Source organism: Tamandua tetradactyla, chromosome 5 (assembly GCF_023851605.1).
Source record: "Tamandua tetradactyla isolate mTamTet1 chromosome 5, mTamTet1.pri, whole genome shotgun sequence".
Classification (NCBI taxonomy): Eukaryota; Metazoa; Chordata; class Mammalia; order Pilosa; family Myrmecophagidae; genus Tamandua; species Tamandua tetradactyla.
Genome location: NC_135331.1, coordinates 172,962,697 through 173,034,785, shown reverse-complemented (window position 1 = coordinate 173,034,785; position 72,089 = coordinate 172,962,697). Strand labels below are relative to the sequence as shown.

Sequence of the window (72,089 nt, the reverse complement as noted above, 5' to 3'; positions counted from 1 at the left end):
GGATGGGTCTTTGTTCTAGTTTGTTAGCTGCTGGAATGCAATATACCAGAAACAGAATGGCTTTCAAAAAGGGGAATTTAATAAGTTGCTAGTTTACAGTTTTAAGACCAAGAAAATGTCCCAATTAAAACAAGTCTATAGAAATGGCCAATCAAAGACATCCATCCAAGGAAAGATACCTTGGTTCAAGAAGGCCAATGAAGTTCAGGGTTTCTTTCTCAAGTGAGAAGGCACATGGCAAACACAGTCAGGGCTTCTCTCTCAGCTGGAAGGACACATGGCAAACATGGCATCATTTGTTAGCGTTCTCTCCTGGCTTCTGGTTTCATGAAGCTCCCTGGGAGGCATTTTCTTTCTTTATCTCCAAAGGTAGCAACCTGGACTCATTGACTCTCTGCTTCGTGGTGCTACAGCATTCTCTGTTCTTTCCGAATCTCTTTCATTCTCCAAAATGTTTCCTCTTTTATAGGACTCCAGAAACTTATCAAGACCTACCCAAATGGGTGGAGACATGTCATCACCTAATCCAGCTTCACAACCACTCTTCATTAAATCACATCTCCAGGAGATGATCTGATTACAGTTTCAAACATACAGCATTAAATAGGGCTTATTCTACCTTTATAAAATGGGATTTTGATTAAAACATGGCTTTTCTAGGGTACATGCATCCTTTCAAACCAGCACAGTCTTAATCCTCTTACTAGATTCTTTTATAAATGGAATGAACTCAAGCATGAAAGAGAGAAAGCCATAGATGCAAGAATTTTAAATCAACAAAACCTGGAAGAGAAGGGAGAGACTGGCAGAAGCTGCACATACCTTGCCATGTGGCAGAGAAGCCAAGGATCACCAGCATCTGGTCCTTGGGGAAAAAAGCATTACTTTGACAATGCTTTGATTTGGACATTTTCTGAACCTCAAAACCATGAGCAAATAAATTCCCATTGTTTAACCCAACTCATTTCATTGATATTTGTTTAAGCAGCCTAAGAGACTAAAACATAGCCCATGACTGATTGTGCTTCTTCTGATGATGCCAAACACCATCCTGTAGGTGTTAAACTATACAAGTACTGCAATTAGGAAAAGCCAGGGCAGGTTCTGTGAGCATTTAAGCAAGCTGACCGATATTCTCTCAACTCTTCATCAGGATCCTGCCTGGAATTAACCTCCCAGGTTTTGCCCCAACATACTGGCAAAAACTGAAGAAGCATCCATGGAGAAGCAGCCTGGGAAATTATGAGAACTACCTTATCCCCACCATTTCAACTGATATTTCAACAGCCATAACTGACAGAGGATGGGTGATGGGTTCCACCTCCTGATAACTCAGCAGGTGAGTGTAGGCCAAAGGAGAGGAATGGGCTTATTTTACTTAAGACTCTGAATAATGGTTAGAACAATCAAGAAGCCACAATGGATGGCTCTGCAGTATAATAGCAGCAAGTGCTACCCAGGATGATTAAGCCCACAACAAATCCATTGAAGTTTAAGGCCAGAGTTTCCCTGAGAATGTAAATCTTAAGAGGGTTCACTGATGCCTAAAATTAAATAGACTGGACACACAGAATGAGGAAAGTGTCTTGCTAGGAGAAAAGGGCCTTGACTCAGTAGGAATGGTGATGCTCAGTGTGACCGGTAGCATTGCCAAACATGGCTGCAATAATACTGTCAATCTAATATGCTTTTCTTAAATGTAACCTTGACATTCCACCCATTGAGTAGTTGACTCCGTGACCCTTTGCCTTGAATTTGGGTGTATTTTTGTGACTGCCTCATCCGATAAATTGGTCTGGAAGTGAAGTTACAAGACTTCCAAGTTTATCAATATAATGCAATATCCTTTGACTTGGATACATTCTTGGTACATTCACTCTTCCAGTTTCTCCTTATGGAATTGGAACCCAGACACCAAACCCAGTGAAAAAGACTAAACAAGCACCCACAGTCTCAAAGAGTCTCCTCACAATTAACTTATTAATGACAGAAGGATAAATGAAAACTTTACAGCATAGAAAGCCAGTGGACAAAACATTAGCCAAGAGATCAAAGTTAATATGACTAATAATAGAGCAAAGAAATATCAGGTGCCTCCTGATATGATGCACTTTGAAAGACACAACATCACTTCTGTGCTGTTACTGTCAAAAATACAGTCCAATAATCAGAAATACCAGGAAAAAAAAAGACAAAGAGAGAGACATTCTACAAAATAATTGTCCTATACTCTTCAACTTGGCAAGATCTGGGGTCTGTTCATATGAAACTTATCCCCACAAAAGATAGGTTAAGTCTACTTAAAATTAGGCCTAAGAGTCACCCCCAGAGAATCTCTTTGGTTGCTTAGATGTGGCCTCTCTCTCTCAGCCAACACAACAAGCAAACTCACTGCCCTCCCCCTCTCTACCTGGGACATGACTCTCAGAGATGTGGACCTTCCTGACAACGTAGGAAAGAAATCCTAGAATGAGCTGGGACTCAGCATCAAGGGATTGAGAAAACCTTCTTGACCAAAAGAGGGAAGAGAGAAATGAGACAAAATAAAGTATCAATGGCTGAGAGATTTCAAACTGAGTCAAGAGGTTATCCTGGAGGTTATTCTTATGCATTACATAGATATCATCTTTTTAGTTAAGGTATATTAGAGAGGCTGGAGGGAAGTGCCTGAAAATGTAGAGCTGTGTTCCAGTAGCCATGTTCCTAGAAGATTATTGTATAATGATACAGCTTTCACAATGTGACTATGTGATTGTGAAAATCTTGTGTCTGATGCTCCTTTTATCTATGGTATAGACAATTGAGTAAAACATATGTATTAAAAATAAATAAATAATGGGGGGAAGAAATGTTAAAATAAATTTAGTAGATTGAAATGCTAGTGATCAATAAAAGGGAGTGGTAAGGGGTATAGAAAAAAATAGGGGAAACAAAGGCTAAAATACATTGGGTGGATGGAAATATGAGCAGTCAGTGAAAGGGAGGGGTAAGGGGAATGGTATGTATGCACTTTTCTTTTTATTTCTTTTTCTGAATTGATGCAAATGTTCTAAGCAATGATCATGGTGATGATATTGTGAGTTTTTGATTATATACCAAGAATGGAATGCTCATATGGTAAGAATGTTCGTGTTTGCATGTTGTTATATTAAAAAAAAAAAAATTGGAAAGATCAAGAAAGACCAAAAAAAAGGTCTTTCTTGAACTGTTTTCAAAAACTGTTCCTGATTAAAAGAGATTAAAATGACTTGACAACTAAATGTAACGTAATGCCTGGACCTGGATTGGATCTTAAACTAGGGAAAATTAGCTATAAGGCTATTAGGACATTTGTAGAAATTTGAACATGAACTGTGGATTGGGTAATAGAACTGTATAAATATTATATCTCCTCATTTTTGGTAATTCTACTCTGGTTATATAAGAAAATATTTTAATTCTCACAAAATACACACTGAAGTGTCTCTAATCTATTCTCAAGTAGTTCAGAAAAAAATGTGTAGGAATAATTGGTGATTCTGGAAAATGGTATGCTAGAGTTTCTCATACTATTTTTGCAACTATTCTCAAAGTTTAAAATTATATTAAAGTAAAACATTCACCCTGTCCCTCCATTCCCCTATTAAAAAAAGATAAGAGCCTAAGTTTTCATGGGATATGGCTGGTTTGGACACAGGCAATACTTGCTGCTAGAAGTTTCTCTAGATCTAACATCCCTTGCAGGCTGTTGTGCTTTGGGAAATAGTGGAGAATCTTGGAGGAATAATTACAGAGGTATGTCATGGATATCTGGGCAGGGGGTTGGACAAGCAAGGGTCTTCCTGAAGCACAGGGTAGGCAGTCTGTAAAGCTCTTCCTTCTGTAACCTTGTGGCAATAAAGAGCTATTGCAGACTTTAGAAATATCTGTTTGCCAGGACTGACCTCCTCTGAACTAAGCCGTGTCCCAGGGTTCTTGGATGATTTCAGAGGAAAGATTTAAGGAGGAGAGACTATGCCTCCTGCTAATATGGCAGTTGAATTTTCAAACTACAAAGTAGAAAACTAAGAAATGTAACAGTATTTGTACCCTGAGTAAATACAAACAGTATTAGTACCCTGAGTAAGTGATACCAATCATACTTCCTTAACTTGATCGGCTCCCACACAACATTTGGGTCAAAGCACATGCAAGTGCTAAGAAAAGATGCTGAAAATGTAACTGGATAAGTTCTCATGATCAGGAAAAGTACAACTGCAAAACAAAGTCATATAGTAGCCTCTTTGAATATATTCTTGAAGCTGTAAGTTGAATTTTATTAGTAAAACCATATTTCATTGTACTTGAGAACAATTTAAAAGAACATTATAGAATGCCATTTCAAACATGAAAAGATGCAAACTTTGTAGTTCATGAAATTTTAAGTCTATGAAAAAATCTTGTTTGCTTAAATTGCATTTCCTACAAAGTTAGATGTTTACATAGGTAGAAGCTAGTTACCAATCATGCAGGCTTGAGATCAAAGAATTCAAAGTTTTAAAAAGGCAGCCCACATGATTAGAAATCAATGTGCATATAGCTATTAAAATAATTTATTTAATAAGCCTGATGTACTTGTATTAGTTTGTTTTTTATGAATCTATCTGTATTAATCAAAACAACCAGTTTAAGAAAAAAAGGGATTTATTAGCTTATATAACTGAGAAGTCCAGAGATAGTGCCAACTTTCTGGCATGACTAGATTTAGACACTCAAATGATGTCCTATCTATCATCTAATTTTATCTATCTTTCTATCTAGGATGGTTAAGTTCATGTGGCAAGTTCATAATGGTTAAGTTCATGTGTCAAGGTTATGGTGTTCAGTTATTTGATCAATCAAACAGTAGACTAATTATTACTGTGAGGGTAATTTGGGATTTCATCTGTGGCTGATTACTTCTTTAAGCAACAGAGGAGTTTACCTTAAGTTATGTCTCAATGAATCAGTTCAAGGATTTAAAGGACAAACTGATGAATTTAGCACTATAAAAGGAGAAATTCTATCTCCACTTCAGTCAGCCAGCTTCTTCTGAGGAATGCATCAGAGTTCCCAACTTGTGACCTGCCCTACAGAATTTGGACTTGCCAATTGTGTAGGCCAATTTCTATAATAAATCTCATAATATTTGCATACATATGTATCCGCTGGTTCTGTTTCTCTGGAGAACACTAATACACTATCTGTCTATCTATCTATCTATCAATGATGGTGATAATCTATATATCTATATATCTATAACCATCATCTATATATCTATAACTATCATTTCTCTACTTCCCTTTATATTTCTTTCAGTTGCTCTATACACCAACAGCTTTCTTCAGAAGGCCAGGGAAGACAACCAAGGGCAGAGAAAACAGTCCTTTCCAATTTGCTCTATCAGCAATTTCTGTGAGAATTCTAAGGTCCAATGTGGATCACAGGCACACAATTGGAGAGGGAGAAAGGAGGCCATGTGATTTACAACCCTAAATCATGACCCAGGTGGGGACAGCGTGGGGTCTTAGGCACAGTTCACCTTCAGAATGGGAGGAAGGGTAGGCAAGATGGTGGTGCAGTGATGTGCAGAATTTAGTTCATCCTCCAGAGCAGCTAGGAAAGAACCAGGAACCATATGGAACAACTTTTGGGGGGCCTTCAGTGGCTGGACACATATCACACACCACTCTGGAATGGGTGGAACTGCCAAGATTCCACATGGACTTGTAAGCCTCCCAAGCTGTGGAGGCAGAGCCCCTTCTCCATGGGCATGGCAGGCTGGTTCCCCAATGGCAAAAAGACTCTAATGGGAACAAGGAAGTTAACTCAATCAAGCCCAAACCGCAGAATCAGTTAACAAATTCATAATGTTGATAACAAGTCCCAAGCACAGATAAAACAGAAGTAAGCACTTGAAGCAGGAGTTTTTGCTCTGGCAGACAGGGGTTAGGACTGATAAAAAAAATTTTAAAAAAGAGGATTTTTGAGTTGGGCAGCACAAAATACTGGGAAACAGTTGGGCCACAAGAAAAGGGAGCACATTGAGCCTAGGGACATACAAAGTCATGTATCAAATCTGGCTCTTGATTGAGAAACACCAGGAAGCGGGAGTTCAGCTTTGAAATGGCTTTCTCTCTCTCTCTTTCTCTCTTTTAACTTCCTGATAGCTCATTAGATAGAACTGCAAGCATTCTAATCCTTCAGCACTGCCCCAGGCAAGGGCAGAATTGAGGCATGTCTGAGAGATGAAATAACTAGTCAGATGAATGAGGATAATTCCCTAAAAGGTGTGTCTTCCCCCAAGAAAAGGAGGGTGGGGCCCAACTCAAGCGGCAGACCTCCTTCAGGGAATTCAGGCCCCCAGGGCTGTAAAACAGAAACAATTTAAGCCCACTTTCTACCTCAGCCTCTGTCTCAATTACACCTGACAGGGAGAGGCTGCTGAGAATTCAAGGCACTGCATCACTTTACACTGGTGGGAAGCAGCAGGCTGACAAGAACCACATACTGGGCAGGGTAGGAAAAGCAGAGATTCTAAAGGTTTCATAGGAAAGTCTGACAATCTGCTAAGTCTCACCCTAAAGGAAATTTGGTACTGGTTACCCTCTCCTCCTTAGACGTGGGCCTATCTAGTCTGGGAAAATGTGACTGGGGTTGAAAATATCTGAGGAGATGCTCCTCAAAAAAACAGGCACCGGGCGGGCCACGGTGGCTCAGCAGGCAAGGACGCTTGCCTGCCATGCCAGAGGACCCGGGTTCGATTCCTGGTGCCTGCCCATGTAATAAAAACAAGCAAACAAACAACAACAACAAAAAAAAACAGCCACCATACAGGAAGGGCAAGGAATAGAAAAACAAGAACTGAAAAATTTGGATTGGTTAAACAGAAGCTATGCAGGAGGTCTAGAATGAGTTGAACTGAATGCCAAGAGCAGTCAGAGAACAAAGCCACCTAACAGGAAAACCCTAGGTAAAAGAGTGAAAATGACCTTCAGAATAAATTAATTTAAAAAATCAAATGCCTAGACACTAGCAAAAAAATAATGAGTCATACAAGGAAAATGGAAGGTATAACCCAGTCAAAGGAAAAAACATTTCAAATGAGATGCAGGAGTTGAAATTAATTAAAGGTTTTTGAACAGGTATGTAAAATCACATCAAAAATCAAATCAACAAGTTGATAGAAGATATGGCAAAAGAGAAGAAGCATATAAAGAAGACATTGAACAAACATAAGGAAGTCAAAAGTTTGAGAAAAAAAAATGGCAGAATTTATGAGAATGAAAGGCATATAGAGAGATGAAAAAAATGGAGACTACAACAGGGGATTTAAAGAGGCAGAAGAAAGAATTTGAATTAAAGGACAGGACATCTGAAATCCTACACAAAAAAGAATAGATAGGGGAATGAACGGAAAAATATGAGCAAGGTCTCAGGGAACTGAATGACAACATACAGCAGCACATGAATATTTGTACTGTGGGTATGCCAGTTTGAAGGGATTATGTATACTGGAAAAGTCATGCTTTAATCCAGATCCATGGAGGCAGCTGTTTCTTTTAATCTCCATCTAAAACTACAGGTTGGAGGTTTAATTTGATTATCTCCAAGGAGATGTGACCTACCCAATTGTGGGTATTAAGTTTTCATTAGATGGAGATGTGACTCTACCCATCCCAGATAGGTCTTGATTAGCTTACTGGAATCTTTCAAAATAGGAAGCATTTTGGAGAGAGCAACACAAAAGAGCACAAGATCCATGAGAGACAAGACAGCCCAGGAAGCCAGAGACCTTTGGGATGAACACCCCTGGGAGAACTTCATGAAACAAGAAGCCTGGAGAGAAAGCTAGCAGAAGTTGCCATGCTCACCATGTGCCTTTCCAGTTGAGAGAGAAATCCTGAACTGCATTGGCCTTTTTTGAGTGAAGGTAACTTCTTGTTGGTGCCTTAATTTGGACATTTTTATTGACTTGCTTTAATTGGGATATTTTCATGGTCTTAGAACTATAAACTAGCAACTTATTAAATTTCCCCTTTTAAAAGCTTCCCAGTACTGGTATATTTCATCCTGGGAGCTAGCAAACTAGAACAATTGGTGTCCCAGAAGAAGAGAAGTGAAAAGTGGTGGAAAGACTAATGGAGGAAATAAGCATTGAAAATTTACCATCACTTGTGAAAAACATGAAATTACAAGAAGCACAGTATACTCACAGAGAATAGATCCAAATAAACCTACTCCAAGACAATTATCAAGCAGACTGTCAAATGTCAAAAGCAAAGAGAGAACTCTGAAAGCATCAAAAGCAAAGCAATCCAAAAAAGAAAAAAGAAAAGGAAAACAAGATAAAAAATAAAATGAAAAGTAAAGTAATTCATCATGTACAAGGGCAACTCAATAAGACTATGTATAGATTTCTCAGCAGAAACCACATAGGCAAGAAGGCAGTGGCTTGATGTATTTAAGATTCTGAAAAAGAAAAGCTGTCAACCAAGAATTTATACACAGCAAAACTGTCCTTCAAAAATGAGGGTGGGTGGTAGAGTTCTCACCTGCCATGCCAGAAACTAGGGTTCAATTCCCAGTGCCTGCCCATGTCAAAAAAAGAAAGTGAGGGTGAGTTTAAAATATTTTCAGACAAACAGTCACTAAGAGAGTTTGTGATTAAGAGCCTCACAAACTCTTGTTTCTCTACAAGAAACTCTAAAGGGTCTACAATAAACTCTAAAGGGAGCACTACAGGCAGATAGGAAAAGACAGGAGAGAGAGGCCTGGATAAGAGTGTAGAAATGAAGACTATCAGTAAAGATAAAAAGAAAAAAATAAGATATATCATATAAAGTCCAAAAGACAAAATGGTAGAAGAAAGTATTGCCTTTAGAGTAATAACATTAACCATTAATGGATTAAATTCCCTGTGCTAATTTGAAAGGATTATGTACCCTAGAAAAGCCATGTTTAAATCCTGATTTAATCTTGTGGGAGCAACCATTTCTTTTAATCCCTATTCAGTACTATGGGTTGGAAACTTGATTAGGTTATCTCCATGGAGATGTGACTTACCCAATTTTGGGTATTAATCTTTCAATAGAGGGAGATATGACTCCACCCATACCAGGTGGTCTTGATTAGTTTACTGGAATCCTTTAAAAGAGGAAACATTTTGAGAAAATGAGAGAGAGCCACAAGAACTGCAGAGCCCACACAGCCAAAGAGTTTTGGAAATGAAGAAGGAAAATGCCCTCAGGGGAGCTCCATGAAACAAGGAGCCTAGAGAGGAAGCTAGCAGACATTCTCATGTTCACCATGTGCCTTTCCAGTTGAAAGATAAACTCTGAACTTCATTGTCCTTTCTTAAGTAAAGGTAAACTCTTGTTGTTGCCTTAATTTGGACATTTTTATAAACTTGCTTTAATTGGGACATTTTCATGGCCTTGGAACTGTAAACTAGCAACTTATTAAATTCCTCTTTTTAAAAGCTATTCTGGTTTTGGTATATTGCATTCTGGCAGCTAGCAAACTAGAACACTCCATAATTAAAAGACATAGACTGTCAGAATGGATTTAAAACCAGGACCCATCTATATGCTGTCTCCAAGAGACTCACTTTAGGCCAAAAGACAAAAAATAGAATGAAAGTGCAAGGCTGGAAAAAGATATTTCACACAAAACAACCATAAAAAAGCAGAAATAACTATACTAATATCTGACAAATTAGATTTCAAATGTAAAATCATTAAAAGAGATAAAGAAAGATACCATGTATTAATAAAAGGATCAATTTATCAAGAAGACATAACAACCATAAATATTTGTGGACTGAGCCAGAGTGCCCCAAAATACATGAGGCAAACACTGACAACAGTGAAGGGAGAAGTAGACACCTCTACAATTATAGCTAGAGATTTCAATAGACCACTTTCACCAATGGATAGATTATCTAGACAGAGGATCAATAAGGAAACAGAGATTTTGAATAATACAATAAACAAACTAGACTTAAAAGACATTCACAGAGCATTACACCACATAGCAGCAGGATACACATTTTTCTCAAGGGCTTATGGATCATTCTCAAGGATAGCCCACATGCTAGGTCACAAAGCAAAAAGTCTCAATAAATTTTAAAAGAATGAAATTATACGAAACACTTTCTTGGATCATAATGAAATGAAGTTGGAAATCAATAAGAGGCAGAAGGCCAGAAAATTCACAAATATATGAAAGCTAAACAACACACTCTTAAACAACCATTGGGTCAAGGTAGAAATTACAAGAGGAATCAGTAAATATCTCACTGCAAATAAAAAAAAAACACAACATATCAAAACTTCTGGAATGCAGCAAATGTGGTGCTGAGGGAGAAATTTACTTTCGTAAATACCTATATTAAAAAAGAAAAAGTGCAGGGTGGTGCAATGGTAGCTCAGTGGCAGTATTCTCGCCTGCCATGCCAGAGACCAAGGTTCAATTCCTGGAGTCTGCCCATGAAAAAAAAAAGAGCAAAAATCAAGGAATTAACCATTCAACTGGATGAACTAGAGAAAGAACAGCAAACTAACCCCAAGGCAAACAAAAGGAAAGAAATAATGAAGATTAAAGGAGAAATAAATGAAATCAAGAATATGAAGACAATAGAGAAAACAACAGAACCAGAAGTTGGTTCTTTGAGATAATCAATAAAATCGATTGACTCTTAACTAGGCTGACAAAAAAGAGAGAGAGGGAGAGAGGATTCCAATAAATAAAATTAGAAATGGGAAAGGATACATAACCACTGACCCCATAGAAATAAAGGAGGTAATGAGAGGATACCAGGAGCAACTATATGCTAATAAACCACACAATGTACATGAAATGGACAACTTCCTAGAAAAGCATGAATAACCAACATTGACTCTAGAAGAAATAGATGACCTCAACAAACCAATCACAAGTACAGTGATGAATCAGTCATCAAGAAGCTTCCAAAAAAGAAACATCTAGGACCAGAGGCTTCATACTTGAATTCTACCAAACATTCAAGAAAGAATTAGTACAGATCCTGCTTAAATGCTTCAAAAATATTGAAGATGAGGTAAATCTTCCTAATCATTCTATGAAGCCAACATCACCCTAATACCAAAGCCAGACAAAGATACCACAAGGAAATACAATTCCAATCTCTTTAATGAATATAGATGCAAAAATCCTCAAAAATATGTGCAAATCAAATCCAGCAGCACATTAAAAGAATTGTACACCATGACCAAATGGGAATTATTCCAGTATGCAAGACTGGATCAACACAAGAAAAGCAATTAATGTAATAAACCACATCAATAAATTGAAGTGGAAAAACCACATGGAAACCACATGACCATTTTGATTGCTGCAGAAAAGGCATTTAACAAAATTCAACATCCTTTCTTGATGAAAACACTTCAAAGGACAGGAATAGAATAGAACAGGGAATATATGAGAAACCCCCAGCTAACATAATCCTCAATGGGGAAAGACTGAAAGCTTGCCCTCTAAAATCAGGAACAAGACAAGGATATCCACTGTTACCACTGTTATTCAACATTGTGCTGGAAGTTCTAGCCAGAGCAATTAGGCAAAACAATTAATAAAAGTCATCTAAATTGGAAAGGAGAAGTAAAACTCTCATTCTTTGCAGATGACATGATACTATAAGTCAAAAATTCCAAAAAATAGACAGCAAAGCTACTAGAGCTAATAAAGGAGTACAAAAAAGTGGCAGGGTACAAGATCAACATCCAAAAATCAGTAGTGTTCTATACACTAGTAATAAGCAATCAGAGGAGGAAATCAATAAAAAAAATCCATTTACAATAGCAACCAAAAGAATAAAATATTTAGAAATATATTAAATGACGCAAAAGAAAACTATAAGAAATTGCTAAAAGAAGAAGAATGAAAGGCCTAAATAAATGGAAGGACATACCATGTTCATGGATTGGAAGACTAAATATAGTTAAAAAACCCCAATTGATTTATAGATTCAATGCAATACCAATTAAAATCCCAACAACTTACTTTGCAGAAATGGAAAAACTAATAGCCAAATTTCTTTGGAAGGACAAGGTGCCTTGAATAACCAAAAATATCTTGAGAAAGAAAAATGAAGTGGGAGATCTCACACTACCTGACTTTAAATCATGTTAGAAAGCTACAGTGGTTTAAACAGCATCATACTGACTAAAGATATACTGAATTGAATTGAATCAACTTGAGTGCTCAGAAACTGACTCTCTCATCTTCAGACAATTAATTCATCTTTGATAAGAGAAATCAACCCCACTGGGACAGAACATCCTCTTCAATAAATGTTGTTTGGGGAACTGGATATCCATATGCAAAAGAAGGAAAGAGGACGCATATCCCACACCCTATAAAAAAAATTGACCCAAAATGGATCAAAGACCTAGACATTATAGCTAAGACCATAAAATTTTTAGAAAAAAGTGTAGGGAAATATCTTTTTTATCTTGTGATAGGAGGTGATTTCCTAGACCTTATTCCTAAACTGCAAGCAATGAAAAAAGAAATAGATATGTGGAATCCCCCTCAAATTAGACACTTTTGTGTATCAAAGAAGCTTATTAAGAATGTAAAAAGGCAGCCTACACAGTGGGAGACAATATTTAAAAACCACATATCAGATAAGGGCTTAATATCAAGAATATATAAAGAGACTCTATAACTCAATAACAAAAAGACAAAAAACCCAATTTAAAAATGGGCAAAAAACATGAACAGACACTTTTCAGACAAGGAAATATAAATGGCTAAGAGGCATATGAATAGATGCTCAATTTCACTGGCTATTAGAGAAATGCTAATCAAAACCACAATGAGATATCATCTTACACCCATTAATACAGCCATTACAAAAAAAAATTTTTAAAGAAACAGTAAACAACAAATGCTGGAGAGGATATGGAAAAAGAGGTATATTTATTTAGTCTTGGTGGGAATGTAAAATAGTGTAACCACTCTAGAAAGCAGTTTGGCAGTTCCACAAGAAGCTAAGTACAGAATTACCATATGATCCAGCAATCCCACTACTAGGTATATAGTCAGAGGAACTGAAGACAAGGACACAAATGGACATTTGCACACTGATGTTTATAGCAGCATTATTCACAACTGCCAAGAGATGGAAACAGCCCAAATGTCATCAATGAGTGAATAAAACAAGCTGCCACATATACATACAATGAAATATTATGCAAATGTGAGACAGAATAAAGTCATGAAGAATGTAATAGTATGGATGAACCTTGAGGACATTATGCTAAGTGAAATAACCAGAAACAAAAGGACAGACACTGTATTGTTTCATTAATATAAAGTAACATTAATGAGTGAACTCTGAGAGCTAAAGTTAAGAACACAGGTTATCAGGAGGTAGAAAGACAGTAGAGAGTGAACATTTGGTGCTGGAGGAGTAAAGAGTGTTCAACAGGACTGATTGTAAAGATCCAGAAATGGATAGCACAATACTATCTGATGGAAGCACAATAATATAAGTATAATGAATGAAGCTGAGTGTGAATATAGTTGAGGAAGAAGGGCTGGGTGCATGTATGACACCAGAAGGAAAAAAAGAGGATAAAGATTGAGATGTATAACTTAGCAATGCCTTGACTGTACAATGATGGCAATAAAATGTGCAAATATAAGACTGTTTTTGCATAAGGGAGAGCAAATGAATGACAACACTGCAAGGTGTTGAAAATGGGATGGTATAAAAGAAAAAAATACAATCAATGCAAATAGGGTCTATTGTTAACAGTAACATTGTAATACATTTCCATTGAATGTAACAAAGGCAATATGTCAAACTAAATGTCAGTTAAGTGGGGAATATGGGAGAGGGGCACGGAATTCTTTGCAGGAGTTGGGGGGGAAGGAAATGTCCTCATAAAGATTGTGGTGGTGAAGGTATGGCTATGTGATTACACCGGTAACCACTGACCGGTAACCACTGATTTTTCACATAGGTTGGATTATAAGATGTGTGAATGAAACTGTTTAAAAGTGAACAGAGAGATACAAGTGCTGTTGCTAGGTAAATACTTGGAGGAACTGAGAGTGGGGACACAAATGGATACTGGAATACTGGTGTTGATAGAAGCAGTGTTTGTGGCCTAAGGGTACATCAACTGAGGGGTGGAGGGGGAAATATGATGCGTACATACAATGGACTACTGAGCAGCTGCAAGAAGGAATGACCATTGTGAGGCATGCAATTAGGTGAATGAAACTTGAGGACACTATGTTGAACGAAATGTCTGAAACAAAACAAATATTATCATGCTTCACTCATATGGACTAACTATAACATACAAACTTGGAGAATTGAAGTTGAGAGCATGGGTTATCAAGTGGGACCTATTGTAAAGGTTCCTAGTTTATAAGCTTTTACAGCACTAACATCTATTCCAGAGTTGTAACTGCTATTTCTAAATTCTGAGATTCTGAACTCGATGGTCATGACCTGGTTGCTCCCTGGAACTTCGGTTATTTGTGTGATATCAGAGACTCAGACTTAGAGCTCTGAAGCTATGAAAGTCAGAATTACTCCATAAAGCAACTGTTTAATAAGTTGAAAAAGTGATCAGACTTTGACTAGAGATATGAATGAAACTGATCTGGATAGGACTAAGGTAAATCAGAATACAAGGTAAGGATGATATGGTCTGCATTTTAAAACTTCAACTTATATGTAAGATCAAAGGAGGAGATATTTATTTGGTGCAAAATTTATATTTTTGGAAACTGACTTGTATGGTCAGTTTACTTGAACACCATAATTATATGGATTCGTGAATCAGGAGTGAGAGCTTGTTGATTTGCACAGGTTAGTTTAATGCCCCTAATACATCCCAGAGTAATTTGGGTAAAGAATAAAAAAGTATTTGTAAAGTCCCCTTGAGGGGTTGGGAAGAAAGGAGGAAATATTAAATTTCCCCACCAGGGGAATACTTGATAGTCTTATAAGCATTGGAGACAACCAATTCAATAGGCTTACCCTCAGTCTTGAGGCTCACCCCTATGAAACTTATTCCAGCAAAGGATCAGCTAAGCCTATTTATAATTATGCCTAAAATCTACCCTCTGAGAATCTCTTTTGTTGCTCAAGTGTAAATCTCTCTGGCAACATGGGAGATGACTCCCCAGGATGAGCTGGGTCCTGGCATCATGGAATTGAGAAAGCCTTCTTGACCAAAAGGAGGAAGAGAGAAATGAGATAAAATAAAGTTTCAGTGGCTGGGAGATTTCAAACAGAGCTGAAAGGTGTTCGAGTTTGCTAGCTGCTGGAATGTGATATACCAGAAACAGAATGGCTTTTAAGAAGGAGAATTTAATAAGTTGTTAGTTAACAGTTCTAAGGATGAGATAATGTCCCAACTAAACAAATCTACAGAAATGTCCAATCTAAGGCATCCAGGGAAAGATACCTTGGTTCAAGAAGGCCAATGACCTTCACAGTCTCTCTCAGCTGGAAGGGCGAATGGTGAAGTCTGCTAGCTTTCTCTTCTTGCTTCTTGTTTCATGAAGCTCCCTAGGAGGAGTTTTTCCTTATTCATCTCCAAAAGTCCCTGGCTGGTGGACTCTATGCTTCATGGTTCTGTGGTGTTCTCTGCACTCTCAGAATCTCATGGCTTTCTCTCTTGCTGTTTTCTAGCTTTTTCCAAAGTGCTTCTTCTTTTAGACAATTCCAATAAAACCAATCAAAGTCCATCTGGAATGGGTGGAGACACATCTCCACCTAATCAAGTTTAATACCCACACTTGATTGAGTCACATCTCCATGGGGTAAGCTAATTAAAGTTTCCAACATACAAGTACTGAAAAGGAATTAAAAGAAACTGTTGTTCCCACAATGTTGATTAGGATTAAAACATGGCTTTTCTAGGGTAATAATCCTTTTCAAACCAGCACAAGAGGTAATCCTGGAGGTTATTCTTACACATTATAGAGATATATATCCCTTTTTAGTTTATGGAATGTTGGAGTGGCTAGAGGAAATTACATGAAAGTGTTGAACTGTGCCTTGATTCTTGAAGATGATTGTAAAAGTATATAGCTTTTACAATGTAACTGTGTAATTGTGAAAACCTTGTGGCTGATGCTCTGTATATTCAAGAGATGGACAGATGAGTAAAAAAATAAGAACAATAATTAAATAAATAATGGGGGGTGTTAATTTGCTAAGTTGCCAGAATATAATATACCAGAAATGAAACAGTTTTTAAAAAGAGAATTTAATAAGTTACAAGTTTACTGTCCCAGTGCTGAGAAAATGTCCAAACTAAGGCACCAACAAGAGGTTACCCTCTCAAGAAAGGCTGATGCCATCCAAAAGGTACAGGACTGGCATATGCTTGTCTCTTGCTCTTGGGCTCCATTGCTTTCTGCCTCTGTTTCCTGCAGGGATTCCTCACTTAATGTCTGTGGGTCTTCACTTAGCTCCTCTGGAACACAACTCTGAATTCTGGCTTGCTTAGCATCTCATGGGAAGGCACATGGCAATGTCTGCTGGGCCCCACATATCCAAACATCTGGGTCTCATGTTAACTCTGTCAGCCCTGAAGCAACTGTTCTCCAAATGTCTGCATCTGCTCTGCTGTTTCTTGAAATGTTTCTCCTTTTAAAAGACTCTAATAAATTAATCAAAATCCATCTTGAATGAGTGGAGTCACATCTCCATCTAATCAAGAGGTCATACCCACAGTTTGGATATGTCATCTCTGTGAAGATAATCTAATAAAAAATTTCCACCCTAAACTACTGAATTAGGATGAAAAGAAATGGCTGTCCCCAAGATTGGATCAGGATTCAAACATGGCTTTTCTGGGGTACATAGTAGAGTCAAACTGGCAGAAGGGGAATAAGGGGTAAAAAAAATAATTAAGTAGATTGCAATACTAGTGGTCAATGAGAGGGAGGGTGTAAGGGGTATGGGATGTATGGATTCTTCTTTTATCTTTTTCTTTCTTTTTCTGGAGTTATGCAAATGTTCCAAAAATGATCATAGTGATGAATATATAACTATGTGATGATATTGTGAGCAATTGATTGAATACTTTGGATGGGCTATATGGTGCTTGAAGATACATCAATAAAAATTTTTTTAAAAAACCAACAGAAGAAGAAGGTAAAAAAAAAGTTATACAAAAACTATAGCTACTATAATCTATGCTTCATAAAGTCACCATTTCATAATATAATTCTAATATATTTAAACAATGATAAATGTATGGAAAAAGTTTTTACAGTAAATATTGGATAAGTACATAAAGAAATAATAGTTTTAAAGAAAACTTTGCTCATAATAGCCAAAGAATTTAAAGCAATCTATTAGGGGCTTGGTTAAATTTTACTTGATTCATAAATGGTTTTGCATTTATTTCAAATAGAAAGTTATTACCAAGAGGAGAAAAGCACATTTAAAATGTATATATAGTAAGTCTCTATTTTCATTTTAAAATGCATTTTCTTGCCTGGAACACAGCTATTTGTGGATAACAAAAGTAGGGCTGTATATGCAACAAAATGTTTTTAGGAGTTACTATGGCTGGGAAGAGATGAATGATAAATTCTTTTTTTCTTTTTTCCTATTTTGTTATCCTACCAAAAATGTATAAAACAACACTTAAATCCTATACAACTCAAAGTTATATGCATTAATCTTTAATTACAAATACTAATCCCTCCCAAACTAGCATGGTGACTGGTGGCAATTGGTTTTAGCAACAGTGGAACAGTTTTATTCCATGGCTTACCTAGTTACATGAGCTAACAGACTTGGCTAATTGTTCTAGTTTGCTAGCTGCCGGAATGCAATATACCAGAAACGGAATGGCTTTTAACAAGGGGAATTTAATGAGTTGCTAGTTTACAGTTCTAAGGCCAAGAAAATGTCCCAATTACAACAAGTCTATAGAAATGTCCAGTCACAGGCATCCAGGGAAAGATACCTTGGTTCAAGAAGGCCGATGAAGTTCAGGGTTTCTCTCTCATCTGGAAAGGCACATGGTGAACACGGTCAGGGCTCCTCTCTCAGCTGGAAGGGCACATGGCAAATACAGCATCATCTGCTAGCTTTCTCTCCTGGCTTCCTATTTCATGAAGCTCCCCGGGAGGCACTTTTCTTCTTCATCTCCAAAGGTTGCTGGCTCGTGGACTCTGCATCGTGGTGCTGCAGCATTCTCTGCTCTCTCTGAGTCTCTCATTCTCCAAAATATTTCCTCTTTTATAGGACTCCAATAAACCAATCAAGACCCACCCAAATGGGTGGAGACACGTCGTCCCTTAATCCAGTTTAACAACCACTCTTGACTAAATCACATCATCCAGGGAGATGATCTCATTACAGTTTCAAATGGACAATATTGAATAGAGATTATTCTACCTTTATGAAATGGGATTTATATTAAAACATGGCTTTTCTTAGGGGGCATACTTCCTTTCAAACCAGCACGCTAATAAAGAAACTTTTGCCAAAAACCTTAGTGTGCTTCATCCGACCTGCAGGAAACATTTTGAATGCCAAGCTGTTTCTCAATGTGTGGATCTTGGTCCCCATGTTTCAGAATCACTTTAGAAATTTGTTATGATGCAGACTCACTGATCAGATTCCAGACTTTCTGATTAAGAAATTTAGGGAGTGGGCCTAGGAATTGGCATTTTCAGTAAGTTCCCCAGGGGATTTTAATGCACACTGAAGCTTGAGAACCCCTGTTCTAGAGATGGTGCAGAGGGAACAGTGTGAGAAGACAAGCAAGCATGCGACCGAGAGACCTGCCATACAAACCAGGGCTTTTGTTTTACAATTATGATTAGTAGTACAGTTGCTTTGCTGAGCATTTTGACTATGAACATTAATCAGAAAATTATAAATTTGTCACTAAACTTACTTTGATACAAAAAATAGCAGCGTAGTTTTATTATATACAGGACTCAACAATTTTTCCCTAGATAATGCAACCCAAATTCTTAGGGATCAAAATTCATAAAATTCACAAAATTTCACAATACAAAATCCATTCTAGGATCACATCTGTGTTGTTAGCAAAAATAAGTACTTCATTCTCAGGGCATGCACTTTTACAATCAGAAAATTCCATCAAGGTGATTTTCTAAATTATTTAAAATATAATTTTATATACCAAATCTCAATTTGCATATTAACTTTTGGAGGACCTACAATTTTAGATGTTTCCTATTATCCTAAAATTTTAGCAGAATAATAATTAAATGAAGAAATAAAAGTAAGGTGAATATTTAACCCTGCTTCAATTTCCCATCTAGCTAATAAATGTTTGCAAGTATTTTAATGGAAAGCAGTGAATGATAAAGGAGAATTTGAATGGAAAGTTTTGTTTAATAGAATAAAATAAGCTAAATTCTAGATCCTTAATATAAGGATACTGAATAATTTTCCAGAAGCAGAAGCAAAAAGCTTTATCACCTGCTGTTCTAGTTTGCTAGCTGCCAGAATGCAATATATTAGAAACAGAATGGCTTTTAAAAAGGGGAATTTAATAAGTTGCTAGTTTACAGCTCTAAGGCCGAGAAAATGTCCCAATTAAAACAAGTCTATAGAAATGTCCAATCAAAGGCATCCAGGGAAAGATACCTTAGTTCAAGAAGGCCGATGAAGTTCAGGGTTTCTCTCTCAAGTGAGAAGGCACATGGCGAACACAGTCAGTTTCTCTCCTGTCTGGAAAGACACATGGTGAACATGGTCAGCGTTCCTCTCTCATTTGGAAGGGCACATGGCGAACATGGCGTCATCTGCTAGCTTCTTCTCCTGGCTTCCTGTTTCAGGAAGCTCCCTGAGAGGCATGTTCCTTCTTCATTGCCAAAGGTTGCTGGCTGGTGGACTCTGCTTCTCGTGGCTATGTCGTTCTGTTCTGCTCTCTGAATCTCATTCCCCAAAATATTTCCTCTTTTATAGGACTTCAGAAACAGATCAAGACCCACCCAAATGGGTGGAGACATGTCATCACCAAATCAGCTTAACAACCACTCTTGATTAAATCACACCTCCAGGGAGATGATCTAATTATAGTTTCAAACATACAGTATTGATTAGGGATTATTCTGCCTTTATGAAATGGGATTTAGATTAAAACATAGCTTTTCTAGGGGGCATAGATCCTTTCAAACCAGCACACCTGCTATAAGTACTTTTAAAGTACTAGGAAATACAGTATAAAGGGAATCAGCAAGAATAGATCAATTAAATTACCTATTTAGTTATTTTATTTCCTTCTTTAGTTTCTATTGCCCTAACAATTGAACGAAAGCCTTAATAGGAGAGCTTTACTGCACCAGATTTCAGTTATACAGCACACAACTTATTTCTTAAGTTACATAGTACTCATCTTATTAATATGATGTAACATTTTTCTTAGAGTAATTTTTTTCTAACAGTAATTTTTCTTTATAGTTATCCAAAATGGCTCAATTTCCAGTTGAAAGAAAAATTATAATAGGAATTAAAGCTCTCAAATTGTTTTATGAAAGGAAAAAGGAGAGCCTTTCTGCCTAAAAGGAAACTATCAGAACAAATCAGATCACCTATTCATATCAAGAGGCTAATACCTGAGGAGGACATTTATTGGGCACCCAGCATCTGTAAGCTCTTTTTATGTTTGTGTAGTCTGCCACTGGTGGATTTGGATGGGAGTCAGGGTCCTATTTCCCACCAAAAAGGCCAGGCACTTGCTCCTGTTGATTCCTGGCAGCTGGAGTATATGATCTAAGAAGTGCTTATTGGATGCTTCTGCCCGTGACTTTTATCCTGAAATGAATGGACACAGGGAGTTTAGAAACCGTCCTGGTGATGGAGGTGGCAGCAGATTTAGGGTCTGCAGCTGTGGGTAGCAGTGTTAACAGCCAGTTTCCAGTGCCCAGCAACATGGAAGCAACCTCCTAACCAAACGCCTCACATGAAGATATTCAACTGTAGTTCGATCCACCTCGTATCAGTTGCTTTCTGTCAATTTTCCAAGCCTGTTCTCTGGCTTTCCCATCAATTTTGTGAGCCTGTCATACTTTCTTTTAATGCTTATGGTCACAAGAATTGGCAACCAAGAAACCTGACTATTGCAATTCTCTTCTCTAGAAAGCTTCAAGGGAAATTGTGATATTTTATAAAGGAGTTGTAGCACAAGTGGGGTTATTCTGATATATGACTAAGCCTGGATTAATCTCAGAACATAATGACTTTTGTACTTTTATATCAGTTATCCCAAATCCAAATGCCTACAGAGGTCAGGCAGATCAGATAATTAGTGAACAAGCAGATTGCATTTTTTTTGGACTATATTCTACATTTAAGCTACATGTTCAACATATACAACTACTTCACTTCTACAAAGAAACATGCTGGTTTCCAATATTCTTGTTGCACATAACCCTCTCAGTTTACCTATAATTACCCACTTGTGATAGAGATTTGAGTCCAAGAAATATTTCACTTTCCTCTTAACCTTACTATAGGAAACACAATTTTTCAAGTGTGATGCTAAATGGTAACTGCTTCTCAGCCCAAGGGTCAGGGATACAATATGAGTTTTGGGGACTGTGGCAAATTAGAGTTTGTTCCACCAGCCTCTATTCTACTCTGGCAGATTATTCGTTCCCATGCATGTGGCAATTAAAGTCCCAGTGTGGCCAGATCGTCTAGCTTTTTCAGAACAAGCTGAAAATCTGGATTTTTATAGGAAATTTTCAATTTTTAAATGTAGGCAACAAATAAACATTATAACGCAATTTTTAAGAAAGCATAGCTAAAATGTGAGTTGCTTCTCTTATTATCTCTGATACTTGCACTACAGATACAGTGAGATTACAGTTCTTAGAAATTTTTGCATTTCCTTAGAAATAAGGCATTTGTAGCATCATGACACTGTGGAAAGAATGGAAGACCGGAATCTTAAGAATTGAGTGCAGGTATCATTTGGTTGCATCACTTAGTAGAGAAAATTACTTAATTTCCTGTATCCTGAACTTCTGCAGTCAAAACTCTCTTGCTAATAATAACTAACATTTAGTGAGCATTTATTCTGTGCCAGGCACTATGCTGGGCAGTTTATATGACTTGTCTCATTGAATCCTCCAGCAGTTTGCTGAGGTAATTTAACTGTTTTAGTTATGATTGCATTTGTCTACCAATGACAGAAAACCTGACACATGATGTCTTAAGCTACCATGAAGTTTATTTCACTAACATAAAAGGACATTGGAGGTAGATAATCCTGGGCTGGTCCAGCTGCTCCAGCAGGTAACTCAGAGAAGACTTAGGATCTTTCTAGCTTTCTCTTCTGTCATTAATAGCACGTCAATTCTCTGTGTTCATATTATGGCTGCTGCACTTTCAGGTATCATGTCTACTTTCAAAGCAGAGAAAAGAAGGTGTTATGAGTTGAACAGTGTCCCCCAAAAAGACATATTCAAATCCTAACCCCTGGTCCTGTGAATGTCACCTTATTTGAAAAGAGGGTCTTTAAAGATGTTATTAGTTAAGATGAGGCCAAACTGGAGGGTGGTCCTGAATCCAATATGACTTATGAGGACTGGTGTCCTTATAAGAAAGGGAGAATTTGGACTCAGAGACACACACCCAGGGGAGAATGTTTTGTGATGACAGATGCCCAAGGATTGCTGACAAACCACCAGAAACTAGAAAGAGGCTTCCATTTCAGACTTCCAGTCTCCAGAACAGTAGAACAATAAATCTCTGTTGTTTTAAGCCATATAATCTGCAGAACTTTGTTACAACAGCCCTAGCAAACTAAGACAGAAGGGAAGACTAAGGAGGAAAAGGCAATGAATGAGTCACAATGAGTCTGTTCCTACTTAGTAGAAAAGCAATTCTTTCTCAGAAGACTTCCCCAGGGTGGGCCACAGTGGCTCAGCAGGTAAGAGTGCTTTTCCCTGCCATGCCCGAGGGCCCAGGTTTGATTCCCGGTGCCTGCCCATGTTAAAAAAAAAAAAAGAAGACTGCCCCAGTAGACATTTGTTTTCACTATTGGTCAGAACTAGGACTTCATCCTCAGCTACAGGGAAAGCTGGATAGGTGAATATTTTTGAAAGGGCACAATGCTGCCCTAAACAAAAATAAGGTTCTTTTAGTAAAGAAGATGCTTACATTTAATAACAGGCAGAATGGTGTCTGCTGCAGTATCATCAAGATCAAAATAAATACATAGATGAGGAAATGGAAATGAAACATAGGAGGCTGAGTGACTTGCTAAAGATTCCACAGCTAAGAAATGAAAACCTGGTGTGCCAGTTTGAAAGTATTATGTACCCTAGAAAATCCACATTTTAATCCTGATCCAATCTTGAGGGAGTAACCATTTCTTTTAATCCTGATTCAATACTGTAGGCTGGAAACTTTTGATTAGATGATCTCCATGGAGATGTGACACACCCAACTGTGGGTGTGATCTTTGGATTAGATGGACATGTGACTACCCACTCCAGGTGGGTCTTCATTAGTTTACTGGAATCCTTTAAAACATGAAACATTTTGGACAGAGCGAGAAACAACAGAAGCCTCAGAACCAACAGACACTTCACAGCAGAGCTGACACAGATACAGGCACATGATGAACAGAGACACAGAAGTTTGGAGATGCTTGGAGCCTACCAGCCATCATCATGAGATGTTAAGCAAGCCAGAACCTGGAGAAAGCCAAGGGAAGCCAAGAGATGAAAGCCAGCCCTGGAGAAGTAAAGTAAGGAACCCCCACAGAAACAGAGGCTTAAATCAAAGAGCCCAGGAGCAAGGGGCCAACGGGTGCCAGCTATGTGACTTCTCAGATGGCAGGGGTATTCCTGACCCATTGGCTTTTTTTGAATTAACTATCTTTCCCTGGATGCCTTAGTCAGGACGTTTTTCATAGGCTTAGAACTATAAACTTGTAACTTATTAAATTCCCCTTTTTAAAAGCCATTCCAGGTCTGGTATATCACATCCTGGCAGCTTGCAAACTAGAATTTGTGGGATATGAACCCAGAATAATCTAAGTCTAGCATTCAAAGTCCTAACCAGTACACTGTCACTATCTAATCTACTGCCAATCCTAACAGTGAAAATCAAATAACAGAGAGAAGTCACTTTATTTGAGTGCTTGTTTTGAAGCAGGTATTGAATTGAGTACTTCGTATTCATTTTATCACTTAATCCTAACAGCAACCTATGACGCTGGAATCATTTCTGCCATTTTAAAGTTGAAGAACTTGAATCCTGGAGAAGATAAGTGACTCACTCAAACTCACTCAGTTGTAAGTGAAGATACTGATCCAGACCTCTGACCACAAAACCTGTGCTTTATCCATGATGCCAGCCTGAGCTCTGTAAGCAATGAAGTTTTGCATGTGGAGTGTGACACCATAAATGAATGAATATTGGAATTTTTCTCACTAATTAATAAATTAACTAATCAAATGTTTCTGTTACCAAATACAGTGCCAGTTAGTAATCCAGAAGTGGCAATTCAAAGACAAAAATGATAAGATTCCCGCTTTCAAGAATCTTATAACCTTGTAACAGGAGATAAACAAGTGAATGAGTAAATATGAGAAAAAATATGAATGTGTTAGTCTTGAATCTTGTATAAATACTGATTAAGTATAAGAGAAAATGAGTTTGACCAATTAATTATCATCAAGGTTTAATATACCTCTTTATACAGAATAATAGCTACCTGTAAAGCAACTGATGAAATGCAAAAACAAGTCTCAATATCTTATTTAAAGTTTTGCTTGAAAGATGCTTTCCAACATACTGATATACCAACATATTCTATACATCAACAGATAGAATATAAAAGTAGGATCAAACATTCCCATGAAGCAGGGAGGCCAAATTATGATGACAGATTACTCTGGTCACAACTAAGGCTTGCATCTACTGTGCAAAGTTTAAGCCTTAAAAAACACGAAATTTTATTTTCAAAGAAAGAGTATCACCAAAGAACACGGTCTCTATGATTATGCACACACAGGTGTGAGTTAATACTACATTAAGGAAAGAGTGGTAACTGGTAACATCTTGGGGCAGAGAAATAAAAATGTTCAATGGAAAATAAAACAACATCAATTAGAAAAGAGAAAGGGAAGGCAAAGTAAAGGCCATTTGCCATCATCTAACCTCTGTAGCTGCTCAGTTATATCTGTTCTAGATTATCAGAATTCTCTGGCCATGTTCATAAGAAAAATATGTTGAATCTTCAAGAATTTGTGATCTATGCAATTTAAGTGCTTTTGATTAATACGTCAACATTTCTGGGTTAATATTAGCACAAATAGCATAAAAGCATATCAGCTTTTCTGTTAACTACCAATCTGATGGCGTTTCTCAATTTGATCTATCCAAAGCTAAGATGCAATTCCCTAGGAATTCTCTTATTGTCTCCCTATGATCAGAAGGAAGAATCTAGGATTTACTTTCATATCCTGAGTTGTATATAAAAGTACTTACTACTTAACATTCACCTTCTCACTTAACCCTAATTGCAACCCTATGAAGTGCTAAATCAGTATGAGAAAAAACTTCTCATTGTAAATAATGTTTTGGCAGTATATTATCATGAGCTGTGACATATTTGAGATTTCATCCTTCTTGCAAGTTAATAAATTAGCCTGTAACAGTTTCTTGGACACTGGCAGAAGTCACAAAACTCCTGGATCAGAGACAAAGTACTTTACTACTCACAGCACAGCCAGCAACATAGGCATCAGCATATTTGTATCAGTTCCTTTTGCCCTCAAGTTCCACAGGATGGATCCAGATGATATCTACACACTCAATGGGTTATATTGCAAAGGAGGAATCCAGGACCAGTGGCCTAGACTTCTTGAACCAATAGCAAACATTGTGGCAAGCAGTAAACAAGCCCGTCCCCTTTCCCCAAATAGTGAGCAGTTACACTGCAGCCCTGATAGAGTTGCCTTGACTTGTTCAGTTGTCTATGTGACTAGCTACATAAATTGTTCAATATCAAAAGACAGATAATCTTTGCAATCCGGCATAACCAGTAAGAAAGTGTAGGGATCCTCGGGGTCCATGATTACTTTATTTTCTAACAATCCACTCGGGGCTACACATTCTTAATGTACTCAACATTTCACATGAATATGACTCTTTTGGCCACTCTGGTTAATCTAACAGAGGCTTCATTAATTTGCCTCATACAGCACTATCCACAAGACTCCAAGTTGCAGGGTAAACTCATTCATGTCCCCCAGATTCCTGAAATCCCATAAACCATCAGGGTCTACCTTAGAAAGTTAGGGGCTTTCTTCTTAAGTCTCTGTATTGACCCTTTTACTTGGCCTGAGGTATTAATCCAGGTTCAGCAGGATGTGATCGTACAGAATCTTCCTTGACCCTTGTGTGAAGTCTAGGGCAATTCTATCATCAATAACAACCCTGACCAGTGAGCTGAGGCTGACCTGTATGTCCTCTAAGGCTGATCATTTCAGCTAAAGTCAGGGACAAACCTTTTCAAAATGAATGACTCCAAACACAGGGATAACCAACCATAGAGTATATATAAATGAGTGAGTGAGTTGTCACTCTGGAAAGGTCCAATTAATCAAGGTTGATCTCTGCAGGTATTTAAGGCTAAGTCATCTATTGGTGGTGTCTCAAACATCTGAAGGTCTCTTATGACCACACCTAGTATGCAAATTACTGTGAGCTCCGAAGCAGAGAAGTTACTGCCTGGCTTCCACCACTACAAAAAATATAACCCTTATTGACCAAAATTGTTGGGGCCCCCTGTTTTAGTTTCCTGTGCTGCTCACATGAATACCGTATAGTGGGTTGGTTTAAACAATGAGAATATATTAGCTCATGGTTTGGAGGCTTGGAAAAAGTCCAAAACAAGGTGGCAACAAAGCAATGTTTTCTTCCCAAATGCTGGCATTCTGAGGCTGGCTGTTGGCGATCCTCGGTCCTGGGCTCCTCTGACACATGGCAGTGTACTTGGTGACCTTACCTGGCCTCTTCCTTCACTTCAGCATTCCACTGATTTCAACTTCTCTCTACTCCCCATGTGGCTTACTATCCTATCCTTTCGAACTTCATTCAGCTTATAAAGGACTCCAATGATAGTATTAAGACCACCCTGATTGGATTGGGACACACCTTAACTGAAGTAACCTCATCAAAAAATCCTACTTACAATGGGTTCACACCAACAAGAATGGATTACATTCAATGACATGTTTTTCTGGGGCACATAGCTCCAAAAATCACCCCACTCCTCATGTGTGACCTACATCATTCTGCGGGGCTCAGGGTGACAGTGCCTCAAAGTCCCCCCATCTGAAGGAAAGTTACAACAACTAGGGCACCAAGTAGGTTCAGGCATTTGTCTTCCAACCTATTTCCAGGACTTGGCCTGCAGCTACTTTCCCAATTCCTCCTCATTAAATGGCAATAAAGTAGAGGGCCATTTATTTACCAACTGACCATAAAATCTAGTCAACATGTTTTCTACAAATTCCCACGGACTTCCCTCAAGTCCTGTTAATTGGCCAAGAAGGCCCTGGTCTTTCTTATTTAAGAAAGCCATGTCTTCAGCAGCCTATCTTCATCACCAAAAACCATCAAGAAATGTGAAGGGACTGAGATTTACACTATTTGCATGCTAAAAAATTTGCCAATTTAAATTTCCTGATCCTGATATAAGAACAAGACTCCTATGCCAAAGACAAAGGATAATTTGTTACTCACAGCAATTGTAGTGGCTAGAGTATCAGCATTATTTTTTTGTGCTGGTGCTACTGCCTTACAGGCCACCATGAAGAGGACTAGATAATGTCTGCACTCACAGTGAATTGTACAAGAAAGGAACCCTAAGTTTAGGGAACCAGAATCTTTTATAATGTGTAGTAAGTATAATTTCCTTTTCTCTGGTGGATATCATTATCTCTATCAGTTTGCTTTACAAATATGCTGGAAAGGGTGGTTTGAACAAAGGACAGTCAGTACCTCTGCTCTCAAAATGATCAGAACTTCATGTACAGTTGCCACCTAATAGAATCCTGTTTCTTATAGAAATTATCAGAAGCCACTACTAATTCATATTTTGTATGACTTAGGATTGTATTCAGCTTCATACAACAAAATTCTAATTATAGTGTTTAACCAAATGTAATAGTTTTTCTTCTTTTTATTTTTCTTACATGTAACCAGGAGTCTAGAGGTGGCATCCCAGGTCTACTACAGCTATAAATGAAGATATAGAGGACTCAGGTTCCTTCTTTCTGTTCCACCACCCTCACCATGTAACTTTCTGCCCATAACCACAACACGCATCTTCCATATCCACAGAGCACCCATAGTCCAGAAGGGAAAAAAAAGGACAAAAGGCAAAGCACAAACACCATGCTCATCAGAAAAAGAAAGGCTTCTTCTGAAGTTTCATTTCATAGACTTTTCCTCATATCTCATTGGCCAGAATTGTCTATTTCATTAAACAGGATACACTGCCATTCTCAAATCAAGTTGTTTGAAGGAGACAATGGTTATTGGTTAAGCACTGTGCAGTGATTGTCACATATGTTATTAATCAATGAAATGCTGGGTCATTATATAGCCAAAACTAATTGTTTGCATGGCACAATAAAAATAAGTCTGTCATGGCTCCATCACTGTTGAGGATTGAATCATGTGCCCCATAAGGATATGTTTAGGTCTTAGTTTGCATTACTGTTTATATAAACCCATTTGTAAATAAGACTTTTAAAGATGATATTATTAATCAGTTGTGGACTCATTTGTGAATAGATCTTTGAAGATCTATTTAAGATGAAGTCAAAATTGAATCACAGTGGACCTAATCCATATGACTGGTATCCATATAAGCAGAAGAAATTAGGGCACTGTGAGACATCCAAAGTGTCATTTAAGTTAGGTCTTGCATTGTGAAGGGGGGTCCCAGACAGAAAAGGGCAACAGGGGAAGAGAAATTCTAGATAGAGGGAATGGCAGGTACTAAGAAACTAAAAAGTATGAATTGTTTTGGGATTGTCCTTAGTTGGCATTCTAGTTTGCAAGTTGCCAGAATGCAATATCCCAGAAACAGGATAGCTTTTAAAAAGGGGAATTTAACAAGTTGCAAGTTTACAGTTTCAAGACCATGAAAATGTCTAAATTAAGGCAAGGCTATAAGAATGTTCAAAGTAAGGCATCCAGGGAAAGATACTTTGGTTCAAGAAGGCTGATGATATTTGAGGTTTCTCTCTCAACTGGAAAGGCAGATGGCAATGTCTGCTAGTTTTCTCTCCAGGCTTTTCCGGGGGCATTTTCTTTCTTCATCTCCAAATGTCTCTGGCTGTGTGGGCTCTGTTGGTTCTATATCTCTAAAGCTTTTTCCAAAATGGTTCCTTCTTAAAGGGCTCCAGTAAGCAACCCCATTTTGAATCAGTGGAGACACATATCCATGGAAACCATCTAATCAAAAGTTATCAACCACAATTGGATGTGTCATACCTCCATGGAAACAATCAAAAAGACTCCACCCAGCCATAATGAATGAGGATTAAAAGATATGCTTTTCTGGGCTACACAACAGACTCAAACTGGCACAGTTGATGTGTCTGGAGTTTCTAGTGTATGGTTACAGGTGTTAAACATGCACTTGGAAAGATTTCCTTAAATACAGGAGTATTGATTAGACGCAGAAAGTTATTTACATGAAAGTGGGAAAGATGAATCAGAGATCAAATACAAAGTTACTGAAATTATTTAGAAGGAGATACTGAGGGCTTGAACAAAGACCTTGCTAAACATGAAGAAGAGGCAACTCAAAGACAGATTCAGGAGAAAGAACAGGATTTGGTAACTATTTAGACTGGGCTAGATGGATTAGCGTGGGAATGAGAGATCATGAGGAAGGTATTTCAGGCATTTGGATGTTTGGTTTTACCATTAACGGAAAAACGAATCCAAGAAGAAGAGATCTGACAGAAGATAATGGCTTTGTGTTTTGGTCACGTTGACTTTGGGATGACCACAAGTCATCCACCTTCAGACATGCAGTGAGCTAAGCATAAGAGAGAGGTATAGGCTGGAAATTATGACTCACAGTCAACAGCGAACAGTCACTGAGTGGGTTAGACAGCACCAAAAGAGTAAGCTCCAGTGGGAAAAGAGGGTCCGGGACTCTGGAGAGCAATATTTAAGGAAGGAAAAGAAAATGAGCAGTCAGAGACAGCAAGGGATGCCAGAGAAATAAATGGGGGGCAGCAGGTTATAGCCCCAATTTGCCAGACTTTAGCAAAGCTTCCCATTTAAAGACTCATCTGTAGAGTTCTAGTGATAGGTGGAATAGAATGAGGACCAGATCGAAAGAACGTTAAGTCTGGGATAACAAAGAGGAATAACTAAGATATGTACACATAGAGTGATTCAGAGACACTAACAAGTAGATTCTACCAAACGTAGTGTGCATGTAGAATTTTATTTAAATAAAGTGTGCAATAGGTGGATACTGTTTAGAAGATCATGGGCAAACCACTCATCAACAATGAACTATAGAATGATTTGAAAGATTTAATAGGCCTAAGTAATTTAGTAGATAACTTGTAGTTCAAAAATATATTTTCTATTAATAGGTCATTTTTAATGTTGTTAAATAAACGAACAGGTCACATAGCACTTTAAGTTTTCATTGTTTGGTGCTGTTTCAGATTTATGAGTTACATCTTACAGTACTACATAAAAATAGGCACTATGCTTCCAAGGAGAGCAGAATTCAGCCTGAAGCTGTACCATACTCCTCTACCTTTTCTAGTACTTTATAAATTGCAACACAGAACTTAACACAAAGAAATATGCATTTCTTTACGATAGTAACAAGTTTATATGAATAATTTTATAGCAACTAAAATTAAACTATCTGCTGCCGTTGGTAGTAGGGTTCAACTTTTACCATAAGCTAAAGCAATCGATTTCCAAACAGTCCTATTTCTAAATCATCCACTTATGTTTAACAGTTCATTTTATTGAATAATTCCAAAGCACTAAACATCTTCAGGATTGAAAACTTCAATTACAGCAAGAACTAAAATATATATATATATATAGTTTAAGGATAAGGATGATAATTAAATACTCATAAAAAGGTTTTGAGAGAGATGAGTTTGGATATGGTGAATGAAGTTTGGAGCTTATCAGTGGGTTTCAATAACTGATTAGATTTAATGACCTAAAGTTTGTTCTAGATGTGCAGGGACATAATTTTCATGGCCAGCTCTTAACACTAGATCCAACTCTTCTAATGCTGCTATCTTAGGGCAAAATCATTTACTTCTACTGTTCTAAAACTATTATATAATAAATAACAAAGCAAGTTCCTCAAGCAATCAAAACACATGTTCAGACTCTTCTCACAATGTCAAGGCTAGGCTTTTTGGATGAAAACAATAACAACAACAGTAGTAATCATAGTAATCCCTTGTATCCACATAGTTCCTCACTGTTTAAAAAGTTTCCATAGTAATTTTCTTTTCTGACCCTCTCAGTATTTATTCGTATTAGGAATCACTCTGCAAGTAATACTATGCCATTTTACAGATAAAGCAATTCAGCAATTCAAGTCACAAAGTCACACAGGCACTAGAGGTACAATTATGACAAGGTAGACATGGTCCCCCTCTACATAGAGCTCTATTCTAATGGGACATTCAGACAAGTTGTAGGCAACATGGATACTGCCAGGGAGCTGGAGGGGCTATAGGGTGCAAGAGGAGTATGTGAAGGGCACAGAGAAAAGACCAGAAGGAACTCAGGGAAGTCTTGAAGAAAGTAAAGTCTCATTTCTAGACCTTACTAGCTTGGCTCTGGGGAGTAACATTAACATCTATTAAATTAACCTATTCCGGTCTCAGAATCCACCAGTTGATTTTGGATTTGATGGAGCAAAACCTAGAAGCCAATATCATGTAATTAACTTTACCTCTAAACCAATGCTACACACACTGTGGTTTCTGTATTAATTGCATTAGTTACCTGGGGTGCTTGATAAAAATACAAGAAAGGGAGTGACTTTTTTAAATCACTTGGGGGTGGGGGTGGGAGGTGAGGCCCAGGAAAATTGCTGCTTTAAGTATGAACACCTTGGGAATTTAAAGTCTAAGCAAAATAAAAGTCAAGTTTTTCCTAGTGGCTCCAACTGGTCCCCACTTCAGTTAAGGCTTCCTTTTTGATGGGGGTGTGGAAGGGACTGTACGCTGTGGGGGAAATTGCCAATGATATCGTTAAGATAAGCGTTACACTGAAAGACTGGTCAATCTTCCCTCCTGTCCCCCCCCATTTGTATGTAATGCAACTCACTTAGAATAGGTGCTGGATAAGTGTGTGTTGATTCAATGAACACGGGGACACAGGTATTTATCACTTCCTGGAGTTCTGAAAGTCCCTTCTTTTACTCTCTGTTCCAATCTTCCAGTGACCAGCCAGCAGCAGAAGCAATCTAATTAGGCAGGGGCATCTAGAATTTGGAGAAAGACTGAGTTCAAATCTCCAGACGATCAGTTAGGACTTGAGAGGACCAAGTTCCTTAATCTGCTCACATCTAAGAAGAAGGACTTACCTCCAGCGTTGCTGGGAATCTTAAATGTGATAATAGGCATCTATTATTAATAGATGTAAATGAAATATATTATAAATGTAAACGCTTAGAACCATGACTCATTCATAAATGTCTCCTATAAATGCTTATTCAACCCCAGGCAGTGTAGTCTTCCCCTGAACGTTTGTAATAGTTCCCCCTGGGCAGTTCAATACTTCATTGAAATTGTCACCAAAAAACGGAAGGATAAATGAGAAGACCGAGACGAGCAGGTACTGGGGCGGTGGGGGGCGGGGATGGGAGCCAAAGCTCACGAAGGTGGTCGCTCCCTTCCGGCTCGCGGCACGTGGTCGAATCGCGCGGGAGCTTCGCGACTGAGGGGGAGGGGAGCGGCGCGGGACGACGCGGACCGGGTCTAGACCGCCAAGACTACGGTTGGGAAGGTATCGACTGCGCAGGCTCGGGACAGGCACAACCACTGTGCAAAGATCTGAGGGGGGGATTGTCACCAGGATCCTGCCTTTACCTATTTGCAGAGGGAAAATTTGCCTCTTTTTTCTAGTTTTGAGCCTGTACTTGGAGCCGCCTTCCGCAAGCTGTTCAATATCAGAAGGAGTTTTATCCTAAGTCTGAAGCGGCCTTTTCCTGTAGGCATGCCCCTTCCCCCCCCCGCGGTGGCCATCGTGGGCACGTCCCACCTCCCCAAGGCCTCCGTAGGTGGTTTGGTCGCCCCCTCCCCCTCCCCAGTGTCGCGAGTTGGTGCTGCAGCGGACCCCCGCTCCGCGCTCTCGGCCCCTTGGCGGGGCTGTACCGACCCCTCCCGGCATCCCCTCTTTCCTCCCTTCGGCCTGCCCTTCCCCACCGGACTGCCACCCCCGCCTTCAACCCAGCCCTTCTCTCTCCCTGCCGGCCCGCGGCGGCAGCAGCAGCAGCAGCAGCAGCCGGAGGAGGAGCCGGAGCCCGGAGGTGGCCGGGGAGCCCATGGCGTACAGTCAGGGAGGCGGCAAGAAGAAAGTCTGCTACTACTACGATGGTGAGAGGTCGGGCCGGCGGGAGGGTAGGCGGGCACGGATGAGGTCGTGGGTCGGTGGCCACCGTCGCGAGTGGGCGCTGGTGTTGGGGAGTGGGAAGGAGGAGGAACCGACGCTTGGCCGCATTTTAACCCTTTCCGGACCCGGCACCGTTGGCGAGAGCGGGTCGACGCCCCGCTTCCCTCTTGCCCCCTTTCTCTGGCTGTGCGGCCCGCCGCCCCGAGGGGCCAACCCCTGGGGCGGCGCGGCCTACCCCGGCTCGTCGATGGTGGCGAGGGGTCGGCTGTCCTCGTGGGACTGGGGGTTTGAGGTTGCCCTGCGCTGGCCTCTGCACCCGACCCCTTCCCCGGGGTCAGAATCTCACCCCGGCCCTGACTCCACACAAAGCCCCGCGGCCGCGGGAGCTCCACCCCCAGCCCCCTTCCCTCCCCCAGTCCCGCCGTCTCTTCCCTCCTTGTTCTCGGTCTCTGCCGACGTCTGGCCCGAGGGTCTCGTTTCTCCGTCTCCGGCCACTCCCGAGACCTGTCGACCCGGGTCGGGGCTTGAGAGTAGTTACTGAGGTTGTGGGCCCAAGTCCGGCCTGTGGCACTCTCCCACCCTTGTTCGGCGTGGACTCCTTCCCTCTTCTTTGTTAACGGGTTGTTTGGGCGCCACTTTCTAAGGATACGAATGAAAGAGCTGCACTTGCTCGATAAACATTAAGGTTTTCGAGTTCGAGGCAGTTAGTCTTCCCGAGAAATAAGAGGAGGTTGTAGAGAAATGTGAAGCTGTTGTTGCTTGTATGGTGCATCAGATTCGATGGGTCCTGACTTGCCTCTGAGGTGGTGGTTACCACCCACTTCTTCGTTGCTCTTTGTTCGGTCAGGAAATAGACCTTCCTTTGGAGGTATAGGAGAGCATTGCATCTTGCTTGTGAAGCCCGTTCCTAGGTGGGACTCCTGGTGCAGGAAAAGTTTGAGGAGCAGTGCGGAAGTACCAAATATCCTCATCAGGTGAACGAGCAACCTCACAGTACAGTGAATTGTAAAAGATAATTTCAGGGGTTCTTAAATTGAAGTTCGAACATTAAATTTGAATCCTATTTCCTGTGCTGGTCTAAATTATATTAAATGGAGTAGTTTCTAGTAGGTTGCTCTTGAGTGAAGGCATTGCAAAAATTAACATAGGAACTAGGAGTCTGTAACAGCTGTTTGTTCCTGGGCTCATCCATGATGAACCTTTGTTGAAGAAATGGGGCAGGCACTGGTCCCAGGGGCAGAATGCAGACTTGATAGGTAAAATGAGACTATTTGAGAGTCCTGTGGTATTTAGTGAATTAATCAATACTTTATTGTAGACCATTCAAACTTCTTTACCAGACAGCCAACAATCACGAATTTAACTTATATAATTTGGAATTCTGTTGGGTTACTTGTCTTTTGTCTGTGGTTCTTAGTTGACTCTTCATCTTTAGAATGGAATTATTTATTGCTTACATTTGAAATATTCATGGAGGGGTCACCTCCCTCTAGAGTTTATGTGTATGTGCCTAATACAATATTTTGTAGAGGTGTTTAAAAGTTGGATAAATACCATTATGTAACTGTGAAACTGTGAATATGTGATAGTATGCTGAGGTCTGCACCTTAATTCCAAAAACTTACATCTTCATTACCCCCCAAAATAACTCTTATAAGGGTAGCAAATAGCAGTTCTTTTTTTTTTTTTTTTTTTTTAATGTGGAGGAAGAGGATTAAATAAAAGTTTCTGTACCAAAGAATTATATGACTGGAGGTATACAGCATGTATTGGATTGGGGGTCAAGTAGTATCAGTACTAATAGGGCCTGAAGAAATCTCCAAGTCTAAATTTTCTGGTTCTAATTTGTTGGTAAAGGAAGTAGAAGGAAGGAAGAAAAATAAAGTGGGAAAGAGAGAACTAGCAAATTCTGTAACCATACATTTAGGCTTACTGGGGACATGGGGCAGGCTGTATGATGAAGCTCTTAGTGACAAAGAAATTACCTTTGCAGTTGTTTGCATCTCAGTGTGACTGATGCCTCTAAAATTATATGCATTTCTCACTATATTTGCGCTCTTCAGTAGAATGCTCTTTAGAATACTAGAATGCCAGTTCCAAGCGAATCATTAGGTATTGATGAAGTATCTTTAAACATTTGAAGAAAAGTAAGAGATCTTACTTCTTTTATTGTATCTATTGACACATACTTTCAAAGTTTCTGAAAACTATTTCTAAAGTCTTCGTTATTTTTCTTACATACTCTAAGATCAATAATCTTTAAAATGATATAGCTAATTACTCATTCCTCCCTAAAATTATGTGGTTTTTATAGTTAAAAATGTTGTTAGCAAATCAAGCTATGTTTGCTTTAATTACAATACACTTTTAATACTTCATCTAGAAATATTGACTATACTTGGTTTTGAATTAAGCTTGAGACCAAGCATATTTAACGTCTCTTCTATGATATATATATAATAGGGTTGCATATATACATAATTTATGTAATTTTACACATTGCTCTGCCCGATTTCCCCCACCAGCCTACTCCATCTGACAGGAGTGCATAATCAAAATGTTTGGAAAACAGTACCAAAGAAAAACACTGACCACTTTGCTCTTAGTTCCTTCGTATTTCACCTTATCAGAGAGGCTTTCTCCAGTTACCCTAGGTAAAACTCAATTAGCATTACTGCTTTATTTTTCTTCCTATAACATTTACCACCCGACTTGTTTCTCTCCCCATGTGTTTTTAAGTCTCTGTATCCCCACCATCTAAATCAGAAAGCTTAATTTTTTAATTTTGGTGAATAACTGATTAACACTTTATATTTTTACAGATTAAGCGCTTTCATATACCATTGTAATTGTTACAACCATTCTGAGTCACATAAAGGTAGGATGAGTGACATGTCTGTTTTACAAATGAAAATAGATTAGTATCCCTATTTGATTCTCAGTTCACCTCCCTCCTTTTCCACGGTGACACTAGTGTTGTTCAAGAGTGAGGGCAATACCTGGGTTAAGGATTTTGCTTTTTCCTTAGAGAAGTGTTTCCTATGCTACAAAAAAAATAAAGTATGAGTATGTTTCTTTAACAAAAACTTTAAATACTTCTGCTGACAAATTCTAAAAGAAAAAAAAACAGTTGGAATTAGGGGAGGGTATTATCACTTAGGGAACATTAGTAACACTGTTATACATGTTAGTTGCACTGAAACATAAAGTCAGATTCAGAAGCTCAAGTGTAAGGTTGTCTGTACTGGCTAATAAGTCTTACTCTTTTCTCAATCTTTATCAGTCTGGTTTTACTTGTTTATCTGTTCATAAAGTCAGCTTTGGGTTCAGAAGTATCAAATGGGGTTTAAAGCCCCTACTATGTGCTAGGTAAGGAAAAGGTTAGGTCCTAAGGAGGAAGCAGAAGACTTTATCTTAGACGATAAGGGGGAAGGGGGCCTTTATAAAGGACAGCCAGATTGGGAAGACCTTGGAAGAGAATGGGCAGATCTTTAAAGAGGTCACAGTACAAGGCATTACAAACTGCAAATGCCAGACAGTTAGAAAGAACCAGTGCACTAGCAGAGAGGAGGCCCAAAGAAAGATGGGGAAGCCATGGAGCACCAGGCTAGTGTCCTGTGCATGTATCTGTCAAGGACCGGACCAAATAACACCTTGTGGTAATGGATTTGTACTTTTTTTGGAAGTAGAAAGCCTTTGAAAGGTTTTAAGTAGAGAATTACTCTCATGAGTGAAGAAAGGATTGATATGGAGTAGTGGAATTTAAGATTGGAAGCAGAAATCAAATGTATTGGCCCACATAAAAAAAATTGTTACAGCTAATAGAAGTGGACAGAATTCAAAGAGATTTGCAAAGTAAAAACCAATTGAACGTGTTGATAGATTGGAAATGGGCTGGGAGATGATGGTTCCTAAGTTTCACTGGTATACCACTCAGTGACATTGGAAAGACTAATCAAAAGCCAGTTTGAATATCCTATATTTGAAATACTTATTTGAGTTCAAATGAAAATACCAAGAGGAGAGTTGGCCCTGTGAGTCTGGAGCTCATGGATGAGAGACTAGACAAAAATTTGCTACAGCTGGTAAAATATTAAGACAGCAAGAAAGTGATGGAATAGATAGACGAAAGGGCCCAGGATTCATTCTAGAGGATTTGGAAGAGAATCCTGGTTTATTAATGTACTCAAGCACTGAAAACAGTGCCTGGCATATAGACAACTCCATGTGTTAAATGAAGGAATAACTTGAGAAACCCCTAATACTTAAATGCTGGAGGAAGAATGGCTATAGAATAGGAGTAAAATCATAGAGAGTAGTAGTATTGTGGAAGACAAGACTCAAAATGTTTCCAGGAGGGACTGTCAGTTATGTTAAATAATGTTGCTAGTGGACTACTTTGAGTAGTCTGTAGAAGAAAAATAATAATACAGTCACTTTTCTTGCTCACTTTGTTCTTTACTGAGTCTTTTGTGTACTTGGCTAATCTTTGGGGGAAATGCTACACTTTACTATCCTAAAATCAAAATGATAAGAAAATTGCAAGTTACCTTTTTCTTTTCTTTTCTTTCTTTTTTTTGGTGGCTTATTTGGAATCAGAAGTTTAACCTGAATTGCTATGAGGGCTGTGAAGCTATTTATGATTTTTATTTATTTGACTAAAGAGTTGTACATTTTTGTATTGGAAATATTGTTTGCTTATAGTATGCAGTCCAGACTCCAGGAAACTGCATAATACAAGTGAACTATATTTTATAGAATCTGAAATACATCCAATCTCAAGGGCTTTGGCTAAGAGATTGTGGACCTTAGTAGCCACCTTAGTCTAATAGTTTCTTGAAGGGTGAGCAAGTTCTAAATTGTGCAGATTGCTAATTCTTTATAGTTATTTCTTCACATTGACACTTAGGATTTTCTGGATGTCTGTTTCATTGTAAAGTACTTTAAAGCGTTTTGAAGAAAATTAGGATAACATAAAACTCCCAAATTATATTACTGACCATTTAAGTGAGATGAATGAAATCCATAAGGTTCTTTAAACTAAAAAAAAAAAAAAAAAAAAAAGACATTCTATCTCTATTAAACATTGGACAATTACAGTGCACATCCATTTGAGAATTGAAATTTGAGAATAAGTAAAAAAAAAAAATAGTGATGGTTCTTTTTATAATTTTCTTACGTTTTCGAAGAACTCTTGATAAATCAAATCCCGGCTGTCTTTTAACTTGACTTCCCTTGCAGATAAGTGTCATTTAGCTAGTGTTGATATTCTTGGTGAGATGGGCAGAGAAACTTGTCAGAAGTTGCAAACATTCATATAAGTTTGAAGATGCTGTTGGTAAAATAAATTACTTTGGTGGATTAGGTAGTTAGATTACTGTGATTTCCTTAAATTAACAAGGCCTTAAGCCTTTACCCAAAAATATGTGTTCCAAATTATATGCTTTTCTTATCAAGCCTCCCCCTCCCTTGTCTTTCTAGTAACTCTTTAAGGCCATTGCTCCCCCAGTAGCTACCATTTAAGAACATTGGCTGTGAGTTGCCCTGCCTGGGGTTTAATCTAGTTCCTCTGCTTACTAACTGTGTGGCTTTGACAAAATTTCCTGATATGACTGTGTCTCACTTTCCTCAAGTATAAAATAGGAATAATAGTAATAAACCTACTCTGTAGAGTTGTTGAGATTAAAAAATAACACATGTGAGTTGCTCAGAATAGTGCCTTCTAGTAAATTTTCAGTAAATGTTAATTGCTACTTTTTTTTCTTCCTCAAAGACACTTGCAGAAATAAATAACTCCAGTCTAAATGTACAGTGAAGGTCAGATGATAATCGTAATTTATCTACAGATTATTGGAGGCTTTGGCTTTCCATTGGATTCTCAGTATGCCTTAACTAAAATATTTTACCTTAAGCTGTGGTAGATTTAGAGAATTACGTCTTTGTAGTTCTTAAATAGAGGCAAATGACTAGAATTTTTTTTTCTTACTCTGATGATCTTTGGTAGGCAGTGGTGATAACTTAGAAATATTTTATTTGCAATAATTTAGGTACATGATACTTTGGTGTCTGATGGGCTTTCCATATCTTAAGAATTATTAAGACCAGGCTGATTTAGATAATTTTGTGTGTACTTTCACCTTTATGGCAGATCCTTGAAAGTTTTTCTACATTCATAGGCTCTGAATTGTGATTAATGCAAAGGAATGTCTTTGCACTTGTCTGTATTGTTTCTTACCTTTTTTCTTGGCATCTGCCTTAAAAAGCTGGCCTTCCCTTTAAACGACTGTGGGTATATGAATTGTTTTCAGGAGAAAGCTTGTGTTGAAAGTAAAGAGTTAAGTAAACAAGATATAGTTCCAAAATGTTACTAAAATTACTAGAAACACGATGAATGTTCTTCCTGGAGTATTATCAAATATGTGGAAGAAAGAAGCAAAAGTAGTTAGAGTGTTCAATTTCCATTAAACAGCTAGAAGATAAAGGTATTTAGGGAGAATTTTGAAAGACTTAGTGATCTTGAAGGTAAAAAGTATTCTTTATCCCTAACTTATTATGCAAACCTATATTGAAATGACATTCTTAGAAAGACATTAAAATCAGTATGGCTGTCCTAATAAAATTTTGAAATTGTATTTTAAAGATTAGAAGCTATACTAAAAGCAATTTCTAATTTAATAAAGTCTTTTAAAATATACAGTACCATTATATTAGAAACGCATCTAAAGAAGCTTGTATCATTTCATTATAGAAACACTAGAATGTTATTTAAAAGTATTAATTTTATTGAAAATAAAAAGATGGAAATCTGTGATGTTAGTGGTATTTACTTATTTTAAAATCAATCTCATGCATGAATTTTGAGACATTGAAATATAAGTTGTCATTAGAATAGAAATTGTAAATATTTAATGGTAAAGAATAAGAATATCCTTATTACCTTGAAAAATGTTATGAGTATGTCTTGATAGAGCAAAACTATGTAGGACTTAAATTTGAGTTCCCAAAGATTTCCCTTGTGGACTGATAACAGGCACAGAATATTTTTAACATCCATAGTACCAACTATAAAAGATTTCTGGGATGATCAATCTAACATCTGTAGGTTAAGTGGTGAATACCTTCTAATGATGGCTGTACATAAATTCATAGTTCATGAAGAGTCTCTTTCTGTATTGTTGAGTTTGTCTCTTTTCTATTTTAGGTGATATTGGAAATTATTATTATGGACAGGGTCATCCCATGAAACCTCATAGAATCCGTATGACCCATAACTTGCTGCTAAATTATGGCTTATACAGAAAAATGGAAATTTATGTGAGTATATGTTTTGGTAGAGGATATTCAGTGTGGATTTGTTTCTTAACTACTACTTTGAAATTTTGTTTTGTTTATTATTCCCCCCTGGAGGATATTTACCAGATGAAAAGGTCTGGGAGAAAATGGAAACTTCTGTTTTTTGGTTTTTTTTTCCATTTTTCAGAGAAAATAGTGTGGGAGCTATAGTCTGTTTTTCCCCCCTCTTCTACCAAGCATTTAAAAAATAAATATCCTACCCAGGCTTTCACTTTTCTGGAAAGCAACTCAGTGCAGCATCCTTTATAATTTTTGTTATAATAATTGTTGATCTGTTTATGCTGCTGAAAAAAGTTAACCTTGAGACTATAACAGAAAGAATTATTCAGAAAATTACTACTACAAATATTTATTTAGCATATATATATATATGAATGTATATATGAAACACTGTTTAGTTTTCAAGCAGAATGTAAATAACACAGAAGATATTACTGCATATGCCTTGAGTGATTTTGGAGATAAAGATGGTGACTGTATAAATAAATATAAGACAAGGTTATTACCTTTGGAGAGAAAAGAAAGACTTGAAGTAGTTAACAGTGTTAAGCAATGTATGTTGACATGACCTTTCAGAGACCAGCATTTAGAGAAGAGGGGCAGGAAGAATAAGACAACCAGTCTGTGGAAGCCTTCTGAGGGGAGTGTGTCATAAAAGAAATTGAGCTCTTCAGGACATTGGTATTGGGATAAGTAGAGGAAAAAGAAGGAAAAATATTTATAATGAAGAATGAACCTCATACTAAAAGACAGTGGAATAGGATATTACCAAAACTCCGTGTATTCTCTTTGATAAAATTGATGAAAACCAGAGAAAGTAGACTTGATGAATATTAATTTGACCTTATACAGGTCACTCATGTCGATGAAAATATGCGGATTGATTGATTAATCCTAGCTAGTTATAGGCCTAGCTAATGCTTTAAAGGAATTTGAATTGACTTTGGAATTTTCTAAAATGTGAATACAAATTTTGAATTAGCTTTGGAATTTATCTGTTTTGTTCAGGACAAACAGTTGCTTTGAAACTTAGGGGAAAATTTCTATTTTTTTTTGTTTGAAAATTCTATATAACTAAATTGTAATTCCACAATTCTTTAATTTTTCTTCACAGAGGCCCCATAAAGCCACTGCTGAGGAAATGACTAAATACCATAGTGATGAGTACATCAAATTTCTACGTTCAATAAGACCAGATAACATGTCTGAGTATAGTAAGCAGATGCAGAGATGTACGTTTGTATGCTAAAAGTATATATAAGTATTGATAAATATAAGGAAATTATTTCTAGAAGTGCTATAGAATTATCAAGTGATTTTTTCCTTTGTGCTGTAGGTCTAAAAGATTATTATAATTATTCATGGATTTGAAAGTATGTAACCTTACTAAATAAGAACAACCCCTTTCCTGAAGCTTCTTCTGTCAAAAAACTGGATACTCCTCTACTTTTAATTTGGGCATATGTTAGCCTTGGGATAATGGATATTGGAGGAAAGACCTCACTCCCATGCTTTAAAAAAAATCCAATAGTGTTCTCTTGATAAAGTTAAAAATATTTTATTACTTAAAGATTGATAACAAATTGGCTTGCATGAAGAATACAGAATGTCATCCTAAAAGGTCTGAATGGTGTCTGTAAGCTTGATCCTGGAACTCATTTTACATAGTGTTTTTAATTGATAAATTTCAGTGATGTTTTTTCAAAATTGAACAGTTTCAAGAACGCTAAATTAAGTATAATTGTTAGACATTTCATATTCATAAAACTTCATTACGTTTCCACCATAGATTATCGCTTTTGATTCAGTAAAATACTGTGATATAGATAGAACAGATAATATTTATCCCTGTTCTTGAGTAGAGATATGGGATTAAAGTCATTAGTGACTGTAGAGCAAATGGATTAACAGGACTGATTAAAACCTGCACAATACTGAATTGTATTAAGATTATTACAATCATTTCTGAGCCATAGGAATCTAAGATTTGCTATTTGCTTGTTTAATGCTAAATTAAGGGGGTATACAAAGTTATATATAAAACAGTGACCCTGATTCTTGAAGAGGTTTTAATTTGGGGTGAAGGGAGACTGAGAATGGGTTATACACATCTACATATATTTTTTTCATTGTCTTGTATAGAACTTCAATGAAGAACTTCATTGAACTATGTCACACTGTGTCATATATCTGTATGTGTTGTTTCCTTGTGCCTTAAGTATCCCCTACCTTCCCCTTTATGAGTCCCATGCACCTAGTTAATTCTTTTCATCTCTCAGTAGCTAAAATAAACATGGCCATATGTCAACCGCTGATACATCCTTTTAATACCCACTAAAATACATTTCAAAATTATGGTTGTCTATGTACTTAAGGAGTTTTTAAGAAGTAGTAAAGCAGTTGGAATTTTTTAAACATTTCGATTCATGATTAATTTATTGTTGTATGATTGAGTAGAAATACTCAGAAATATTAAGTCCATGTATTAATTAAATAAAAACAAATAACTTTTATATTCTGATAGTTACTGATTTCTTGTTAAAAGAACAGAAATATTCCACAAATAATCCTGGTAGGAATTTGAAAGTGATGTTTCACAGATAATACTTTCCTTTGAGTGAAATAATAACATATTAATTGCAGACTTTAGGTTACTGTTGTAAAGTGTGTTTCATGATTGCATTGAACACCAAAAAGAATTTATAGAAAAAATAGCTTTTGTAAGGAAAAGCTTTCATTAAATTATAGAGTGGGTTGCAATTAATGAAATCCATCTTCCGCAGTTAATGTTGGAGAGGATTGTCCAGTGTTTGATGGACTCTTTGAGTTTTGTCAGCTCTCAACTGGTGGTTCAGTTGGTAAGTGTCCTGATTTTGTCTGACTTAAAGGTTGATTTAAACTTCTGTATCATTTGGCTTATTTGTTTAAAGCAAAAGCTTTAGCAATACTGGATTTTTTTTTTTACAAAAAGGAATCAGTATGTTTATGCTAGAATATAGTTATCTTTAAAACTTTCATGTTTTATATTACAGTGATTCCAACTTTTATTTTTTACTTTAGTTTCTTTTGTACGCAGAGACTTTTCTTTTCTAGTTACCATTGTTTCTTTTTTTTTTCAATCTGTACACTTTTGTTTAATAAGTTCTTTCTTTTGGTGCCACAGCAAATAGAAAATATTTACCTAAGAAGAAACTACTCTTAGTACATTGAAATGCTAGTGATCAATGAAAGGGAGTGGTAAGGGATACAGAAAAAATAAGGGAAAGAAAGGCTAAAATATATTGGGTAGATGGAAATACTAGCAGTCAGTGAAAGGGAGGGGTAAGTGATATGGTATGTATGAGTTTTTTCCTTTTTTCTTTTTATTTCTTTTTCTGAATTGATGCAAATGTTCTAAGAAATGATCATGGTGATGAATATACAACTATGTGATGATATTGTGAGTTATTGATTATATACCAAGAATGGGATGATCATATGGTAAGTGTTCATCATGTTTGTAGGTTGTTATGTTTAAAAAAAAAGGAGAAGAAACTACTGTCTGTTAGTACCCTAGACAATAAATCCTACTGTTTTATTATGAACCTCTTTCTTAGGGTCTACAAATAGTGCAATTTAAATTCCTTTACTTATGAATGGCATACTGTTTACCTGTAGTGCTTTTGTCTAGTTATACAAAATTTTGACTCTAAAGATTTAAAAAGATTACCCTGTCATATTTCTACTTCTTAGCTGGGGCTGTGAAGTTAAACCGACAGCAAACTGATATGGCTGTTAACTGGGCTGGAGGATTGCATCATGCTAAGAAATCAGAAGCTTCAGGATTCTGTTATGTTAATGATATTGTGCTTGCCATCCTTGAGTTACTAAAGTAAGTTCATTTCTGTTGTTATTTTCCCTGTGATAAGCGGTTTAAATTAAAATGTAGTTAAAAAAAATCTACGGCTTAAAAAAAATCCAGTAAAAGGTAGTGAAAAATGTTAATAGTGAATCTTCTATGTATAAATTACGAACCAGTAAAGAAATACAGGAATTTTGCCCAGTCATTGAGTTATTAAGAGTGAGAAATGTATATAAATGGCTAAAATTCCCATTATGAACCCTTGTTAAAGTATTTATAGTAGTTTTCAAATTCACTTTTGCATTACAGTTTCAACTAATGAAAAATGGCATGACCCTGGACATTTATGTTCCCATTTTGTAAGTTTTCAACTTTAGGAAGCAAAAATTTGAAACTTGTGTAAAAAGAAATTTGTACCTATTGAGTAAGTCCAACTAACAGCCTAGCTTCTACATACGAATGGAGCTTTGTTTTCTATTAATGATTATATTATCTCCTTTTTAAAGGCTGTATTTTATCTTCAACTGCAGTTTGAAGGAAAGATCATCTTCCATAGTTGGTACTTGTGAATTTGGAGATTTACAAAGTTAGATTTTTTTTTTAAGCCCATTAGTTATAACACATCTTAGCAGATTCCACTTCAGGTTGTGCTGAATTAGTATGGTCTCAACTTCTTTGAAAATGTTCTTGCCTCTTGTTATTCCATACTTAATATTTATCCAGCCTAAATTTTAGTCACTTCATACTTGGTATTGATTCCTTACATAAGCAGTAACTCAATAGTATGATTCAGAACTAAGGAAAAGCACTTGAAATCATTTGCCTTGTTTTTTTTAATAGACTTGTTGTGGCTCCCAGTGTCCTCAGCTTTTTAAACAATATTTCTAGCCCACGGACTAATAGTCTTAAACAGGCCTAATGGCTCTGGACATATTGTCTGGTGCAATCAAACATGATTTAATTGACTATTGGTACTCCTTGCTTGTCTGAAAAACGAGCTGCTCAGAAACTTACTGTGGTTTCAGCCTTGTTTTTTTTTGTTAAAGAGGAAATTCTGCTATGATGAGATATTCCACTTTAAATTTTTCTGATTATTTCCTTCTTGTGAGTTTTGAGAATATTATTATGAATGCTTAGTCTGGTAAAACAGCTTATTTTGTATTCTTTTAGCATATCTTTGCTATCTTGAAAATAAACCCTATTCTTTACCATCTAATTCAGTTACAAATTAATCCACACTCCACTGGAAGGATGGCATTCGAGTTCTGCTTTTTCCCTTGTTTTGGCATGGATTTGCACTGTTAATAAAACAAATGTTGCAGTATGGTAATATCTGTGGTATTTAAAATGCTTTCACGTTGTTAACTGTATCACTGCAATTTGTTGTGCACCAGCAACAGAATGAATGATGAATGAACCACATGTGGTTTCTGCCCCATCAACTCAACTTTGCATTTGTAGCACAAAAAAAACAAAGATAATACATGAACAAATGAGTGTATCTAATGTTTCAATCACATCACAAATTTTTCTTTATTTTTTTTTTCAACCATTTTAAAAATGTAAAAACTATAAGCTTGTGGCCTTACAGAAAGAGATAGCTAGCCAAATTTGCCCTGTGAGCCATAGTTTGCCAGCCCTGTTGTATAGTGAATAACTATGGAGGTATTTTGATTGAAGTCACAATCTTGAGTATGATGTAATCTTCAGTTATTTAGTAAAAACGTGCTATGTTTTTAAAGTATGTGAAATAGGACAAATTTACCAGAGAGAGTAAATACATTTTGTCACGTAGATTGAATGTAAATGAGGGATTTAAAAGTGTAAGATTGAAATATAACTTCAGGCATTTGAATGGTTGCTTAGGCTGGAAGTAAAGTAAAAAGTGGATTAAATGTTCTGGAATGCAAGAGCTCAAAAATAGATTTCCTAAATCCATGGTCGTTTGTCCCAGCTTAGAACAACACTTATGACTTTCTTTTCAGGTATCATCAGAGAGTCTTATATATTGATATTGATATCCATCATGGTGATGGTGTTGAAGAAGCTTTTTATACAACAGATCGTGTAATGACTGTATCATTCCATAAATATGGGGAATATTTTCCTGGCACAGGAGACTTGAGGGTAAGGCTAAATTCTGAATAAATATCAGATTAATCTAGGAGATTTTTAATCCTATACTTAAATTTATGTTGAACTAGTATTTTTTTCTGGGCCATTAATTCGAAAGTAGTTTGCAAACTGGAATTGCTTTATATGAACAATAACATGCTAGAATTTATGTTTGCTGACTATAAGCAAAAATTTAACGAGAATTTAAAGGATTTTTCTTCTCAGCTATTTTCTTTGGTTGAATAAATGAGATATCTACGAAGTATGAAGATATCATATTGTTGATAATCATTCTGTTTTAATCTTTAAAACCTAGTTGATGGTATCCTGCATTGGTATTAATTATAGATTGGTGGAATAAAATATAATTGACCAGGTCTTAATCAAGTTCTGCTGCCCTCTTCTGTATTAGTCTTGATTTAATAGGTCTGATTTTATTTTTTCTTATTCCTCTGCAATATTATAATGTTTACCATTTAAGGAGAAAATACCATAGCTTAGCCCTACCTGCCCTATTGCTTATTTTTATTAAATTTGTTTCCATTTGGTGCTCTTGTATTTTTTTTTTTAACTTTTTTTATTAATTAAAAAAATTAACAAACAAAACATTAAGATATCATTCCATTCTACATATACAATCAGTAATTCTTAATATCATCACATAGTTGCATATTCATCATTTCTTAGTACATTTGCATCGATTTAGAAAAAGAAATAAAAAGACAACAGAAAAAGAAAGAAAATGATAATAGAGAAAAAAAAGACTACATACCAAACCCCTACCCCTTGCTTTCATTTACCACTAGCATTCCAAACTGAATTTATTTTAACATTTGTTCCCCCTATTATTTATTTTTATTCCATATGTTCTACTCTTCTGTTGATATAGTAGCTAAAAGGAGCATCAGACATAAGGTTTTCACATTCACAGAGTCTCATTGTGAAAGCTATATCATTGTTCAATCATCATCAAGAAACGTGGCTACTGGAACACAGCACTATATTTTCAGACAGTTCCCTCCAGCCTCTCCACTACATCTTGAACAACAAGGTGATATCTACTTAATGTGTAAGAATAACCTCCAGGATAACCTCTCGACTGTTTGGAATCTCTCAGCCATTGACACTTTGTCTCATTTCACTCTTCCCCCTTTTGGTCGAGAAGTTTCTCTCAATCCCTTGATATTAATTCTCAGCTCATTCTAGGGTTTTTCTCAGTCCTTTGATGCTGAGTCTCAGCTCATTCCAGGATCTTTGTCCCACATTGTCAGGAAGGTCCACACCCCTGGGAGTCATGTCCCACGCAGAGAGGGGGAGGGTGGTGAGACTGCTTGTCATGTTGGCTGGAGAAAGAGGCCACATCTGAGCAACAAAAGAGGCTCTCTTGGGGGTGACTCTTAGGCCTAAATTTTAAGTAGACTTGACCTATCCTTTGTGGGGTTAAGTTTCACGTGAACAAACCCCAAGACTGGGGGCTCAGCCTATAGCTTTGGTTGTCCACACTGCTTGTGAGAATATCAAGAATTCAACTTGTGGAAGTTGAATTTCTCCCTGTTCTCACCATTCCCCGAAGGGGGCTTGCAAATACTTTTCCAGTCACTGATCAAATCATTCTGGGATTCATCAGGGCATCACTCTGGACAAACCAACAAAATCTCATGTGCTACCTGAGATTCCAAGTGCTTATGACATTCAATCAAGCCTATCTACGTGAGTTATATTAGGAAATGCTCTAGTCAAAATCTAAATTTTGTAACATTTTTTGCTTTAGTCTCACACATAAGGTGACATTTTATCTTGTATTTTAAGGTATGAAAACCACTGCTCAAAAATCTTGTTTCTAAAAATTTCTTAAAGTTATTTTGCTTCACTAGTGTGTTGTTTTGTTTTTGTTTTTATTTTTGTTTTGTTTTTGTTTTGTTTTTGCTCTTTAGCCCTTATATAGTTTACATTAGTGCAACTTGGATTTTATGGGAGATTTCTGTTTTTCAAATCTGACTTTTATTTGACAACAAGTTGATACTCTTTCAGTAACACAAAAGTTACGATGGTTAAAATATTTTTCTTACTAAATCTGCATCACTTGGAAACTTGTTAAAAGTATATATTCTCAGACTCTGGAGACTCTGGGTAACATTCTGCACACAAAAGTTTGAGAACCACTGTTATAAACCATGAGGGTACATTTGTCTTCAGTCATTACAGCACAGTGGAAATCAAGCAGAGGCCTTCCCAGCTTTAATCTTAGAAAATGAGACTGTGTCTCTGCAATGTAAATCTAATTCTAGAAGTGACAAATGGAGAGCTCTGTCTTAATTCACCCAGTAGATGAGGATCACCATAGTCTCTTCTCAGCTGTTCATAATTCTCATGGTTGTTGGAATTTGTTAGAAAATATAGGAGAATGCATGTTTTAGAAAGATTTGAGAGTGGCTTTCAATATCTATTTTCCTCCCTTAATATTTTGTAATCACTACACAAAATGTCATTCAAAGAATAACTTTTTCTATTTGAATATCATAAACGTGTCCCCAAAATTTTGTCAAGAAACTAAAATCAATTGTCACATTATATGTATATAGCTGCATTTGGATTTTGTGTGAAACTTGTGTACCTTTGGGTGAAGTTATTAAATTTTAGTGACAAACTTTCCCTTTTGTATCTCACAACACACTCTGAAACAGAAGAGAAGGCTACATCATTATTAAAAATCTGCTTGCTTTAATTAGAGCTAATCTAAGTGGACCAAAGAAATAGAGGTATAATGAAGTAGCCGTTATGAAATAAGAAAGGGAAGGATTACCAGTACAGCAGCCCAAAGTTGATAGGTTGCCCTTAACTGAGATGAGAGGTGCTGATCAACTTTCTGTGTTTTAAAATGTAAAACAAAAATATATTCCAACTGTGTTTTTAGTGCAAGAGTCCAGAGATTCATGGTACTTTAGTTTATCCACATTTGTGTAGTTAAATGTAGTTAATATATATAAAAATGTGTATTTTTTAAGAAAAAATGCAGAAGGAGGTATATAATTACACTTTTTTCTTTATTGCAAATTGAGTCATGATACTAGCACTGAAGGAAATTTGCTTTTGTAGAAATTAATGCAAGATAAGATCTTTCCATCGCAAATAAAGGAGGAAATTGTATGAGCTTTATTAATCCTAAGGATTTATGTATCTTGAGACATTGTAATTTAAAGCATGAGTCACTCCCAGTCCTTTGATGTTGGCAGTAAAGCACTGTTTTGCAGAAATATCACTTCTAGACCATACACGTACAGGCACAAATAAAATGAGTATATATGTAAATGTATTTTAAGTGTGTGTGCACATATTTGGTTGTAACATACTTCGCAGTTTCTCGACTGTGTTTCTTTTAAGAGGTATTTACTGCCTGGAGCACCCATTCAACAAGTGGAAACAAAAATTTAGTTTAAGGCTAATTAAAGAACAAATTCTGATGCTTTAGGTTGTTACTGTTAAAAGGAATAAATAACTTCATACCAGATTATGAGCTATAGGAAGGGCCCTGTATTACAAAGATAATTTTCCTTAAAGGGCTTTATTCTAGTTTGCTAGCTGCCAAAATGCAATATACCAGAAACAGCGGCTTTTAAAAAGAGAAATTTAATAAGTTGCTAGTTTATAGTTCTAAGGCCGAGAAAATGTCCCAATTAAAGCAAGTGTAGAGAAATGTCCCATCAAAGGCATCCAGGGAAAGATACCTTGGTTCAAGAAGGCCGGTGAAATTCAGGGTGTGTCTCTCTCTCTCTCTCTCTCAAATGAGAAGGCACATGGTGAACACAGTTAGGGTTTCTCTCTCAGCTGGAAAGGCACATGGTAAACATGGCGTCATCTGCTAGCTTTCTCTCCTGGCTTCCTGTTTCATGAAGCTCCCCGGGAGGCGTTTTCCTTCTTCATTTCCAAAGGTTGCTGGCTGGTGGACTCTGCTTCATGGAACTACAGCATTCTCTGCTCTCTCCCAATCTCAGTCTCCAAAACGTTTCCTCTTGCAGGACTTCAGAAACTAATCAAGACCCACCCAGATGGGTGGAGACACAACTCTACCTAATCCAGTTTAACAACTACTCTTGATTAAATCACATCTCCAGGGAGGTGACCTAATTACAGTTTCAGGTATACAATGCTAAATAGGATTAGAAGAAGTGGCTGCCTTTACAAAATGGGACTAGGATTAAAACATGGCTTTTCTAGAGTACATATATCATTTCAAACCAGCACAGATTCTTTGGCCCAAAGTATATATTTTCCACAGTTTTACCTTGAAGTTTTCTCCTTATCTGTTTGTGAATGAATTTCTTGGGTTGATGAAATAGTATAACTTTATATTGCCTTTAGTCTGTTAGTGTTAAATTTCTTCCCCTTAAAAATCATTACAAGTTAATTGAAAGTATTTCTTTTAGGCTTTACAAGCAATCCGTAAATATTGGAACATGCACTTATTTAGTCTGTATTATTTCCTTTCTCAGCTTACAAGATGAATTCAGTACTGGGTCCTGTTACCAGGTTGTTTAATCTTTAAAAAGTATTTTAATAAACAAATAGGTCAGACTTTTTAATGAAGTATTCCTAAAATCTATTTAACTGTGTGTTTTAGGATATAGGTGCAGGAAAAGGGAAGTACTATGCTGTCAATTTTCCAATGAGAGATGGTATTGATGATGAGTCATATGGGCAGATATTTAAGCCTGTAAGTATTATTATTTGCAGAATTGAAATGGAATTTAAAATATTGTTGAAGATACTTACATTTGTTGTCTGAAACATAGATTATCTCAAAAGTGATGGAGATGTATCAGCCCAGTGCTGTGGTGTTACAGTGTGGTGCAGACTCATTATCTGGGGATAGACTTGGTTGCTTCAATCTGACTGTCAAAGGTAAGCATTTAAGTATAGAATTTCCAGTCAAAGTGGTTTTTCTTCTTCCTGAGAGCTTCTCATGAAAGTTCTGATAATTTTTGGCCTGCTATTTTACCATTGAACCAATGTGCATAATTGTTTCACTACATTACATCTTTTTAAACTTTGTTAAATTTATATATGCATGTATACTTAATAGCTTTATAAACTTATTGCAGTCCTCACAGGGGCAGCTATTTTCAACTGTTTTTGGGTTTGTTGTTGTGTATGTGTGTTTACCTTTCTTAAATTTATAAGCACATTTGTTACCTAATTGGACTTTTAATTTTAGCATTATTCACTTCTCATTGTGGAAGTGAGGGCTTGACTATCTTTCACCACCTTTTTCCTGACGCACACATACACACACTCCTTTCTCATATCTCCATTTTTGCAGTACATTTATTTCAGAATTTTGATACTTAACATCATGATCATCATTAAAACTTTTCAATTTACTCAGTTCTTGTGTCTTGCATTACTTCATTTTAGTTTTCTCTTATCATTAGTAGACTGCCTGTTTTCTAAGTATTTTCAAATGTTCATATATATTAGTTACTCTATCGGTTTTACTTTCTTGTAGAACAGCTTTCTGACCTATTCCTATTGAGTATCCTCTGTAGACCTGGGGGCACATAGAGTTAATCTTTACTTTTCTGCTGTGTTGGATCTCTTGACTGCTGTATCCTTAGTCTTCCTCTTTACTTTTCTTTTATTTTGGGGGAAGATATTCTCAAGCAGCTTCCTGAAAAACGGTATGCAGGAGGTAGGAATTCACTGAATACTTCAATTTTGATTAAGTGTTGAAAAATGAAGATCTAGGATATAAGAATAAAGCTGAAAAATGTTTAATTTTTTTTTATTTTTAAATTTTTAAGAAAGTATGACAAGAAGGAAACAAACATTCTTAACATATGATCATTCCGTTCTACATATATAATCAGTAATTCACAATATCATCGCATAGTTGCATATTCATCATTATGATCATTTCTTAGAACATTTGCATCAGTTCAGAAAAAGAAATAAAAAAGACAACAGAAAAAAAATGCATACATGCCATACCCCTTACCCCTCCCTTTCATTGATCACTAGCATTTCAATCTAAGTTTATTTTTAAAATGTTTAAATTTTTTGTATGTGGATGAGAAATGATTTATTATGGATGCTGTACATGATTTTTGGAATATTTTCCTTTGTGAACTTTGAAGTAGCAAATGAAAGTTGTGCTTTTAATTCTTTCTCATAAGATGTAAAGAATTCACAAATGGAGTTTTTTCCAGAATGACTATTGGCCTAAACAGAATTAAACAAATACAGATATTAAAGGTTAAATTGCATAATGTTATGTTTGCTGTTCTATCAAGTAATATTAGTATTATAATTTGATCTTGTTATTCTGCTTTATATTAGGTCACAGTAGATGGAATTGCCCCCTTTTTTGGTAAATCAGAACTGGTAAAATAACAGCAGTTTCTCATTGCCCAGTCTAATCTGTTGACTGAAAATAGATATTATCGTTGTAAATTATCTAAAATGTGTATTGTCATTCTGTTCTACTTTTAGAATGTTCTTAATGGTTTTTACTTAAGAGTAGAAAACCACTTTTATAATCATAAACTGAAGTTGTAGCATTTTATTCTTATAATAAATTTATTTTTCAATTCATAGATTTTAATTGTACAAACGTATAAGGATATTTACAATGCCAAGTTACCTTTTAAATGCTTACCTACATTTCAAAGCAGATAGATATTACAAGTAAATAAAATATACCTTTTTTTATATTACAGACAGTTTTACTAATTAGATGTGATAGCAGTCTACAGAATTGTAATACCAAAAATATTGAAAGTGACCATTCAGCTATTCAGACTTTTGATTTGGGGCCTATTTTAACACCAGAGCCAAACTTCAGTGCATGCGTAATTGCAAAAAAATTTGAAATCTTTGTATGCCTGAAATATTTTTTATTCCACCCTCATATTTGGTTGATACTTTGTCCAAGTATAGGAATTCTGAGTTTGGTTCTGAAGGCATTGTTCTGTTGTCTTCTTGATTGAGGAGTCAAGAGCTATTCTGATTCCCAGTCTCTGTTTTGTTTCTCTGGAACTTTGTGGAACCTTTTTGACCTCTATATTCTGAATTTCATGATGAGATAGGCTTTTACCTGAATTTGTTTTCATCCATTGTACTAGGAACTTCATACTCATTTAGGAAACTCATGTCTCTCAGTTACTTCTGAGAAGTTTTCTTGAATTATTTTAATTTCCTCCTTTTTTATCCTTGTCAGATATTGGGCCTTTTAACTTGATTCTCTAATTCTTTTTGATTTACTGTTTTCTGCCTCTTGATTTATCTGCTTGCCCTTCCATTGTGTTTCTGATCTCTTACCATATTTTCATTTTCCAATTTCTCTGAATGTTCCCTTTTTGTTTCAGTGATAGAATTTCTCACTCATCTGAGGGTAAGCATGATGATTTTAGATTTTTCCTATTGCATAGTGTTTCTCCAAATTCGTTTTATGTTTATTTTAGTCTATGATAGAGCCTTTCTTTAGATTTTTTTTATTAATTAAAAAAAAATTAACTAACACAACATTTAGAAATTCCATTCTACATATGCAATCAGTAATTCTTAATATTATCACATAGATGTATGATCATCATTTCTTAGTACATTTGCATCGATTTAGAAAAAGAAATAGCAAGACAACAGAAAAAGAAATAAAATGAAAATATAGAGAAAAAAATAAAAATAAAAAATACAAAAAATATATATAAAAAAACAAACAAACAAAAACTATAGCTCAGATGCAGCTTCATTCAGTGTTTTAACATAATTACATTACAATTAGTTAGTATTGTGCTGTCCATTTTTGAGTTTTTGTATCTAGTCCTGTTGCACAGTCTGTATCCCTTCAGCTCCAATTACCCATTATCTTACCCTGTTTCTAACTCCTGATGGTCTCTGTTACCAGTGACATATTCCAAGTTTATTCTCTAATGTCGGTTCACATCAGTGGGACCATACAGTATTTGTCCTTTAGTTTTTGGCTAGTCTCACTCAGCATAATGTTCTCTAGGTCCATCCATGTTATTACATGCTTCATAAGTTTATTCTGTCTTAAAGCTGCATAATATTCCATCATATGTATATACCACAGTTTGTTTAGCCACTTGTCTGTTGATGGACATTTTGGCTGTTTCCATCTCTTTGCAATTGTAAATAATGCTATTATAAACATTGGTGTACAAATGTCCGTTTGTGTCTTTGCCCTTAAGTCCTTTGAGTAGATAACTAGCAATGGTATTGCTGGGTCATATGGCAATTCTATATTCAGTTTTTTGAGGAACCGCCAAACTGCCTTCTACAGTGGTTGCACCATTTGACATTCCCACCAACAGTGGATAAGTGTGCCTCTTTCTCCGCATCCTCTCCAGCACTTGTCATTTTCTGTTTTGTTGATAATGGCCATTCTGGTGGGTGTGAGATGATATCTCATTGTGGTTTTGATTTGCATTTCTCTAATGGCCAGGGACATTGAGCATCTCTTCATGTGCCTTTTGGCCCTTTGTATTTCCTCTTCTGAGAGGTGTCTGTTCAAGCCTTTTTCCCATTTTGTAATTGGGTTAGCTGTCTTTTTTGTTGTTGAGTTGAACAATCTCTTTATAAATTCCGGATACTAGACCTTTATCTGATATGTCGTTTCCAAATATTGTCTCCCATTGTGTAGGCTGTCTTTCTACTTTCTTGATGAAGTTCTTTGATGCACAAAAGTGTTTAATTTTGAGGAGCTACCATTTATTTATTTATTTCTTCAGTACTCTTGCTTTAGGTTTAAGGTCCATAAAACCGCCTCCAATTGTAAGTTTTATAAGATATCTCCCAACATTTTCCTCTAACTGTTTTATGGTCTTAGACCTAATGTTTAGATCTTTGATCCATTTTGAGTTAACTTTTGTATAGGGTGTGAGATGCGGGTCTTCTTTCATTCTTTTGCATATGGATATCCAGTTCTCTAGGCACCATTTATTGAAGAGACTGTTCTGTCCCAGGTGAGTTGGCTTGACTGCCTTATCAAAGATCAAATGTCCATAGATGAGAGGGTCTATATCTGAGCACTCTATTCAATTCCATTGGTCGATATATCTATCTTTATGCCAGTACCATGCTGTTTTGACCCCTGTGGCTTCATAATATGCCTTAAAGTCCGTCAGCGTGAGACCTCCAGCTTCGTTTTTTTTCCTCAAGATACTTTTAGCAATTTGGGGCACCCTACCCTTCCAGATAAATTTGCTTATTGGTTTTTCTATTTCCTAAAAATAAGTTGTAGGGATTTTGATTGGTATTGCATTGAATCTGTAAATCAATTTAGGTAGGATTGACATCTTAACTATATTTAGTCTTCCAATCCATGAACACGGTATGCCCTTCCATCTATTTAGGTCTTCTGTGATTTCTTTTAACAGTTTTTTGTAGTTTTCTGTGTATAGGTCTTTTGTCTCTTTAGTTAAATTTATTCCTAAGTATTTTTTTTTTTAGTTGCAATTGTAAATGGGATTCGTTTCTTGATTTCCCCCTCAGCTTGTTCATTGCTAGTGTATAGAAACACTACAGATTTTTGAATGTTGATCTTGTAACCTGCTACTTTGCTGTACTCATTTATTAGCTCTAGTAGTTTTGCTGTGGATTTTTCCGGGTTTTCAATGTATAGTATCATATCATCTGCAAACAGTGATAGTTTTACTTCTTCCTTTCCAATTGTGATGCCTTATATTTCTTTTTCTTGTCTAATTGCTCTGGCTAGAACCTCCAACACGATGTTGAATAACAGTGGTGATAATGGACATCCTTGTCTTGTTCCTGATCTTAGGGGGAAAGTTTTCAATTTTTCCCCATTGAGGATGATATTAGCTGTGGGTTTTTCATATATTCCCTCTATCATTTTAAGGAAGTTCCCTTGTATTCCTATCCTTTGAAGTGTTTTCAACAGGAAAGGATGTTGAATCTTGTCAAATGCCTTCTCTGCATCAATTGAGATGATCATGTGATTTTTCTTCTTTGATTTGTTGATATGGTGTATTACATTAATTGATTTTCTTATGTTGAACCATCCTTGCATACCTGGGATGAATCCTACTTGGTCATGATGTATAATTCTTTTAATGTGTTGCTGGATTCAATTTGCTAGAATTTTGTTGAGGATTTTTGCATCTATATTCATTAGAGAGATTGGTCTGTAGTTTTCTTTTTTTGTAATATCTTTGCCTGGTTTTGGTATGAGGGTGATGTTGGCTTCATAGAATGAATTAGGTAGCTTTCCCTCCACTTCGATTTTTTTGAAGAGTTTGAGCAGGATTGGTACTAATTCTTTCTGGAATGGTAGAATTCACATGTGAAGCCGTCTGGTCCTGGACTTTTCTTTTTAGGAAACTTTTGAATGACTGATTCAATTTCTTTACTTGTGATTGGTTTGTTGAGGTCATCTATTTCTTCTTGAGTCAGAGTTGGTTGTTCATGCCTTTCTAGGAACTTGTCCATTTCATCTACATTGTTGTATTTATTAGCGTAAAGTTGTTCATAGTATCCTGTTATTACCTCCTTTATTTCTGTGAGGTCAGTGGTTATGTCTCCTCTTCCATTTCTGATCTTACTTATTTGCATCCTCTCTCTTCTTCTTTTTGTCAATCTTGCTAAGGGCCCATCAATCTTATTGATTTTCTCATAGAACCAACCTCTGGTCTTATTGATTTTCTCTATTGTTTTCATGTTCTCAATTTCATTTATTTCTGCTCTGATCTTTGTTATTTCTTTCCACTTGCTTGCTTTGGGATTAGTTTGCTATTCTTTCTACAGTTCTTCTAAGTGGACAGTTAATTCCTGCATTTTTGCCTTTTCTTCTTTTCTGATATAGGCATTTTAGGGCAATAAATTTCCCTCTTAGCACTGCCTTTGCTGCGTCCCATAGGTTTTGATATGTTGTGTTTTCATTTTCATTCGCCTCGAGATATTTACTAATTTCTATTGTAATTTCTTCCTTGACCCACTCGTTGTTTAAGTGTGTGTTGTTGAGCCTCCACGTATTTGTGAATTTTCTGGCACTCGGCCTGTTACTGATTTCCAACTTCATTCCTTTATGATCCGAGAAAGTGTTGTGTATGATTTCAATCTATTTAAATTTGTTGAGACTTGCTTTGTGACCCAGCATATGGTCTATCTTTGAGAATGATCCATGAGCACTTGAGAAAAAGGTGTTTCCTGCTGTTGTGGGGTGTAATGTCTGTTAAGTCTAGCTCATTTACTGTAATATTCAAATTCTCTGTTTCTTTATTGATCCTCTGTCTAGATGTTCTGTCCACTGATGAGAGTGGCGAATTGAAGTCTCCAACTATTATGGTAGATGTGTCTATTTCCCTTTTCAGTGATTGCAGTGTATTCCTCACGTATTTTGGGGCATTCTGATTCGGTGCATAAATATTTATGATTGTTATGTCTTCTTGTTTAATTGTTCCTTTTATTAGTATATAGTGTCCTTCTTTGTTTCTTTTAACTGTTTTACATTTGAAGTCTAATTTGTTGCATATTAGTATAGCTACTCCTGCTCTTTTCTGGTTGTTATTTGCATGAAATATCTTTTCCCAACCTTTCACTTTCAACCGATGTTTATCTTTGGGTCTAAGATGTGTTTCCTGTAGACAGCATATAGAAGGATCCTGTTTTTTAATCCATTCTGCCAGTCTATGTTTTTTGATTGGGGAATTCAATCCATTAACATTTAGTGTTATTATTGTTTGGGTAATGCTTTCCTCTACCATTTTGCCTTTTGTATTATATATATCATATCTGATTTTCCTTCTTTCTACACTCTTCTCCATACCTCTCTCTTCTGTCTTTTCGTATCTGACTCTAGTGCTCCCTTTAGTATTTCTTGCAGAGCTGGTCTCTTGGTCACAAATTCTCTCAGTGACTTTTTGTCTGAGAATGTTTTAATTTCTCCCTCATTTTTGAAGGACAATTTTGCTGGATATAGAAGTCTTGGTTGGCAGTTTTTCTCTTTTAGTAATTTAAATATATCATCCCACTGTCTTCTAGCTTCCATGGTTTCTGCTGAGAAATCTACACATAGTCTTATTGGGTTTTCCTTGTATGTGATGGATTGTTTTTCTCTTGCTGTTTTCAAGATCCTCTCTTTCTCCTTGACCTCTGACATTCTAACTAGTAATTGTCTTGGAGAACGCCTATTTGGGTCTGTTCTCTTTGGGGTGTGCTGCACTTCTTGGATCTGTAATTTTAGGTCTTTCATAAGAGTTGAGAAATTTTCAGTGATAATTTCTTCCATTAGTTTTTCTCCTCCTTTTCCCTTCTCTTCTCCTTCTGGGACACCCACAACACGTGTATTTGTGCTCTTCATATTATCATTTAATTCCCTGAGCCCCTGTTCAAATTTTTCCATTCTTTTCCCATAGTTTCTGTTTCTTTTTGGATTTCAGATGTTCCATCCTCCAGTTTACTAATTCTAGCCTCTGTCTCTTGAAATCTACCATTGTAGGTTTCCATTGTTTTTTTCATCTCTTCTACTGTGTCTTTCAATCCCATAAGTTCTGTGATTTGTTTTTTCAGACTTTCCATTTCTTCTTTTTGTTGATCCCATGCCTTCTTCATGTCCTCCCTCAATTTATTGATTTGGTTTTGAAGAGGTTTTCCATTTCTGTTCGTATATTCAGAATTAGTTGTCTCAGCTCCTGTATCTCATTTGAGCTATTGGTTTGTTCCTTTGACTGGGTCATATCTTCGATTTTCCTGGTGTGATTTGTTATTTTTTGCTGGCGTCTGGGCATTTAATCAGATTTCCCTGAGTGTGGGACCCAGCAGGTTGAAAGACTTTCCTGTGAAGTCTCTGGGCTCTGTTTTTCTTATCCTGCCCAGTATGTGGTGCTTGCCTGTCTGCGGGTCCCACCAGCAAAAAAGATGTTGTGGCTCCTTTAACTTTGGAAGACTCTCACTGCTGGGTGAGTGGTGGAGACAGAGGAAGGGTTGTAGGTTGGTTTTAATAATTTCAAATTGTGAAGTCCTGGAATCTGAATTCCTTGAGAGAGGGATTCCACCTGAGTTGCGTTTCACCCCTCCTGCAGGGAAGGTTCAGGTGGTAGAGAGCCCTGAAAGCAGCCTGTTTCTGCGTGTGGGGCAGTTGCAACCTGTGTAATCCCAGCGCTGAGCCCAGAGACAACGAAGCCTCTGTAGAAACAGCCGCAGAAGGCTCTGTTTCGCCCCCTTTCCTCTTTTTCAGTTAGCCCAATCGGTGACTTTCGCCTGAGCTGAGGGCCTATTTTTAGTAGTCAGAAGTTGTTCATTAATGCCGATATTGGTGTTAGGTTGGGCTCAGTCTCTACTACTGTTGGAGACTCTTTCCTTTCCCTCCGGGAAGTCGCCTGTGGGGTAGGGTCGCCAGCTGCCACGGCTTGGGGAACCACTGTTCTGAGGCTCCCAGCCGGCTTGGGGGAGGTGCGTGGGGCGCCGGCCGCCGCGGCTTGGGGAACCACCGATCCATAGCTCCCAGCCGGCCCGGGAAGGAGGGAGGGAGGGGCTCCGGCCGCCAGCCGCCGTGGCCCGGGGAAGCACGCGCCTCTCGGGGACCTCACCGCAGCGGAGTCTCTTAGCCGGTCCAGCCGTTCCTGAATGGGGTACGCTGTGTGTCTGGTCTCTGTCGTGGCTCCGGGAGCTGTTCTGTACTGTTTCTAGTTCTTTAGTAGTTGTTCTGGAGGAGAAACTAAGACCCGCGCGCCTTACTAAGCCGCCATCTTCGGAAGTCCTTTCTTTAGATTTTTGGCAACCCCACATTGTCCACTTACATTTTGCTGAAAACTAGGTCCATTGATGCAATATGTCATTGAGGACTTTACTGTAGAGCAGAGTCTCAACATCTCCAATTTTGACATTTAGAACAGTTAATTCTTTTGTGTGTGTGGAGGCTATACTGTGCATTATAGGATATTTAGCAGCAAACCTGGTCTCTGTCCACTAGTTGCCAATATTAGCACCCCATCTCTCAATCGTGACAACCAAAAATGTCTCCAGCCGGCCCAGTGAATCTTGAGGGGCAAAATAGGACCAATAAGAAGCATGACTCTGGAGGGTGCTGGTAGGGCCATTTCGGGGGAACCACTTCATATCAGTATCTTAAGGTTTATCAGTTAAACTGGTCTAAGTGCACCAAAACAAAGTTTCATTTTCTGGCTCTGAGGATATCTAGCTATTATAGAATTCTAGGAATTAAGGGAAGGCGGGTAGTGTCTTCAGTATAGTGTTCTTGCCTGGGGTCCCATGTCCAGAAATACTCTGTTATGTTTAATCCAGAGAATAAATCTCTAGTATCTAGTATGAGCAGAGGAGACAGTCTCCCTGATATGTAGAGGTGGGAAGAGAATCTCAGGATCTGTTATTTCCTAGACATTTTTACTCTGTCTTCATTTCAGGGAACCCCCTAGTGCCACGAGTTTCTAGGACATCTGTTATAAATGTTAAACTTGATTCTAAGCTTTCTCCACTGCTAGCTTCAATTTAGATTTCTCAGGTCTCCTAAAATTGGTTACCTTTTATCCATCTGCTGTCCACCTTCAAGTTGTTTTGATACTGTTATTTTCTACCATTTTTTACTTTTTTTAAACAAATTTTGAGCTTTTAAAATTTTTCTTTACTGACATTTTGTTTGTGTGAGGTTTTAGAATGAAGGAAAAGAGTATTTTTTTAGTTAGCCAGCCATCTTTGCTTGGAAGGTTGTTGGTTAACTTGTGTGTGTGTGTGGAAGTGGGGGGCCCATGGTCTGGGAAACTTTTGTAGGTTAACTTTTGTTGTTTTTATCCCTCTTTAAAAGTATCTTAATGTTTTTCACCCAGTACAAGAAATTCATGTTTTTTTAGTAGTAGAAGTAATAAAAATTGGGTTGTGAATCAGAATGCAACTACTTAAACTCATTTTTGAGGAATACAGAATGAAATTACCCAAAATATACAATTGTATGATGGAAACAAGTAACTAAACTTTATAAAATTAACTGACAGAAGAATTCAAAAGAATATACTTTCTAAAAGTATCTTTGGATGATAGGATTTGAGGAGTAATTTTTTTTCTGTACCTTTTTTATTTTCAAATATTATACAACAAACATGAATTTTTTCTATAATTGCGGTATTTTTGTTTGCTTTTTTATTTGAGTTGTACCTAAATGAAACATTTCCTTGAAGTTATTAGGAACTTCTGGTTGTTGAACTGTGACATTTATCCAGAAAAAATACTTGTTCTTATGCCACATTTAATTTTATGTTCAAATTTCTCCACATAGAAAGTTTTGAAGTACTTTTTTAGTAATAAATAGTCTTGTTTTCAAAATCTTAGGTAAGTTAAAATTATTCATAATAAAGGTACCCCGCTACTAAAACTTTGTTATACAGCCTTCATCATTTTCCTATATATGTCTACAGGGAAAACTAGTTTAAAAAAAAAAAAAGATTGGTTTAGATTGTGCATAAATATTTCATTGTAACTTTATTTTCTCCCACTTACTTTGACATGAACCTCTTCCTATGTTAATAAAATATCAATATGTTCATATTTTGATTTTAATTGTGTATTTGCTTTTTCTATCAGGGTACTTGCTAAAAATGGTTTGTCTTATATAATGTAATAAAAAATGTTTATAGTTTCAGGCTAGCAATTCCTTGAAATTTTTACATATTACTTTGTTTAAAAATATTTAGAAAACCATTTTAGTTAAGTAAAATTTGTTATGCATTCATTTTAGAATTATTTTTAAGCAGCTACGGTATGCAGATTTGTTATTACCTAAATTTTCTTTGTGTTAGGTCATGCTAAATGTGTAGAAGTTGTAAAAACTTTCAACTTACCCTTACTGATGCTTGGGGGAGGTGGATATACAATCCGTAATGTTGCTCGATGTTGGACATATGAGACTGCAGTTGCCCTTGATTGTGAGATTCCCAATGGTAAGTGTTCTTACTACATTTTTATTTTATGAGCTGTCAGTATATAGACATAGATGGTGGATGATTAGAGTAGAATTCCAGAGCTATATAAACAGGAAAACATTCCCTTAGTGAATTCAATTGTCCGCTATTAGAATTGAAATATTTCCTGACCTGAATCTTGGTTTTGTGCAAAAAAATGACCTTTTAATATGTAATGTTATTTTATGTTTTTAATAGAGTTGCCATATAATGATTACTTTGAGTATTTTGGACCAGACTTCAAACTTCATATTAGTCCATCAAACATGACAAACCAGAACACTCCTGAATATATGGAAAAGATAAAGTAAGAAATCATTGAATTGTTTTGATAAACATTTCATTTTGATGTAGCTTTAGGAGGTTTTAGACAGACAAATGCAATAGGTCATTTTAACTCTGTATGCCAAATGTTTCTTTGTCTTCAAGAGAATTTGAAACTTTGAAATTATTGAATGATTTATTTTTTTAAGTGAATGAAAATATTCAGGCTTCAAAACCAGAATTTCCTATTATTGGTCAAAATATATTTTAAACGAAATGGTCATTATAAATTGTATCCTTTTTTGATTTATATGAAAGTGAAATATATTTTCATTGAAACGTTTTGATAAAGCTGTAGCTCATTTAAAAGTGTTTAAATGAGCAACCTTGTAGCACATTGACCCAGTTACCTGGATAGTATACCACTACTAACTATAAGACATTTAATAAGTTAGTGTGTCTTTGTGTGTAAGTTTCCTCAACATTGAAATGGGGTCATAATAATAATGCTTACCTTGTTATGAGTTGTAAGGATTATATGAGTTAAAATATGTAAAGTATCGGGTGGTATAATGGTGGCTCAGTGGCAGAATTCTTGCCTGCCATGTGGGAAACCTGGGTTCGATTGCTGGTGCCTGCCCATACAAAAAATATATATATAAAGTATCAGTGGTCATTGTATGTCAGTTATTTTAGTTCATAGGTAAAAATCTAGATAAAAAATGAAATTGTTTAATGTTTGCTCCTACATATTAGAGAGACTCTAAGAAAATGAATTTTGTCTAATAATGTTGCATATGTAATTTAGACAGCGCTTATTTGAAAATTTGCGCATGTTACCTCATGCACCTGGTGTCCAAATGCAAGCTATTCCAGAAGATGCTGTTCATGAAGACAGTGGAGATGAAGATGGAGAAGATCCAGACAAGAGAATTTCCAGTAAGTTAAAGCCTTGATGTATTTTCTCTTTTAATTAAAGCGACACTAACAAATTGAAGTTTTTCTGGCCCTAAGAAATTCGCTATTGATTAAGTTCGTGAACTCTGTTGTCATTTTTTACATTTTTAATCTGTAGATTTCACGTCCTGATGTTTCAAATCCTGATTTGAGTGTGAGCAATTTCAATTTATGTGACTCTCCTGTGATTTTTATGAAATTGAAAGTAGATTTCAAAAAATTTGCCACCTAAGTATATTTGGTAATAAACTGGAAGATATTCCGTTTACTCAAAGTAGAATGAGTTGAATAATATTAAGCACCTTCTGTTTAATTCTGTAACCTCTCATTCCACTTAATATAATTGCTGGCTCTATAGCATAATGGTGTAGGCATAATTTGGTGGCATGTTCGGTATTACTGGTATCTTTTTTTGTCTTTATCCCCTCAGCTCTGAAACAAAAGATTAGTTTTTAGGTAAAGCATTCCCACCCCCTGTTAGAGAAACATGTTCATTTTCCTCCATATATTTTTTTTGACCAGGGTCCCCAAATGTTTTTCCTGTGTTTTCGAACTCTTTCTTTCTAAATCAAAGCTCAGTTTTCACGTCTGAGCAAACCACATGTTCGGTTCATATCTTAAAATCATTAGACATTTATTATCCCTATACTTAGAAATATGGTGACTGCTGGTGCATTTGTACATGAATGCATGATGATATTTAAATCTGTGATTGTCTGTCTAAATTTATTAAAATCTTTATAATCAGTTCGAGCATCAGACAAGCGGATAGCTTGTGATGAAGAATTCTCAGATTCTGAGGATGAAGGAGAAGGAGGTCGTAGAAATGTGGCTGATCATAAGAAAGGAGCAAAGAAGGCTAGAATTGAAGAAGACAAGAAGGAAACAGAGGACAAAAAAGCAGGTAAAATGGCATCATGGACAGAAATCCTAGAATGAGCTGGGACTCATTCTAGGGATTAATAAAACCTTCTTGACCAAAAGGGGAAAGAGCGAAATGAGACCAAGTGTCAATGGCTGAGAGATTCCAGAGTTTGAGAGGTTATCCTGGGGAAGTTATTCTTATGCATTACATAGATATCACCTTTTTAGTTCAGGTATAATGGAGAGGCTGGAGGGAACTGCCTGAAAATGTAGAGCTGTGTTCCAGTAGCCATGTTTCTTGAAGATGATTGTATAATGATATAGCTTTCGCAATGTGACTTTGTGGTTGTGAAAACCTTGTGTCTGATGCTCCTTTTATCTACCTTATTGACAGACGAGTAAAACCATATGGATTAAAAATAAATAATAATGGGAACAAATGGTAAAATCAATTTAGTAGATCGAAATGCTGGTGATTGGGGATGGGGAAGGGATATGGTATGCACAAATTTTTATTTTTTTCTGGATTGATGCAAATGTTCTGAGACGTGATCGTGGTGATGAATATAATATACAACTATGCGATAATACTTTGAGTTATTTATATGCCAAGAATGGAATGATCATATGTAAGAATGTTCGTGTTTGTATGTTATGTTTTTTAAAAAAGGCAGGTAGATATGTTTGAATTATAAGAGATTCCTAATACTTACCTGTAGGTATTGTGACCACACGTTTTCATTGGCCTTTGAGTTTTTACCCTGTAACATGTAGGAAAACTATTTCATGAGATAGTGGTTCAACATTATTTTACTATATATCATACTGGAATTATATGAGTAAGCTGCCTTTCTTTTTCACTTCACTGGCTAGTCTAGCATAGCTGACGCATCTGGTTCTGTTCTTTAACTCATGGATTCACTCTTCTCCATAGGTTATAGTTCTACCATTTATAATTTAATTGATCAGTGCATTACAGTGATAGTTCCACAGGCTCCTCTTGCTCTAGTGTACCGATTGAGATCTTGAAATTTCCCCCACTGTGATTGAGGTGAGGAGAACCTCAGCTGTAGGATTTTCCTAGTATTTTTCTTTTCTCTCACTTTTCTTGTCCTTTCTTGGTGTTTGGTATTTCTTTGCATCTTTCAGTTCTTCTCTTTCCATCTTCCATATGAGAAAGTGGGTACTCTAGGGTGCTTGTCTTGCATTGATATTTTAGCTAAAAATGAAGTACATTTTCATCTAACTTAATTGCCCAGTCATAGATCTTCTAGTGTTTTGCTCCTCTACACTTTTAATACTGGGTTTAATAGATTTTTTAACTCCTTTATTTTATACCAGGAATCTTTTTATTGAAAATCAATGGGTGATAAACCTACAGATGGGTCCCTGGACCAGATAAGTCCTGAAACCTAGAGAGGCTAGCCTCTTCAGAGCGTTGCCTAGTTCCGTCTCCCTTCCCCATATTGACAAGCCCGTTCCAACATGAAAAAGTTAGTATAGGCATAGCCCAAATCCCCCGAAGAGTGGTAGAAAGATCAAAGGTGATGGTGGAGTTACAAAGAAAAGGTAAGGCTTAACAAACAAGTGTAATTGCTAAATCATTATATTGATATTTTAGTTTCCAGTATCTTAGAGCAGCTAGAAGTAAAAACCTAAAATAAGGAAATTGAAACCCATATCAAACTCTGAAATTTGTTCTACAACTAAGTGTTGCACTGAGTTTTGAAATTTATTGCTTTTTTGTATATATGTTATTTTTCACAGAAAAGAGAAAAAAAAGTTGATTCTGATGATAAATATTTTATTCCTTCTAGCCTCCAGTGTTCTGGAGCAGCTAGAAGGAAAAATCTGAGATGGTATGGTAGCCCATGACAAAATGTGGAATCTGTCCTGTAACTGCTTGTTGAAGAGTGCTTTGAAAACTATTGCTTTTTTCTTCCTTTGGTTTATATATATATATGTTATATTATACAACTTTTTAAAAAGTTTTTAAAAAGCAGTAGGTGAAAATCAAGATCTGGGACCATTCCTTTCCCATCTGTTTTTCATCTCATATATATATATTATTTTTATTTTTTATTTTATTTATTTTTGGCATGTGCAGGCTCTGGGAATCAAACCTGGGTCTCCAGCTTGACAGGCGAGTATTCTTGCCACTGAGCCACTGTTGAACTGCCCTCATCCATCTCATTTTGATTCTCAGAGTTGCTGAGTTTACATAGGCAACATTAGACTGGAAGTTGAAACATATATAAAATCCAGATTTTCAACATACGTATTTGTCTTATTGATCAGACTATTTCCCTGAATGTCTGTAAAATACAACAATGTTGAGGTTTTACTCTATCCTTATTAAAATGCACTTTGATTCATTTACTTATTTAATAAAAATTTTGCATAGTTGGAATGATTTGATTTTTTCAGTCTTGAGTTTTTATTGTTAATACACTATTTTGTTAAAACTGAAAACTTTCAGTGTTTAATTTTTTTTTTTTTTTTTTTTTTTAAAGAGAGAGGGAGGAAGGGAAGGAAAGACAGAGAAGGAAGGAAGGATGGAAGGAAGGGAAACATTTTTAAACATTTTCTTGTTTTATTATATTTTGTTTGTTTGTTTGTTTTTTACATGGGCTGGGGCCGGGAATCGAACCGGGGTCCTCCGGCACGGCAGGCAAGCACTCTTGCCCGCTGAGCCACCGCGGCCCGCCCTCAGTGTTTAATTTTACAGTGAGGGTTAAAAAGTAAAGGTATATGCAGTAGGATTTGGCCTCTCCTTGTGGCTCTTGGTCCTCTTGTCTAACTCTTCCCCCTTTCTCACAATACTCCAGCTACACTGGCCTTCTTTTAGTTCTTCCTTCCCATCTGCCAATTCTTTCTTAACTTAGAGTCCTTTTTAGTTCTCTCCCTGTTTGATATATTTCTCATCGTTTTCTATCCAGAGTATATTCATTCTTTCAGATGCCTCTCATATGTTAGTTCTTTATTTATGGAAGCTTTTCCCAAGTTCCCACAAGTACTTCTTACAAATGCACTCTGTACAGCACATATCCACTTGAAATGCTATGGTTCCACAAAACTGTGAGCTCTGAAAGAGCAGGGACTTGGTTATGCTGGCACCTCATATCTCTGCCTTGTAACCCAGCATCTAATGTGAAAGTCTTGTTTAGTTCTTGAATGAATAGTGAAAATGTATGTGACAGCTTTCTATATTTTAACAGTAAAGTGCATTTGTATGCATTTTATATTATATATTAATCTTTTTCCAATTTTTATTTTTAGATGTTAAAGAAGAAGATAAATCCAAGGACAATAGTGGTGAAAAAGCAGATACCAAAGGGTAAATGATATTATTTAGTAATTTTTATATACCTTAAAAATAATAAACACATTTATTTGATATGGGTGTATATGTATATACACATCCCTTTGAGAAGTACTCAGTTTCACCTGAGAGCAATACTCTAAATTTTAATTTCTATTGATTGATAAAACAATATATGTGTCATCTATTAACTGTACACCTGTTATTTATTTAGTTTGCCTTAAAAAAATTTATAAAGAATGGTAATAATCAGTATTGTAATTAAATATAAATCAGTGTTGTATCTGAGACTTTGGTATTAACTTTTAAAATGTAGATACTCATCTTTCATAGTGCTCTTGTTTATATATGTGATTTCTTATTGTGAGAAAGGTATGTTTAAGAAACACTAAGCTAATATAACACGGTTTTTTAAGTAAAAACGTAAGTGAGGTTTTTTACTGCCAGAAATCATGTAAATGTTGGCCACACATTATTTTCTGCTAGCCTTCGCAGGATAACTTTTAATAGATTGTAAAACCACTAAACGACTTAAGAGATTAATGGGTTCATTGTTCCAAAAACTTTAGGCATTATCAGCTTACATTTTTCTTAGCATGAGCCAGGGTCTGACCAATAGGTCAGTGCATTTAAACTGAGATTGTGCCATTTTTAATATTTTGTGTTGCTTTTTTTAACAGAGCCAAATCAGAACAGCTCAACAATCCTTGAATTTGAGAGGTTTAAACCAGTTTCAGGAAACCATTTAAAAAGTGAGAAAATATTGGGAAGAAAAATGTTTTCTTTTTGAAGACTTCTGGCTTCATTTTATACTACTTTGGCATGGACTGTATTTATTTTCAAAATGGCTTTTTCGTTTTTGTTTTTCTTGGCAAGTTTTATTGTGAGTTTTTCTAATTATGAAGCAAAATTTTTTTTCTCTACCATGCTATATGTGAAAGTATTTAAAATTGATGTGTTATTATGTCAAAAAACTGATCTATTAAAGAAGTAATTGGCCTTTCTGAGCTGATTTTTTCCATCCATCTTTTGTAACTATCTTTATTAAAAAATTGTACTTGGATTGTCTTTTGTCTGTTATTGTAACCTGAAATCTTGTTTTAGAGACTAGTGACACAGCTGTGTAGAATTGGGAGACGCTTAGGGGTGAAAGATACTGATTACAACTTGAAAGATGCCCATCTGCTTGTTTCTTCAGTTTACTTCACACTTTAGATGATATAAAGTTCATTTACAGATTTATAAGTAACCATAGAATTTTATGCTATTATTAAACACCTTTTTTAATATAATGCACCTTATATAAGCTGCAGTACTGCCAATATGTAGTATTAATCCTTAGGTGTATTATTTCTTTTCTATTTTAGAATCTAGATAACTATCTCCACTACCCACTATAAAACATTAACCTTCATAAAAATATATTTGGTTAAGAGCCTTTTTACTGAGGCTCAACATAAAAGTTACCAAGTGAATATGAAGGGCATTTAGGTGGAATATTAAGGAACTTCTTTCTGCCAGGAGTAGAGTAGCACATAAGTAAGCAATGATTCCACACACATACACACCAAGTACACGATGTTACCAAATATTCATGGATTACTTAAATTGTTATAATAATCCACATTCTATATTTAACCATTATGTATTGATTCTAATTTTACCTCCAAGAATGCTGCTATAAAGTAATGAGGTCTTGATTATTTGTGTGAATGTATATCACAGCACAGCTAAGAAGAGAATTTCTGAGAACTCTAATTGTAATAGGAATTCTACCATCTTGTCAGCTCAAATAATTCTGAGCTGAACCAGAGAAAAGATTTCCAAAAGTTGAAAATGGAAATTATGAATCGAAGGAAGAAATCTATAATCAGAAAAGGAAACTGTAAGTTATGTATGTGAGCTGTCTGCTAAGTTTTTTCTGCCGACTTTGATTAAATACCAATTAAGGAATTCTGTGGTTATGTTTGACCATATGAATAGGTTAACCAGAACTTCCCAGTATGTTAGGTCAATCTCAAATGAAACCTGCTCTTAGACAAAACTTGGCATGCCTTTACTACATACACCCAGGCATGAGCTTGGCCTTGATCCATTCCTGTGGGTATGGACCCATTGTTGGGTAGGACCTTTATTATTATTACTATTTTACTTTTATTAGAGAAGTTGTGAGTTTACAAAACAATCTGCATAAAATACAGGATTCTGGTACACCCCTCCACCATTTGCATTGGTGTAGAATATTTTTTTATACTTGATGAGTCCTTTTTTTTTAAAAGAATTGTAGCTTTTTTTAACAAGTTACCTTTGTTACAATTGAAAGATTCTAGCATCCATTATTTACATAAGGTGTATTTTTCCCCATATCCAACTCTATTATTACCACCTTGTATCAGTATTGTTATTTTTTATAAATTGTTATAGTTGTACTAGTGATTATGGTCCATCATCTACAACAGAGTGTCCTGTGTTGCACGGTCCTATGTTTTACCTTAAAATTTTTATTCTAGCAATACATGCACGGTAAAGTTTCCCCTTTTAGTGACATTCACCTACACTTGAATGTTGTTTATTATACTCAACATGCTACCATCTCCACCATTCATTTCCAAACCTTTACCATAAGCTAAATAGAAATTCTATTCAAAAACCTCAACGCCCCATTCTTCTAACAGTGAGTTTGCTTGTTGAATTAATTCATAACAATGGGATCATAGTAGTATTTGTCCTTTTGTATCTGGCTTATTTCACTCAACATAATATCCTTAAGGTTCATCATGTTGCATGCATCAGGACGCATTCCTTTTTGTGGCTGAATAATGCTCTTGTACATATGCACCATGTTTTATTTACCCATTCATCAGTTGGTGGATATACTTGGATTGCTAACTCTTTTAGCAGTCGGGAATAGTGTAGTAATGAGCATCAGTGTATAAATACCTGTTCAAGTCCTTGTTTTCAGTTCTGTATATATACCTAGTAGTGGAATTGCCAGATCATATGGTAATCCTATACTTGGCTTCCTGAGGAACTGCCACCTTTCTTCCATATCAACTACTACCATTTTATATAAAGCAGCAATGAATGAGTGTTCCTATTTCTCTATATTTTCTCCAACACTTGTAGTTTTCTATTCATTTGCTTTTATTTTTTTTTCTAATGGTGGTTATTCTAGTACGTATGCAATATTTCATTGTGGTTTTGATTTGCATTTCCCCAACAGTGATATTGAGCATCTTTATATGTGCTTTTTAAAGTTGAATTTTAGGAATGCTTTATATAATTTTGGTATTAAATCTCTGGATATATGGTTTCCAAATATTTTCTCCCATTGACTAGGTTGTCTTTTCACTTACTGTATAGGCAAAAGTCCTTTGATGCACAGATGTTTTTAATTTTGAGGAGATCCTGTTATTTCTTTCCTTGTACTTTGAATATGAAGTCTAAGAAAGCATTGCTTGCCACAAGATCTTGAATATCCTACATTTTCTTAGAGTTTTATGGTCCTGATTCTTATAGTTAGGTCTTCGATCCATTTTGAGTTCATTTTTGTATATGGTGTGAGATAGGGGTCCTCTTGCATTCGTTTGCATATAGATATCCAGCTTTCCCAACACCATTTTGTTGAAAAGACTTGCTTTCCTAGTTGAGTGGATGTGGCACCCTGGTAAAAAAATCAATTGGCCATAGATGTGCAGGTCTATTTTTGACCTTCAGGTGGACTTCACTGGTCAATACAACCATCCTTGTACCAGTACC

General features: G+C 36.5%; 1 protein-coding gene and 1 long non-coding RNA gene across 2 annotated transcripts; one reads left to right on the top strand and one right to left on the bottom strand.

The window, feature by feature from the left end:
• Nucleotides 1-22,237: 22,237 nt before the first annotated feature.
• On the bottom strand, nt 22,238-33,335 carry LOC143685088 (uncharacterized). Its single transcript, XR_013176365.1, has 3 exons — nt 32,643-33,335; nt 32,384-32,540; nt 22,238-22,415 (listed from the first exon to the last, which is right to left on the bottom strand). It is a non-coding gene; the product is annotated as an uncharacterized LOC143685088 (long non-coding RNA).
• Nucleotides 33,336-33,350: 15 nt separating this feature from the next.
• HDAC2 (histone deacetylase 2) lies at nt 33,351-69,397 on the top strand. The gene is made up of 14 exons (XM_077162701.1): nt 33,351-33,654; nt 40,872-40,984; nt 42,138-42,255; nt 43,807-43,881; nt 44,756-44,894; nt 46,850-46,991; nt 51,598-51,690; nt 51,770-51,878; nt 62,762-62,902; nt 63,122-63,230; nt 63,996-64,126; nt 64,893-65,048; nt 68,288-68,345; nt 69,011-69,397. The coding sequence occupies exons 1-14, from the start codon at nt 33,603-33,605 to the stop codon at nt 69,039-69,041; spliced, it is 1,467 nt and encodes a 488-aa protein (XP_077018816.1). The 5' UTR covers nt 33,351-33,602; the 3' UTR covers nt 69,042-69,397.
• Nucleotides 69,398-72,089: the final 2,692 nt, after the last annotated feature.

Bases quoted from the DNA above. Each gene is read 5' to 3' on its own strand.
- HDAC2 (XM_077162701.1), top strand. From the start codon at position 33,603: ATGGCGTACAGTCAGGGAGGCGGCAAGAAGAAAGTCTGCTACTACTAC. The intron at 51,691-51,769 runs GTAAGTATTATT...TCTGAAACATAG, and splicing joins ATGGGCAGATATTTAAGCCT to ATTATCTCAAAAGTGATGGA. The intron at 51,879-62,761 runs GTAAGCATTTAA...TCTTTGTGTTAG, and splicing joins CTTCAATCTGACTGTCAAAG to GTCATGCTAAATGTGTAGAA.